The sequence below is a fragment of the Poecilia reticulata genome, linkage group LG22 (genome assembly GCF_000633615.1).
Source record: "Poecilia reticulata strain Guanapo linkage group LG22, Guppy_female_1.0+MT, whole genome shotgun sequence".
In the NCBI taxonomy this organism is placed as follows: domain Eukaryota; kingdom Metazoa; phylum Chordata; class Actinopteri; order Cyprinodontiformes; family Poeciliidae; genus Poecilia; species Poecilia reticulata.
The window spans coordinates 14874887-14940975 of NC_024352.1; the positions used below are offsets into that span (position 1 = coordinate 14874887).

At 39.7% G+C, this 66089-nt stretch overlaps 3 protein-coding genes and 1 long non-coding RNA gene across 7 annotated transcripts; 1 reads left to right on the top strand and 3 right to left on the bottom strand.

Annotated features, from left to right (window-relative positions):
- Positions 1–408: 408 nt before the first annotated feature.
- Positions 409–1193, bottom strand: LOC103458662 (uncharacterized). Its single transcript, XR_532601.2, has 2 exons — positions 1065–1193; positions 409–943 (listed from the first exon to the last, which is right to left on the bottom strand). It is a non-coding gene; the product is annotated as an uncharacterized LOC103458662 (long non-coding RNA).
- An 863-nt stretch (positions 1194–2056) lies between these two features.
- iars2 (isoleucyl-tRNA synthetase 2, mitochondrial) lies at positions 2057–12074 on the top strand. 2 transcript variants are annotated; one of them, XM_008399639.2, is made up of 24 exons: positions 2057–2476; positions 2928–3050; positions 3200–3353; positions 3436–3584; positions 3972–4021; positions 4106–4215; positions 4291–4378; positions 4977–5092; positions 5202–5371; positions 5499–5589; positions 5675–5826; positions 5909–6069; positions 6530–6632; positions 6889–6982; positions 8166–8246; positions 8629–8737; positions 8820–8922; positions 9223–9345; positions 9430–9561; positions 9655–9761; positions 9847–9992; positions 10077–10267; positions 10887–11031; positions 11307–12074. In XM_008399639.2, exons 1-24 carry the CDS (start codon positions 2207–2209, stop codon positions 11450–11452), a joined length of 3114 nt encoding a protein of 1037 aa, XP_008397861.2. In that variant the 5' UTR covers positions 2057–2206; the 3' UTR covers positions 11453–12074. The 2 variants fall into 2 exon arrangements, with proteins under 2 accessions (XP_008397861.2, XP_008397862.2); XM_008399640.2 differs by lacking the exon at positions 8166–8246 and having other exon boundaries at positions 4288–4378.
- Positions 12075–12197: 123 nt separating this feature from the next.
- On the bottom strand, positions 12198–23765 carry rab3gap2 (RAB3 GTPase activating protein subunit 2 (non-catalytic)). Of its 3 annotated transcripts, none has more exons than XM_008399643.2 (36): positions 23585–23765; positions 23369–23494; positions 22704–22792; positions 22364–22481; positions 22136–22217; positions 22002–22049; positions 21853–21928; positions 21664–21765; positions 21464–21563; positions 20734–20832; positions 19860–20008; positions 19689–19768; positions 19335–19427; positions 19104–19243; positions 18797–18992; positions 18543–18686; positions 18258–18340; positions 18108–18172; positions 17925–18015; positions 17687–17808; positions 17399–17609; positions 16887–16984; positions 16687–16795; positions 16447–16607; positions 16179–16353; positions 15767–15937; positions 15575–15681; positions 14997–15063; positions 14808–14878; positions 14687–14722; positions 14484–14612; positions 14077–14292; positions 13911–14000; positions 13610–13834; positions 12902–13066; positions 12198–12560 (listed from the first exon to the last, which is right to left on the bottom strand). In XM_008399643.2, the coding sequence occupies exons 2-36, from the start codon at positions 23475–23477 to the stop codon at positions 12402–12404; spliced, it is 4176 nt and encodes a 1391-aa protein (XP_008397865.1). In that variant the 5' UTR covers positions 23478–23494; positions 23585–23765; the 3' UTR covers positions 12198–12401. The 3 variants fall into 3 exon arrangements, with proteins under 3 accessions (XP_008397865.1, XP_008397867.1, XP_008397864.1); XM_008399645.2 differs by having other exon boundaries at positions 14538–14612; positions 22704–22795; XM_008399642.2 differs by having other exon boundaries at positions 22704–22795.
- An 8374-nt stretch (positions 23766–32139) lies between these two features.
- kcnk5a (potassium channel, subfamily K, member 5a) lies at positions 32140–42627 on the bottom strand. The gene is made up of 5 exons (XM_008399646.2): positions 42116–42627; positions 36628–36739; positions 35392–35558; positions 35103–35271; positions 32140–34769 (listed from the first exon to the last, which is right to left on the bottom strand). Exons 1-5 carry the CDS (start codon positions 42299–42301, stop codon positions 33826–33828), a joined length of 1578 nt encoding a protein of 525 aa, XP_008397868.1. The 5' UTR covers positions 42302–42627; the 3' UTR covers positions 32140–33825.
- Between the last annotated feature and the right edge of the window lie 23462 nt (positions 42628–66089).

Sequence of the window (66089 nt, forward strand, 5' to 3'; positions counted from 1 at the left end):
AATATATATATATATATATATATATACATACATACATACACACACACACAAAAACAAAACACTACCCACTGGAAAGTCACAACATCTATGAGCATGCAAGGATGAATAAATGGGTGTAAAGAATAGTTGGACCTGCACTAGTTTGACATTAAAGTCAATTCACAGCTATTGAATGGTCCGGTTACTGAAAAAGAAGAAGCCACTTTAGCCTTGGGACCATTTCAAAGCAGCTTTGCTGGTTACCAAGGTAAAGGTCCTTAAATTGGAAGACAAAACTCAAAGCAAAGCTAATGTTATGGCAAAGCCACAGCCTTCAGTCATTGATTTCTATAGTCTAGATAGAATCTATTGCAGTTACCATGGACTCAAGTTAAACATTTTCAATATACAGCCAGTCTAAAAGTCAGAAACTTATAAATATACAAAGTTTATTAAATGAAGTATTTCACAACAAAGCTTCCAAAGATTCAGTTAAATCTTGTAGCCAGTACAATTTCAAATATCACCTCCCTCCCTCATAACTGCCATGATACAAGCTGAACCAGGACATTAGAAAGGGACTGGTTTGGTGTATACACTGAAAACCCAACACAAGATAGAAAGTGGAAATCCAAGTGTGATCAAGATTGTCCAGCTTTGAAGAGCTGCAGCTTAAACTGATGGCAAGAGTCCAGCCACTTCACTGGCACAAAGCATAAACAGGAACCACCAAGAGCAGAGCGAGGAGCAGCAAAGGATTGTCTGCAGTCTTCCCAGGAGTACTTCCAGAGGTAGGGTTGAAGGTGGAATTGGTTACAGATGCAGTACTGCCTATAGTTGGGGCAACACTGTCAGAGACCGAGCTGCCAACAGTTGGGGCAACACTGATTAAGTCCGTCCCATCAGTAGGTGGGGCAATACTGCTGGCAGTAAGCATATTTGGATCATCTTGTGCCCAGACCATCTGCAATAGTCAGAGCTTTCATTACTGAAAAATAAGCCTGCATGCAAGTTCTCAAATGTCATTTAAAACTTGTTCTCCAAACTCACAAAATACCATGCCAAAGAATTTCCGATTAGCAAACCTGAGTTGAAATTTGAAAGGCCAGTAGGACAGCTGTAAGGACCACACCAAACACCCGATTCATCTTGGCAGCAGGACACCAGACCAATGTCTGCTGCGCTTTTCTGATCAGTCCTGAAATGAATGTCCAAAAAGCCCATTCCCAGGTTTTTATACCAACCAGTGATACTATCAACTAATAGAGGACACCTGTTGTCTGTGTGAGGCCTTCAATGGCCATCAGGGAATTAAATTTTGATTTAAATGTGAACCAAGTTATAGAGCTGTTGCAAAAAGTAATGTTTTTAATCTGAGGAGGCATCTAAAACTGCTTTTAAAAAACATATTAATGGGTTTTATATACCTTTAAACTGTAATTTTGGAACTTAAATGTAAAAATGAAGTCTTGTAATAGAGTTAAGAGTCATCTAGAAAGTAAACACCATTTCGCCACTGAAAGTACTTTATTCAGACATGTTCATACATTAAGTGTTGATTTCATGAGTTTTATATTAAAAAATAAAATTGATGTGGAAAAGTGTTTTTTTCTGTCTTAATTTGTTATTTTGCAATGATGTTATTTATTTATATGTTTTTATAGTCTTCATCTTTAAAATATCAAAATCAGAGAAAAGGAGCAAACGATTGCCTGAAGTCCTCCTATCAGTCCTAAACCCAACCCAAGTGTTTACAAAATGCATGTCCAAGCAGTTTTGTAGGAAACAGTTTGTATCTTTCAAAAAGACCATGATTTTTCTTTTTTTTTTTGCAGTTGATGCTACACAAAAAGTTGATTGTTACATCAAGAATCTGATGGAGGTCCTGGTGACCATTACTGAAAATACCATTGACTGAATTACCTTTTTTTTAATGAACTGTCAGAATTTATTTTTATTTTTTTTGTAAATTTTATATTACGGCGCAGAAACTTCAATAGTTTTCGGCTTTCCGACAACACAACAGCGCACTCTAGCGTGTAATATGGATGAAATATGTCCCAACAGGGACACCGTAGTTGTCCTTTGTGCAATTTCTTCCGGAAGAAACATAGTCAACCAGAAGGACGAAACAAAACATGACAACACATTGACCAAACTCAGCAGCAAGCCGACAGAGACACTTTTATTTTATTTTATTTTGTCCTCCGAGTTACCTCGCCTTTCCATGCTGCTGACTCGGGTGTCGCCAGTGTACCAGACGCTGGCGAGATGGGGACGGAGGTCACAGCGGGGAGGTGGCCTCCTTCTCAGCCGCGCGGTCGGCTGCAGCTCCAGCCGCCGTCATGGTGTCAGTCCCGGGGAAGGCAGCGCTCAGCCCGCAGAGGCTGGTTCCGCCCACGCTATGTACCGGGACACAGTGCTTCTTCCTCGGACTGAGTTTCCCATGAAACTGACCGGACAAAAGCTGCTGGACCGGGAACTTCAGATCCAGCAGGTACAGCAATTGTTAAATGTAGACACACCCCTGATTAAATGCGAGATTTTTGTGACGTAAAACTAGACCATAATACACAATTCCATGCTTTTTTCATTCAAAATCATACTTAAGAGGGACCAAGACTGAACAGCTCAGTTAGCCTGGCTGGAGTACCCAGGGAGAACCATATTATACTGTAAATCTCTGTGACAGTTAATTAATTAAAATCCACAAAAGATGCATGTTTTTGATTGTAAAGTGGTGAAATATGGAAAAATGAAAGAGGTATTAATACATTTGCAAGATGACTCAATTTGAAATAACTTGTATTTGGGATTAGTACCTTGAGGATCTTTGTCCTGTCATCTTTCAAAGCAAGTATTAACACAAACATTTACCATAACCTAAAGCAGTTACTGTATTTTTGTTAAATGCACTAATTACTTTATTGCATAATCTGTTTTTGCAGGAATGTGGTTTTGCAGAGTTGTATTCATGGCAGAGAGAAAGGAAAGCCACGAAAAAGTTCTGCCTTCATGACGGACCACCTTATGCAAACGGGGACCCTCACGTTGGACATGCACTCAACAAAGTAAATATTATAATTCTGTCTTAGGTGTTACCTGCTTGCATTGCACCTTTTTGTAAATGCTGCTGCAAAAAGTTAGTATTTTTTTTTAAATATATTTTACTTACCGGTAGGTCTTTCAACCTTAAAGCTCTTTTACTAATCTTGTTCAGATCCTGAAAGACATCCGTAACCGTTTTGAGATGCTAAGAGGATGTCAGGTCCACTACATCCCTGGCTGGGACTGCCACGGCCTGCCCATAGAGCTCAAAGCTTTGGGAGAACTAGGCACCAGTGGGCTCAGTCCACTGGAGATAAGACAGAAAGGTGAGGATGAAGAGGTTGCTGCCTGTTTTTCATAGAGGTTTCCAGCTGCTATAGAAAGGTTTTTGTGCTTTGCTCCTTCCAGCCCGGGAGTTCGCTGAAGGGGCTATAGCTCGGCAGAAAGCCGCCTTCCAGCGCTGGGGGGTGATGGCTGACTGGGAGCAGTGCTACTACACGTTTGACGGAGCTTATGAGGCTGCTCAGTTAAAGGTCTTCCAGGAGATGCATGGCAAGGTGGGCTCTCTTTAAAATTAAAGTGTCAGACAAAGTTTTAACCAGGAATTGCCCTCAAACTTTCCTTAAATTTAGACTTTTAGGATTTGCCGGTCACTCTTGCAGCATGAAACAGTGTGTTTATTAAATACACAGACACATAAAAAAAAACTGATTAAAAGCACAGTATTTATGCAAATTAGTGCAGATTTTAGCTACTTTGCTCTTAAAAAATGTAAAAAAAAAATATATGATTTGGTTCATTTAAAACTTTTTAGGGGTTCAGGTTGTGAGCTATGAGGACAAACAAGTTCATTTTGTGTGATAAAGACTTAAACTATACCTGGTTTTGAATTGCATTATTTTAATTAACTTTTTCTGGTACTGCCGTCCTCTGTTGCTCTTCAGGGTCTGGTATATCAGGACTACAAACCCATCTTCTGGTCTCCTTCATCCAGGTACGGGACCAACACGCAGCCCCTGACTTTAGACATGTAAACTTCGTCTTGGCAACCTTCCCTCTGCTCCTGCTTTCTTTGCAGAACGGCCCTGGCTGAGGCAGAGCTGGAATACAACCCTGAGCATGTGAGCAGAGCCATCTACGCCACCTTCCCTCTGGCGATGCTGCCGCCAAAGATTTCCTCAGATGAAGGTGAGTCAGTCATCCTCAAAAAAGTTATGATCAATCCTGGAGGGATGTTCTGACTCTCTTTGTGGGTTTCAGCAGGTCTGGAGAATGTTTCGGTGTTGGTTTGGACCACCCAGCCTTGGACCATCCCTGCCAACCAGGCCGTGTGCTACATGCCCAACGCCCAGTAAGTTCACCTGTGAAAGGAAAACTTTCAGTTTGGAAAGTTCTCAGCAGACCCTTCAAATCAAATGGGGTTTATTTTATGACTTTATTAGTTCTGGTTCAATTTTGCTACACATTGTTGAGCTGAAACTGATATTTTTTTGCCATTAGGCTAAGAGAAAAAATCAAACCCAAAAGTATTGATTTAGATTATCTCACCTTCACTGTAGGAAGGATGATGTTCAGTCCTTCTAAAACACGCATTTTTGAAGCGTGAACTTTCTTTAAGCTCATTTTACATATAAGATGGTATGAAATGGCTTTTGTGAATTACAGTACAACCCCAACAGAAAATGTTTTTATCAAAACTTTGTCACCACCAGATGTAGTAAAGCTCATTTCTGAGTGGCTCTTTTTTGTAGATGCAGTCATGTTACTAATCCAGAGTAGATGGCAACATATGGGCTATAGTTTGCTGTGAACCAATAAAAGTCCATCAGATTTGTCGTCGTATTCCGTTTTGAACTTATATTTGGCTGCACCTCCTGTAGGTTCTTTGCGCCCTAATAATTGACAGCTGGTACCAGTAGCAGCATCGTTTTCTTGTTTCTGGTTTGCAGGTACTCTGTGGTGAAGAGGGCCGACTCTTCCCAGCTGCTGCTGCTGGCGACTGAACGCACAGCGAGCCTCGCCGCGCTGCTGGGCACAGAGCTGCAGACTGTTGCCACCTTCACAGGTACTGCTCTGGTATGCATTTAGAAGGATAGGCTGTTATTTTGGCCATTCACTTACCTAAGCATGGCTACTTCCCCTTTCTTTCTTTTTCTTTTTTTTTCTTTGTCAAGGTTCACAACTTGAAGGTGGAATCTGCAAACATCCTACCATTCCTGACAAGCAAGTCCCGTTGTTGCCAGCCAGTCATGTGACAATGGGGAAAGGGACGGGATTGGTCCACACTGCACCTGCTCACGGCATGGACGACTACAGCGTAGCGTCACAGTTTAAACTGCCTGTGGTGTGTAATTTATTTATTTACTTATTCATTTACACTTAGTTTTAACTCATGCACTGCTGCATTATGGACTCAATAAAGCTTTTATGAACATTTAAATGTGACATTCACAAATGTATTTTGGTTGAAGGAGTGTATGGTGGATGAAGATGGCAGGTTCACAGAGCTGGCAGGACCCAAGCTGCAGAACCTCTTGGTGATGACTGAAGGAACTGATGCAGGTAGACGGAGTCGGAGTTAACCTTAATGTTTCTGTATTTTTAAATTTTTTGTATCTTTTGCAACCTACATTGCTGCTTGTTTTAGTGATTTCCATGCTGAACGAGAGCGGCGCTCTGGTTCTGGAGGAGCAGTGCGTCCACAGTTACCTGTATGACTGGCGGACGAAGCAGCCTGTGGTCATCATGCCCAGTAAACAGTGGTTCATCAACACTGCATCACTGAAAGACAAGGCAAAGGTAATGTCACCGCTTTCTGCCGCAATCTGTTCAGGTGATGTCTAGATTTGTGTTTCAACAAAGTCTGCCTCTGTGCCTGTAGGAGGCGCTGCAGAAGGTTCGCGTTCTACCGGAGTCGGCGAGAGGCAGCCTGCTGACCATGCTGGACAGACGGACGTACTGGTGCATCTCCAGGCAGCGGAGCTGGGGTGTCCCAATCCCAGTCTTCTACCATAAAGAGAGCGGCGAACCTCTCATTAACAAGTATGCTGAACTGCAACGTCATTACTGTGTTATTGTCAAGTTGTTTGTTTTTACTAAGCTCTGGTTTTAAATAATTTAATGTTGATTCTTAGGTCTGTAGTGCATCAGTGCATGTTCTTTGATGGAGGAGGTTTTGAATCCAACAGGAAATGAAGGATTTAGAACATTGTCCCCATTTATGCATCGTAGCATGTTCCGAAAGTTACAGATTTTTAAGATTTTTGACCTGGAGATCTCTGGTTTATTGGCTCACGTCTTAACTTTTTTGCTTTCTGGTGTTAAAAAATTACAAACGTAAAAGGAAGTTAAAAATAAAGTAGTACTGGAGTGTTTAGGAAAACTGGTTATTTGTTATTTGCTGACTTTTATGTAGAAAGTTCAAATAATATTCTATCCTGCATTGCTTGACTTTTGTTTGAAGTATGACAAACTAGATCTAACATCCCTGGTTCTTATGCAGATACACAATCGCCCACATAGCGAAACTCTTCAAAGAAAACGGCAGCGACTGTTGGTGGGAGCTTCCCATCGAGGCTCTTCTGCCCCCAGAGGTTCTCAAGAAGGTGAGAGTGAATATTATTTTAAATAAAGAGAAAATTTAGGTCCAACCTTCCAGAATCACTGCAGCTAAACTGTGTTTGTCCACGTTACATCACCCCGAGGTAGAAAAATGTAACATGGCAAGAAAAAAAAAAAAATTTTTTAATTGGATTGGGCTTTTATTTAATGGTAGAATTTAATCATCAGGTTATTTATGCGCCCTTGACAGTAGAGTTGGGAAATGAGAAGTTGTTCTTAGGATGTTTTTTGCTTCGTCAGAGTAAAGCAGGACCAGTGAGTGACTACGTTCGAGGTGAGGATGTTCTGGACATCTGGTTTGACAGTGGAGCGTCATGGGCAGCTGTGCTGGAAGGTATGAGGGAATATTCCAGTTTGACCAAGTGCAAGAAGTAGTTTCAGAGAAAACCTTTTATTCGGTTCTCAGTGGCAACACTTGGATTTGAGGACAAACACTGCAGGAGAGGCATCTGGCACAGACCTTACAGACGTCCAGCTGACAAATTAACCACTTTTTTTTTTCTTTTTTATGACGAACTGACTTTTTTTTGCCATCAGCAGCCGAAAGCTACAATAATTTTCTTTTTCAGTTTCTTGGAACGTAAATAAAAGCAAATGTAGCCTCTAATCTGTTCACTTCATTTTCAGTGAAGCCGCTCACACTGCTTTTAATCAACTCTCCTTTCATTAACTTAAATGTACAGAAAGCTGCTTAGAGCCACTTGATTTATCCCCCTCAACCAGTAAGCTGCTTTGCTGAGGTGCGATTAGCTGCAGTAGCCGTTGTTACCATCCAGGATTATGGAGTCAGGCTCCGTCAGCGCTCCTGGAGCTCTGGAAAAAGACAGGTTGACTGTGTGACCCAGAAACGGTTTAGGAATTTAACATTTAAACATTATTAGATGCTTTCTCAGTTTCTTGTCCCTCCATATCCTTTGTCCTCTGTCTGTGAAGCTGCATGTGCAGCTCTGCTCCAGTACATTTGGACAAAATCAATGTTTTATTTTTTATTACAATTTCTGTGAAATAGGATGCAAATTATACAATAACGTGTATTTTAAATTGAGCAGTAAAACATGGTTTTAGTTGGTTTTAAACACAGCTGAAAGAGAAGGATTGTGATTCCTTGCAAATGTATTTATATTCACTGAACGTATTTAGGGCACCAGTCCATCACAGGGCGTAGCAATACATGCTAATACATACATAATACATGTGTAACTAAATGCTTTTCACAGCTAAAAATACAGAGCAGAAGGAAAATATACTGTTGTCTTTCTTGCAGGATTGGAGTGTTTAAGCTGCATCCATCTTCCATAACCCTTCTGACTGTCACACTGTGTGATAGTCCATCTAATCAAATCTTAATAAAACTCATTGGTGTATGTGGCTTTATTCTGGTAAAAGAAGTTCAAGGGGTGTTAATATGTGTATGTTTAAAATGCTAAACAGCGACTAATATGTGTACTTATAGCAAAAATAACAAATTGCTTTCCTTTGACAATGACATTGTCTGTCTGCCTGGATGTGATTTCTAGAAGAGATGGAGGAAGCGTCCGAGGAGCCTGAATCCCGTCTCAGCTGGCTCGCCGGCTCGCTCCGCAAACCTCTAGCCACAGGTTATTCAGACGCTTACCTGCAGGGGGCGCTGCAGGCTGATCCGTTTTATTTTGCCTGCCTGTTTCCTCCTCTTTTTTTGGAGAAAAAAGTTTTTCTTAATGTGCTCGGCATGAATCTGAAGCTCTCACAGCTGTCTGCATGCAGGGCTTTTTTTTTTTTTCTTCTACTTTGCCTCGAAGAGCACTGTGACTGTTCTTTTTCCAGGATTGATCCCAACTACTTCTCTTTGCTGTCACTTTGCTCTGTAGAATGACTCAGGTTGACATTTACCTCCTTAATGACCAACAACAACTGGTGGTCGTCGTCTCTGCAGACCGTTCTGTTGTCCGGGAAACAAACTAACTGCTTCTTTCCTCACTCCATCCTTCTGCCCCCCTGCAGAGTCGGACCCCAGAGCAGATGCATATGTGGAGGGGAAGGACCAGCTTGGAGGCTGGTTTCAGTCCTCGCTGCTCACCAGCGTAGCCGTCAGGAACAAAGCGCCCTATGGGTGAGTCCCAATGAATGAATCTTAAGTAAGAACTCTCACATATTAAGTTTCATCTCTTCTAAATGAAATACACCTGTTGTAGAGCTCTGGTGGTCCATGGCTTTGCGGTCGGTGAGAAAGGAGAAAAGATGTCCAAATCTCTGGGGAACGTTGTGGATCCTGATGAAATCATTAACGGAAAGGAGGTGAGCTGAGAAAAAAACAAAATCAAATTCAACTTTCTGCTGGAATATATTTGGTTCTTTTTCAAATTATTTAAATTTATGATGTTGGTGAATGAAATTATATTTGTGTCAAGATAATGAAAATCAGAAACTGGGATTAATTTTATTTACTAGCATTGATTTGTTTTTTTTATATAGCCACAACTCTGTCCTTCTTCTTTATTCACCCAGTTTATTTTTTTTATTTATTTTTTTTATATTTCTTCTCATTTCTTTGTGTTGATGATGATCAGATTGGATAATCTCTCGTCTCTCTCTCAGGACGGCAGCGTACCGGCGTACGGGGCAGATGTTCTGCGCTGGTGGGTCGCAGAATCAAACGTCTTCTCCGAGGTCCAGATTGGACCCAGCGCCCTTAACTCGGCCCTCGACAGCATCAGCAAGGTACCAGAGGGACATATAACCTTCTCAAAGCCTTCCTTCCTGCGTCTCCTCTTCCTCATTCCTCTGACTGGTTTTATCTTCCAGTTGAGGAACTCGCTCAGGTTTCTGCTCAGCAACCTGCAGGGCTTCGACCAACGCACGCAAGCCGTCGACCCCCAACAGATGTACTATATTGATCAGTACATGCTGCACCTGCTGCGGGAGTACAGCATGAAGGTGCGTTGAGGTCGGACTCTTCTTGACAGTTTGCTTCCATACCAGTGGCTCGCGGCTATTCTAAGTGGCCTTGATGCTTGTTTCTCTGTCCAGATTACAGACGCCTACAGCGAGTTTGATGCCGGCAGAGTGATCCGTATCCTCCAAGCCTTCATCTCCAGAGACTTGTCCAGTTTTTACTTCAGCGTCATAAAGGACAGGTGATTGATTACCTTCCTCGACAGCATAACCGCATGTTTCCACATCTCCGTTCTTGCATCTTTTCTCGATTCCTCCTTTGTTCAGGCTGTACTGCAGTCCAGAGGACTCGCTGGGCAGGCGATCATGTCAGACTGCTTTAGAGGAAATTCTGGATGGCGTGACTCGATCTGTTGCTCCCATCCTGCCTCACCTAGCAGAAGAGGTCTACCTGCACGCTCCAGGACACGACAGTATGTGTGTCGATGGCTTCGTAGCGAAACAGTCTAAAATATTAGCAATCCGTTTGCTTCTAAGCAAGAGCTCTTTTGCTGCAGAAGCGGAGACGTTATTCAGAAGCGGGTGGATCAAAAGCAGCTCTGTGTGGCGGCGCCCGGGTCTGGAGGAGGCTGTGGAAGGAGCCTGCGCCATCCGGGACTCCTTCCTGTCTCTGATTCCTGGTAAACATGCCAGCAAGTATGATCTGACGATTGCCATCGAACCGGGACTCCTGTTTGAGCTCATGGAGGTAAGAATCACTTTTGAGCAACATTTTCCAGGCCTTCCTGCCTTAACAATGTGGGTAAGGAATGAGTTAAAATTCATCTTAATACAAAGTGTGAAAAAAAAATTTCAGTATTCGTTTTCCTTTTGTGTCAGTAAGAAAAAAAGGCACTACTTGTCATTTTTGTCCTCCTTCATGATAAAAAATCAAAGTAGGAACTGCACTTTCGTAAAAGACAAACTCATTGCAATGATGGATGGATAATTAGTGGCCAACATGTTAAAGATTTATGGGGATATTGTAATAAAGAATAAAGAAAACGGTTGGGAAAAAGGTGATCACAGCCAATGTGGCAGATAACATTTTTAGATATGTCATTAATTTTGTTTGAATGTTGTAGAATTTAACATAAAGTGCTTTGATCAAGGACAGCATGCCTTAATCTCTGCAACTTTAGAAACATTTTTAATTAGTTCAAGAGTTGTAAGAAAAAAAAATCTCCCGTACACAAGATGTTTTTATATTGAATAATTATTAAAAAATGGCTTGATTTAACATTTTTAAACCAAGCCTGATCCGCCTGCAGCTTCTGTAAACCGTCTGTATTGGATCAAACTCTCCCATTTCTCATCTTTTTTCTCAGTCTCTCCAGGAAGAGCCCACCTCCAGCGACTCCCAGCTGGCCGAGCTGATGATGGCAGCGCGAGTCAACCTGACCAGCAAACTGCCCCGCGACCTGCATCCCGACGCCCTGCTGAGCCACGGCACCTTCCTCATCAACCTGGAAGGTGAGATGAGTCCAGCATAAAAGTGCTGATAGCTGCGATACCTGTGGTTCTGCATCGCTTTGCGCCTGTAAAGCCGTGTTGATCAATAGAAGTTTCAGGCTTTTCAGTTTTTCTTTGGAAGAAATGAAAATGAAACAAATCTTCCTAACAGGAAGCCAAATATGCAAAAATGAAGACATTTGCACTTTATTGCATAAAGGGAAATTAAAAATGATTTCTCCTGTCGGAGCTTCTGTATCATATTGCGCCTGGCAGTAATGCGGTGTGTATTCTAGGTGGCGTGATTCGTGAGGACAGCCCCTACAGCATCGCCGTGATGCCCACCTCTGCGGCGCGCTGCCCGCGATGCCGCCGCTACACCTCAGAGTCCGCAGACTGTCTGTGTCCGCGGTGCCAGACGGTCGTCTCGCATGCCGGCTGACACGTTTGTTACCAGGACAACCAGCGCACGTCAGGATCAAGAAGTTGCTTTACACTCCCAGTGGGAACTGTCGCTCTGGCTGTTTATAAAAACTTTGACTTCAGACCTTCAGTAAAGGTTTTATGTTAAATAAACAAACCATCATAGCAGATGTAGAATAATCCAAAGTCTCAAGCTGTAGCTATTCAATGTGCTCATGTTTCCTCAATGAACTCAAACCAAAAGTACTGAAGTCTACTGTAAATAGTTGGGAGATAAAATGGACTGGATATGAGCGTAGAAGGGATGCTCTCGTTTAAATTTGTTGTTAAAAATTTCACATGTGTCACTATGTGACTATAGTAGGAATGTATGCTGGAGAGAAGATGGCATGGGGGAGTTCCTGTATAAATTCACCTTTGTATAATAAAATCAGATCCTTCTTTCGCACTATAAATATTTGGATGTGCTACAAAGAGTTTTATTCTTCTTTACGTTCTGTAAGTGAGCTAATCTAGTCCAACTTTTGAGAAATGTTTTTATTCTGCATCAGAGCCCTGCTGGACATCAAACTACAGAACACAGGATGCGGCTAATACAGAACTGTCTGTATATATAAATAAAAATAACATCCTTCTCTTCATTTATGATACACGTGTTGCCTGTGCGAAAGCGGAAATGACCGATTCGGGTCCGAAATGCCCCACAGGACTGACGATGAGATACAGTAAAACTAACATGCCCCGATCCTCAACATGACTCATCCTGAAAACAATACACAAATATTTAATACCATTTATGTTACATGCACAGAAACCTGATGGGCTAATAAAAGAAACAAAAAGTTAAGAGCCATTTTCTTTAACACTGGACTTAAATCGGAATCAACATGATTTAAATGATGAAACATAGATGATGATAATGATTTCTAATGTTCAGCTGTGGGGTTTTAGTGCCAAGTCAGCGGAAATCAGTCCTCAGTGGACAGAGAGAGGACGTCCACGGCTTCCAGCAGGTGCAGGGCCAGGCTGTACTGGGCGTGGTTCTCTGGCAGCATTTCAATCAGATGGATGACCAGTCGGCTAGTATTGGACAGAGACACCAGGGGGCATCTCAGCTCGCTGGGATCCTGCAGCATACAAGACAATTGTTAGATGTCAAACACAATTACACCCAGCCGAATTTGAGCACTAAAACCAGAAATGAAAGCATTTAGTTTCCTCTTCAACATGTGAAAATTGGTCAACTAGATTTAAAAGTGGCTTTTTTTAAGCTAAATGTTGGGTGGCCTAGTTAAAGGATCTCACAATATGCTGCTTTAGAGTCTTCTACAAGCTGCTGTGACTACATCAGGCAGAAATGACTCCAAATACAAACTACACACCCTGGCGACCTGTGCCGGGTGCACCCCGCCTCTCGCCCACTGAAGCTGGGCAGCTGCACCCCTCGCAACCGTTGCCATTGTCTTACCATAGCCTTCAACCAGGTGCAGAGGGTTGGAGGCAGGCGGGCCAGCAGCTCCATGGCAGCCTGCGTCTGGTTCTGGTTGTGAAGCAGGGAGTAGCTGAGCCTTTGACCGGTCAGAACCAAGAGATGGGAGCCCAGAACTTCCTTATCTTCCACCTGCAGAATCGCCTAGAAGGCAACAGCGAGTGTCAATGCAGAAGTTATTTCTCTATATAGTATTATTGCAGGAACATAGAAAATAAATGCAGAAATTGTCATTGTTTATAGAACTGAAGCTGATCCCAAGCATCCAAAATTCAAATGTTCACCAGGCTCAAATGACCAGGATTCTCAGTCCTTTTGGTCAATTTTTAAAACGTGAATACAAAAGTTCATAATGAATTTAACTCAGATGTTTTTATAACAGTCATACTTGACGTGTATTGAAGGATGGGTTGTGCAGATGGAAGGACGAAATAAAGTTTGGACAGACAAATGATCTTCCGTACTTGCCCTGATCTGGAAAATTCTTCACTGAAGTTTTATACTTTTCCAGTTTTTGTCAAACAGTTTAGGGCCCCTGGTTTTAGATTAATATCAGTGATTTCTCTACAAACCTTTTAAATGTTTTCTGTGGCTCCCTGAACATTAATTTAAACAGATGAAAAGACATTCTTGCCGTTTCAAAGGCAAATGTTTAGAAATATGGCAAGACTCAAAACTGTCACTCACCTCCTCAGCTCGCAGGTCGAGGCCCTGGTTGTAAAGCTCGCAGACGAGGTGCCGGCGCAGGATGTCTGGGTTGACCTGCAGCAGGGATCCCAGGTCCATGCACAGGGAGGGCCACCAGTCCGCTTTCGGCCCATCAGAGGGCAGCGACGTGAACACAGGCGCTGGGGAGGAGCAGGAAGCGTCGTCTGTCGCCTGCACCCATCCAGTCAGCACCCGCAGGAGGAACTTCACCAGAACAGGAAGTATGAATGACGACAGACTTCAAAGATAATTTGAATTTGCATTTCATTCCACCACTCACCTCCTGTCGTAGTGAGACCAAGCCAGGATCCATGTCTCCACTGGGCATCAGCTGGATGGTGGTCAGATCTCTGAAGAAAGCGTTCTTACCCTAAAAAAACCACAAATACAGACTGAGATGCACAAAATCTATGACAACAACCTGCTGCGTTCGTGTGTGCGCTCACCTTGCTGTCGAACAGACTGAGCGGTTTGACTTTAACGCTGAAGCTCATGGCGGCGTGCAGAAGCGTCGCCAGCAGCCAGTGGTGCTGCACCAGAGGGTAGTGAACGCCTCTCTGCTCCAGCGCTAGCTCGGCTATGGAGGCAGGGCCCTCGGCTCCGCTCCACACCTCCTCCACGGAAAGCTCCGGAGCTGGAATCTCCTCCATGGCTGAGTCCGCCTGCAAGCACCCGCCCGCTTCAGTGAACCCAGCGGCTTCACCGGGCCACCCGTACGCATTCACAGCAGAGCGACATGCGCCAAACCCAACACCCCTCCACGTGCATCCTCATTTGTGAGGCCTAATTAATATTCTTATGCCAGGCGTTGTCCACTCTCCATGCTTCGCTCGTGTTCTTTTCATTTACTTACATAGAAAGGTATAAAAGACAAAGAGCTCTGATTCTTAACCAGTAATCCAGTCACCTCCATGAGGATCTGCAGCAGCTGGACGCAGCAGCCCAGGAACGACGTCATGGCTTTGTCTCCGATCCCAACATCCTGACAACAGAAGCACAATTCCTCCGTCTGTGAACCTGAACACTAAACACCGTGTTGCGCTGAGACAAACTTACCCGTCGACATAAGCGATCTTTTGGTGCTTTCCCCACCTTAAGAGACAAAGCGCGTCATTTTGGCTCAAATAACGACCCAAAGTATATCTAGACTACAGCAGCTTGTAAGTTTGTGTCTCACCTTCTCCATGAGGAAAGCAGCTGCAGAGAAACGCTTGACGATGAAGGTACTCCACATCATTGTGGAAATGCCTGGAAAGAATCATTGGATTTACATTAAAGAAGTTTGGAAATATATTTTGCAGGGGACATCAAATGACTGATGAATATCAGGATTTCCTTTGTATTATTGATAAGCAAAAACACTGACCTAGTTGAATGTGAGGACTGGTGATCAACTTCAAATGTTCCACAGCAAAGAATAAATATCGGCCCTCCTAGACAGTGGAAAACATGAAAATATGTATAAATAAAACAAGAGTTATCCTTATTCTTCTGTACTTATTACAGTTGGGAGCCTGACTACACATTTTTATTCCGCTGAACATTTATGGTTCTCTTCCAGGCAGTCGATTACATTTATTAGGGATGTACTGAGAAGTTAGATGATATGCTTGATCTGCTGACTGGAGACCAGCCAGTCAGAGACTCAAAAACAACCAGGACACGCTGACAATAAGGCTCTTTGTTTTAGACTCTGTTACTGAGTAAAGACGACTCAAAGTTAAACTACTTCCAGGTCCAGTGAGGTGTGAATGAAAGTAAATACTAGAATCAAAGCTTTGTCAGGAAAGAGTTTGGAGTTCTACCATTCAGTGATTTTTAATCATTTGAGGAATACAGGAGGTCATTTTGTGTCACCGTTATAAAAGTGTACGTTTCAAAAATAAAGCTGGTATTCCCTAAAAGCACTAGTGTAAAATCAGAGCAGCCAGTGTATCTGTGCACCTCCGGGTCTTTGTTCCATTGCACCACATATTCCCAGCAGCAGTGGGCGAAGAGCAAGTCGGGAGACAAAGAATCTGGAAACCGCTGACAAACTGCCAGCAACAGCCCTGAGAAACAAGGACAGAAAAAGTGTCATAATGTGAAAATCCATAAGTAATCTAAAATCTATGTGAAATATCTCCTCATTGCCACCTGCTGTCCTGTCTGCCTCCTCCTGGCACTTCTCTGCCTCTTCTCTGTCCTCTCTCTGCTCCTTTTGGTCACCTGTATCTTGAGTTTCTTTCCTCAGGAGAATTTTCTTCAGTTGCTCCGGCGCCATGTTCTGCCTGAACACCCACTTGGAAACACTGTCTGCAATACCACCTTAAAAGACAAATGTAAGGAGGAAAACCCAAGATATAAAAAAAAAGCAGTTCTGTCCCCTCCCCAGTAGTGAATATTAAAAATAATACATGAAACACTTGTCATTCATTAGCCCATATATCTTATGAGTTCACATATTCTTATTCTGCATCTGATCTGAGAGCATGAATGAGTGGAATTACTGGAAATCATTCAAAAACAAAAATAAAAAAACTCCATCATCCCTTCCTGCGTGTGTCACCTGTGCCTCCCTCCTGCAGCGTTTTGATGGAGCACTGAACTACAGCTCCCCCTGCTGTCCCCTGAGGAGAAGGCACCAACAGAAGAGCTTGCAGGACCAGAACGTCCTCCAGCTGACGGACGCACACCACCCACTGCTCCAGCTCCAAAGACACGGCCTCCCACTCTGACTGCAGCTGTAACACAGCAGAGCAAAGCCCAAACACTGAATATTTCTCTCAACGGCTCATAATCTCACAGCTTCCACATTGGCAGGGCGATGCTGTTACCTTGCTGTCAGCCCTGCTTGTGATGCTCGCCTTGGCGGCGCGGTGAGCGACTAAAGCAGCCAGTAAAGCTGCAGCAGCGTTGTGAGACTGGATGCATGTGAATCGGACCTGCTGCCACCAGGGGGAGACAGACTGCGTATCCCAGGACTCCTCGACAGCACCTAAAAACAAAGGAAAGAAAATATATCACCTTTGTTTTCTAAAGCTATTTCCCCTGGACTCATTGATAAGAACACAAACCGTCCATGTTGCTAAGTGCGATGAGCAGCGTGTGCAGGTTTTTGACCGTTTCCACTGGCTTCTGAAGCACTTCCTTCTCCCTTTGCAGCCACACACTCATCAACAAAGACTACAGGTGAGGAAAACAGGCATTACCAAACCCTGGAAAAGTAAATGATATTTACATTTCTAACTTCTCTGTCAGTGGGACGTAATCTTACCAGCAGCTGCTGAGGGCTGATGCCAGCCAGCTGTAACGTGTCACACACTTTATGGGTGGGACTTTTACCACATAAACAGCCCCAAAACATAAAATTTCCTGCAAAGAACAAACAACAAAGGCTGGATTAAAAACACGACTTGAGCAGATCAAGCAGTTTTCACAAACTCACAAAACAGGAAGTCAATCTGATATAAACCCCAATAGTTCTTTAGGTCTTTTGAAGTTCTTGTTTGTATTTTGGCAACTTTTTTTTTTTAACACATTTTCATTATTCATTTATGTTTCATTTTTTAAACTTTAAGTATAGGACCTAGAAACAGAAACCATAGAAAGATGACATTGATAAATGTGACTAATAATAATTAATTAGTAGTAATTTGTCTCGGTTTATTCAAGACAAACGTTATTATAAATGAAACAAACGTCTAATTTTTTTTTTAGTAGTGAGATCATTCTACCAGCCTTTCATTACACCGTGTCCATTCAGGAGTAAAGGCCTCAAACTCTCACCAAGCTGGTTCCACTCTGCATCCGACCTGCGATTCACCTTCACCTCTCCGTCCTCGGCACACTCCAGCTGAGTGAGGAAAGCCTGAGCAGACAGCGGCGTGTCGGGAGAGTCCTGGGCGAAAGACACCGAGGGTTTGCAGCTGAGCTGTGCGTAGCGCTGCAAGGTGGGACCGACACGAGACAACTCCTCCTCTATGCCTTCGAGGGAGTCCTGCTGAAGGGGAAAGGAGCCCGAGTTAGAGGGCAGGAACGCCGCGTTTGGTGTCGTTCATGCGTTTTGCCACAGACGTTTCCGGAGCAGGCCTCTGTGTCTGCAGCCGACTGAAGCTGCTGGATGTCCGAGTAGAGCTGAAGCAGCTTCAACTGGGAGGAGCAGAGCTGGAGCAGTGATGCTTCCACTTCATCTGCATCTGTCGGGCAGAAATACAAGCTTTGTTTATTTTAAGCAGATTTTAATTGAGATATGCTTAGTTTTGCCCATTTATTCACAGAAAACTTTCTTCAGAGGTGAAATTATTCGCGCTACCTTGTTGCTTCAAAGCATCATGTAAGGCACTAGTAACGTTAGTCAGACAGGAGGCCGCAGCGTTCCTGTTCGACAGCAGAGACTCCAAAGCCTGAAGGGGATCCAGAGAGAAGATTAAGGATAATAACTATAAAAAGTACAAAGAATCATTTCATTACACTTTGATTTTTTTAATCTACAAACCTGCTTCTTAATGGCAGGGTGTTTGATTTCCAACAAGACACTTCTAGCTTCTCTCTCCAAGGAAACTGCAAACCAACCAGACAGAAACCATGTGAGGAACAGTTCAGCGTCTCTGGGACTTCACTCTGCTGTCAGTCGCGTGTTCATTACCAGGGTCCATGTCTCTGCTCTTCAGCACGGCGCTCAGTCTCTTCAGCAGGTGCATGTCTCTGGCGCGCTCGTTCTTTTTATCACTGAAACAGAGAGACCGAGAAGGCCGACGGGGTAAGCCGTCACAAGCTTAACATTAGAGAAATAAACTCAGTTGTAGATCTTCTTAAGCTGTGATAGCTTGAGAAGACCTCCGACATCATCGACTAATGTGACGGGCACGGGTTCAGATAGAAGCTGATTTCTCTTTGTGGCATCTGATCAACAGCCCTGCTTTGTTCCAACCTGAGGGCCAGATGGAAGGGGATGTTGATGGTCCTCAGAGCTCCTGTGGTGGGATCCAGCAGACACACCTGCTGCGTGTGGAGCTGCCAGCCCTGACTGGTCACACTGTTTACTCCCATCAGATGGTAGCCGGCATAAAGCAGCCTAACAGAAAATCAAGTCCACACATTTAAAAAAAACAACAACTTAGAAACAAATAGATGTCACAGCTACTTTAAGCTCAGATTTGGTTGAAGTAAACAGACGGAGCGTACCTGCAGTGTTTGCCTACGGTGAATGCGCCGACTCGAGGACCCCGCTGCATGGCCCACACCTCCAGGATCCCCCGACGGGGGGCGTAGATGATGAGGAAGAGGGCGTGGCGTCTGGGGAGGGAGGCAGAGGGCGAGAATTCCCGATCCCCACGCTCCTCCTGAACTTGCAGCCACCCCAGCTGGGCGTCTCTGTAGCCTGTCATTCAGACCAAATAAACATCTTTACATGGTCACGTTTGTTCACTTAAAGATGGAATGGAGAACATCTCGATTCACTTCCCCTGATGATGGTGGTTTCCCCTCTCACCTTTCCACATGCGGATGGTGACGCCCCTCGCCAGGTCCAGCAGCGTCACTCTACCGAAGTCATCCGTGACTCCAGCAAGCGTGTTGCAAGGCGACAGACATATGGACTCACCGTGGCGCCGGGAATCTGGCAGACCGAATCTGAAAGTCCAGGATGTCAGGTTTAAGGACAAAGGCAAGAGTTTTGAATATCAATATGACTCAGTTAGCATCCAGATATCATGAACAGTACCTGATCGCTAAGGGGGTCGCCGGCTCCACTTTAGGTTTCTGTTTCTGAGCTGCTTCCTCTTCATTCTTGTTCTTGTTCCACCCCAACCACCCACTGAGAGCAGAACGGCAGGAGAAAAACAAAACAACAAAGAGAGGAGATAATTAAAACATGACTAGAAACAGGAGAAGTGGCAAAACTTATATCATGTATAATTTTGTGTTTCGAAACATGCTCTTTATTTTTTAAATTCATATTCTGGACACTATCTACACTGATTTATTTTTGTCTTGTGCATCATGTTCTCGCTACTTCAGTGTGTCAGGATTCTTTTTGTTCAGTTCTGATGCAAATGTTGCTCGCAGATCTCCGAACCTGGCAGCGTTGAAGAGAGCTGAGGTGAGTTTGCTGGCCACAGCCAGAGCCACGTGGGACAGGAGAGGCTGAGAGTTTCCCTACAGACACACAGAGAGACTGTCGCATACAGCTTTCCACAGAACAGACAATTACACAGCTTTAACACTTATTTACTCTCATCACACACACCTCCACTGCGTAGTAAAATCCAGCGTACGGCCCAGTCCCTACAGTCACAAACTGGCTCATGGCAGGGGGGCTCCCCTTGACTGATGCATGGAACCCCCCCAGGATGGACGCATTCTTCATTTGGTCAAATACACACAGCGTCATCACACCTGCGACCACAGGACAGAAATAATTGTACAGCTAAAGTACAAAGTAGAGCAGAATGCTGAAATGGAGGAAGATTTCATCACTGGAATAGAAGCTGGTCAGATGTGATGGGAAGATAGATGGAGATAAAACCAGATTGATCAAGGAGGAAAACCTGATCGATGAAGGAAAAGACTTAAAACTAGACTGGAATGTCACCTTCTAGGTAAACGACCTTAAGCTTACAGCAAGATCAAATCAGATACAGAATGACTCAGTCAAAGTCCATGCCAAAATCCAATTATGAGTCTGTGGCGAGACATGAAATGTGATATTCACAAAGGATTTCCATCAGATGGATCTGAGACTGAACTATTTTTCAGAAAGAAAAAATGACATAAACAGGAAAATATGCCAAAGTACTAACTTTGAAAAGCTAGATACCGAAAGCAGACGCACTTTTTAGATTTTAATTTAAGATACTGAAATGATTCCTTCAAATTCACATCTCTCTTCTAATTTGTGTTGCTCTGTCCATTAAAATCCTATGAAGTACATTCAGGACTCTAATGTCACAAAATGTGGAAAAGTTCAAGCTTTACCAAGAGGAGAACAATTAAATTAGCCTCTTATGTTTGTAGATAAAATGCTTTAGGAACTTGTTTTAATATTTTGAAGGCACAATAGTCCAGAAAAGAAAGACAGATTGTGAGCAATCAACTCATAACTGCTCTGAAATGTATCTTACCCACACTGCTGTGGTCCACGATGGTGTCCATCTCCTGCAGACCCCACTTCTTGTAGGCCAAAGGAGGAGGGGGGACAACATCACTACCTGCTGCTGCAGCTGCACAGTGAGAGACAGTAACACCTTCAATGTTCAATGTTTTAAACATTTCCATTAACAGACACGGTGTGGTAAACACACTTCCATTTAAAGCCCTCAAAGCTTTATTAAAAAAAAAGACATAATGGAAAAAAACCCACTTCTGCCTTTTAATGCAAACACAGAGGAGAATCTTCTTTGCTAGAAGACTCACAGATGCTAACCACTCAGCAGGCGAACACACCCTCATACTTTTTCTGATTTCATAACTCCAAATGCAAGAATCACTCAAGGCCTTTCTTTCAACATCAAGCTCCGTCTCAATAAATAAAATGATTCCTTCAGTCAGGATGCAAGCTGCCGGAGATAAACTGAGGCCCTAAACATCTGCATTGCAGCTACTAGAAGCACTGATCCTCAGAGCACTACGAGCTAAAATCCCAACAGCAGATCTCTACATAGCAATAAGCTGCTAACCTGAATGCATCAAAAGAACAGGTTATGTCTCAGTTGTACTTGAAAGTCTCATAGCAATCACTACATCCAACCAGCCAGCAAGAGAAAAACACATCTGCGATTATCTCCGAAGAACAATTAGCACCACATGAGAGGCCTCCCTTCCTGCTGTGCATAACAAGTAAAGCAGCTGTACCTCTCGCCACCTGGTTCCTGCAGGCCCGCAGCGACTGAAAGAGGCTGAAGCCGTCGATGGTGACCAGAGCGGCAGGATAAAGGATGCTGAGCTCCTCGTGCTGCAGAGGGAGATTATCCGTTAGCTCATAACTAACACTTCAACCCCGGGTATTGTGAAACGTTTCAGCTGCAACCGATGCATTTGGGTTTCCCTTTTACCTGCTCCGTTACTCCAGGATGGCGAGGGATCTTGTAGGTGCGACATTTGAGCCTCAGAACAGGGTCCACGTGTAGCAGCTGGGCCAGGAGAAGAACCCCACTCTGATTTGATAACACAACAGGAAAAAAAAACTGTTACCTAGACTGTCTGTGACTACAAGAGTTGAGGACGCAGAAACTAAAGAGTACCTCTGTGTAGAAGCGGACATAACCGGATGTGAAGCCCACAACTATGCAGGTCCAGTCGGGCCTCCCTGTGGAGCTCCTGTAGTCCAGAAACATGCGGTTATGATATGGTCGTAATGTTCTTCTACAACTTGCTAGTAGGTAATTCTCACCTCTTCTGACTGGCCAGGGGGATAGCGATGACACTGCTGACACGCTCTCTGAAGAGAAACACATTACTCTGTGGATTACTGTCACTTCTCCTGTTGTCAGCTGATCTATAGTCAGAGTTTTGACCTTGTCTCACCCTTCTTCTGTGCTGAGGTGTCCACTCCAGGTCACGGCCAAGGTCATCTCCTCTCTGCCACTGTCATCTGTGCGCCACTTTGCTGGAAGAAACCAAAGCTTGCAGTTAAATCACAGCGCTCCCAATACAGACACTACAGAGAACTGTGTGTGTGTGTGTGTGTGTGTGTGTGTGTGTGTGTGTGTGTGTGTGTGTGTGTGTGTGCGTGTGATGGTTTTAATTTCTGACCTGAGAGGAAAGCAGCTTTCTGTTCTCGAGCCACAACCAGCAGGTCGGCGCAGGGCGACAAGGACACAACGCAGTCCTGAAGCCATGGCTGGCTCTGCCCCGACGGCTCTTCCTCTGCCTGCAGAGGACAGCCGGTGTTTGGACATGAAGGAGAATTACTACCTGACATTCTGATGCTTGCAGAGATTTGAGACTTGTAAGTGTTTCTGTATGCAATTTCAAACACTTTCAGTTATTTCTCTTTAAATTATTAACATTTACTCCCTCTACGTTTCAGTTTTTCTGGACATTTTGCACCCAAATACATAAGACTGAAACAGAGACAAAAAAAAACTCAGACCTTTGTGGAAGAAGCAGAATCTTCCTCCTTATTTTCATCGTTATCCCATCCCGATTCCCAGTCAGAGGTATCCCAGGAAAGCTCGTTTTCTGCTGAGAAACATGAGAGATGATCTCAAAGTCTGGATTATCCAGCAATCAATTCAAAGCAATAACTCAACAGTAATAAACAAAAAACAACTCTCAATGGAGTCACATATTCACATTTAGAGCGAGAAAAACTAAAAAGATTACCATGACAGAATAGACGCTTAAAATAATCTACTAGTTTTATAAATTCAATTTGAATGTGTTCTTTGTTTACAGCGAAATCTCTCGTTGCATTACATTTCTTTGAAGAACTGCAATCAGTAATAGTTTCTTATATAGAAAATATTAAAAGTCACAGGAATTTGAGACATCTACATAAAGCTCAGACAAAAGGAGGGCCATGTTTTCCTGTTAGGGCGCTGGTAACATATGGATTAACGACACATATAGCACCCTACATTAATTCAAATATTCCTCGGTATTTAACAAAATAATTAAACCTACGTCATTATTTCCATCAGGACAAACATTTCCTTGGGAACATTTCGGATTCTGCATTAAGCTAACATTACTCCATATAACTGTTTCATTGCTGCAGGAGCATCTTCACCAACATTTAGCACAGGTAAAGCTCACCTGTTTGATTCTTCTCTTCTACTGACTCTTTGCTCTGGTTCTGGAACAAGAAGTCCCGGACTGTTTTGAGCTCTTGGAGCCGACAAAACTCAAACAAGCTGCAGGACATCCCTCTCCCGTCCTGTCCTGTCAGGAACCGAAAAGAAGTCGAGGAAGAGAGTCAGTTAGCTTCCCTGCTAGCAGTTCAGAAGAGAAGCGCTGCTTTTGTCAACTTACGTTTCCGAATTTAACTTTATGACAGTCTGTTAACTAAACAATGCTCCTTATTGAACTTGCACAAGCCCTTAGACAAATTTCAATAACTGTCCGCTGGGTTTATTATGCCCATTATCTACTGCTTCCACCCAAATCTGTTGATGACACATCATTAGCATAACAACACTTTTCTGTTTCCGGGTTGGGCCTGTGTAGGAGATTTTCAAAATAAAACGTTAACGAGAAACGCTTGTCTTTACATGAAATGTCAAAACACACAGGCTGGTCGAGAAAATGTGCAGAACTCAGTGGTAAATAATAAAAACAACTTAATCTTGTTTCAGGTCTGAGGTTTCAAAGTTTTCCAGGTCCATCGATTATGTTCAGTGACTACTAAAATTAGCTATTAATTAATTAAAAGAAATTTATTTATTTATTTATTTATTTATTTATTTATTTATTTATTTATTTATTTATTTATTTATTTATTTATTTATTTATTTATTTATATTTTCTACTCAGACAAATACAACGAGTTCAGTATAGGAGGTTACGGAGCAGGCCTTCTGTATCTATGAAATTGATTCTTTAGCAAGAATCAATTTTCAAGTAGCAGTAAGTATGATAACTATTTATAAAAAAAATCTTGCTTCAAAATCGTACTCAGATAAATGTCACTGAATACGCGTGTCCATGGAAACTGAAGTGGTTTGCGTTTCAGTTCCCATGGACTGAGAGCTTTGCATTTGTCCTCTAGAGGGCAGTAGAACAATGATTTTGCAGGCCTGTAAATTCAATTATTTATGTTTTACTTTTTTTTTTTATTTCACGAGACCTCAGGAATTGAAAAATCGTCTATGATGATTTACTATTTTAATTTTGTGTTCATAAATGTGCAAAACAAAAGAAACTTTTTCTCTCCTGGAAATGTTTGGCTAACTATGAATTGTTGCAAGTTCACTGGTAGATTGTTTCCTAATCTTGTGCAGTAAATAAAGGAGCTATTCTTTTATTTCTCGGTGCTGATTTTTGTATTTTGAATGGGTTCTTGCTCGGTTTATGCTTTTTGGTGATGCATTTCCAAATCATGCATTTTCATTAAAAAATTTGTCTCCGATTATCATACATAAGACTAAATATCATTCTAATATTCAGCTGAAAGTCTGCCATCCAATCCTGTGCATAGCACAAAGACATGCATAAAGTCATTTGTATTTTATTTGGTACCATTGACCAATAACAAAAAACATAGCCTTCAATAAGGTTGTATCTGTTAAATCAAAAGACCAAATTAACTCGTGTGCTTTATATTTATCGTCACAATTGAAAATATTTAAAAACTGCAACCATAATTAATGTTAGAGCCTATGCATTCCTGACCAAGCATTACCAATATTACATAATAATAATAATAATAATAATAATAATAATAATAATAATAATAATAATAATAATAATAATAATAATAATAATAATAATAATAATAACAATATATTGTATAATACTGACCATTACATCTATGCAGATCACAATGAGACTGGCTAATTTATTCTTGACTTGACTAAAAACATTATCAATCAATCAATATATCAAATTTTATTTGTATAGCACATTTCAGCAGCAAGGCATTTCAAAGTGCTTTACATAATTAAAATAAAAACAGAAATAATCAGTGAGAAAGAGAGAGATTTAAAAAGAAATAAAAAAAACAAAATAAAAATAAAAACAAAAAAACAAAAAACATTACATCATTAAAACGTCGAAAAGAAAGAAGAAGAAATTAAAAACATTAAAGACATAAAAACATGGAAGACATCAAAACCCGCACTCTAACCCTAATGTAGCCATAAGCAACTCTAAACAGGTGGGTTTTAAGTTGAGATTTAAAGGCACCCAGTGTTTCAGCTGTTTTACAGTTTTCTGGAAGTTTGTTCCAAATCTGTGGTGCATAGAAACTGAATGCTGCTTCTCCTCGTCTGGTTCTGGTTCTGGGGATGCAGAGCAGAACCAGAACCAGAAGATCTGAGGGGTCTAGACGGTTGGTACAGTAATAACAGATCTTTAAGGAATTGTGGTGCTAAACCGTTCAGTGATTTATAAACTAACATCAGTATTTTAAAGTCTATTAGTTAGTTACTTATGCCTCTGTTTATGTTCACAGAGAAAACTAAGTCTTTATTGACCAGAGTTCAATTCAAAACAAAAGTCAAAATAAAATGAGTAACATGATGGGGGAAAAAAAAGTTATAAAAAAAATTAACCTTTTTCAGAGAATTAGCCACTCAGAAGATTACCTATTGGAACTGTAAAAATTGAGTCATTAATTAATGAACTCAGTTACACCGTTGCTCAACAGTTTGCTTCACACTTTCATGAACCCAACAATCCAACAGACTCCATTTCTAACTTAATAATGACAAATTACATGGGTAAATTTATATAAGAGCCCATATTATTTTTGAAAAAGCTAATAACAAATATTTCTTTTGATTGTCCTATTATGCCACACAACAGTGTGACACTGTTTGGAAGTGTTGAAGCAGGGTTTAAAAAAATATTTTTAACAAACTTGTTTGTTTGGACAATTCAGTTAATCACTTGAGCGTCTTGGCAGCGCTATTTAATGCCAACTTGTTTTAATGAGGACATGCATCTGGAGATGTTGGAGTGCTGGGTCTTTTAATGTTGATCCCATTGGTTGCCTTACCTAATGGTGCATGCTATTTTTTTTTGCAGATGTCTTTGAAGAACACAAAAGAGATCTCCTAATGTGAAGTTTGGACTTTCGTAACCCCACAAAGACATATGTTGCTCTTTGTGATTCAAAGGTCACTGTTACTACTTTCCGTCCTGAGAACCTAATGTTGTAAACATGAGCAGCAGCTTTTGGCATTGTTAAACACTGCTCCACATCTTTCTTTCCCATCCTTTCTTAAAAAAGCAACGGGCAACCTGCCAGTGTATCCCTTATGTATTCATTTACAAACCTACGTAGCTCTCGCATCCAGAGAAAACACACACAAACACACACATGCGCTGAGCGTACACATGGCCACACAAACACACGGGGGGGTGCCCAAAAGTTTCCGATCCGGAAGGCCGGACACAGAAACTCAGGAAATAATTGGGTGTCGGAGAGGTCCTTGGGCTCGTCACGTTTCCTCATCCTGTGCCGCTGCTTATTGAACTGTTGACGTTTCTTCTGTTTTATGGGCCGAGGCAACAACTCTCCATCTGGTTCCCCCTCTTCCTTTGTTGACAAGAGAGCGAGTTGGCGTGCTTGGTTGCAAAATGGACGCATCACTGGTACACAAAAAAGGGATGGCATTGGTTTGGTCAAACTTACTGGGAGTTAAAAGACCTTGGGTTTTGTTTTGCAGGTTTCCAGACAAGAAGATGTGACGTCAGAAGGATCCAGGTAGACTAAAAACACACGGGGCCTCGTAAAGGAATTCACACCCTTCAACGTTTATGCAATTTGTTGCATTTTACCCACAATCTTCAGACCAACATACACTTGCACAATAGTGAAGTGACTAGGGAAAGATAGATAAAGATGTGGACTACTGACATACAGCTTTCCACCCTATAAGAACAGGCCAAGGAAGAAGAACACTCAAGAGGAGCTGCTGAGATTAGGTGGGAGAAACTATTTGTCGTGCACTATACCAATTTGGCTTTTGGAAAAGTATGGTGAAAAAAGAACAAACAAACTCTCCTGTTTGTGTTGTGGGTCTGAGGTATGCAGCAATACAGCAGTTATTTCTGCTGAACAGCTTAAATAAACTGACAGGGCATCGTTATGGTGCTGCTGCATTGGCTGTAAAACGTCTTTATCACTTTAACGAGTTAAATAGCATATTCTTGCTGTTGACTGTAAAGAGTGGCACACCTAAAAAGATAAATATTAAAGCTGAAATGGCAAAGTCCATGAAGACTTAAAGCTTTTCGGGGCTCAAAAACACATCAGCATGCAGGTGGAAATACTTCGTATCACAACACTAACAAACATCGACAAAGATGTGACCACGTCTTTTGTGTCTGCCACGCTCGTATAATTTCACGAGCTGTATGGGGAATTAATGGGACACGCAGAAGAAACAACTCTGGTTAGAAAAAAATAATCTTTGAAATACACTTATGTTGATAGGTGTTCTGTAAAAAAAAAAAATTGAACATTCGAAAGACTTTTGCCTGATAAATCTCTAAAAACAGCGGTGCATACAGTTTGTGATTAAATCCTTCAGGTTATGATTTCAAGTGTCAAAGCAAGCACTGAAGAACACTGTGTCGTCTTCCTACAGTCTTGCAGAAATTTTAAAGGAAGGGGTAGAAAGAGGATGTTTTTCTTTTTAGGTAGCAGCTTACATCATCAGTCCCTGTCAAGCAAAAGGTGCAGACACTCCCCAGTTTGGAGTAAAGCTTTGATGCACCGACAATCAAAAGTAGGAATTTAAAATAAAACCTTCAGGAAGTTTGTTTGTTGGACTACTGTCACATGTGGTCGTGAGATGATGTTCTCCCTTTGGTTCCTGATTATTGGCTGTACTTTCCCGTTCGGCAAGTGCGTGTAATATTTCAGCAGCTCATCACACTTTGGCTTTATTTTCCATGTTGCCCCTACATCGCTGATTTTTATGCTTTCAAGCATAATCTATAATTTATTTGCCTTCCCTATTATCCATTTAGTATTTGTAGTGTTTTTTGTTTTTTTTTCCCCAATATGAAACATTATAATCAGTGTTGTGCTTGGGGTAACATTGTATCCAAAGTGCACATGTAAATGTTTTATGACAAATAAAATCTGATCTCTGATCTTCTTGAAATGACTGCCAGGTCATTTAAGGAACTGACCGATTTTTACATAATATTTTAAAGTTAGCAGATTTTATTGCAGTTTTAGTGACAGACAAGATGGTATCACAAAGAAGAGGAGGAATAGTATCACTAAATCTCTGACCCTTATGTAAATCCTGCAACCAAACAAGGTAATCACTGCTGACATGTTAAATTTGTTGGAAATGTTGTGAAACTGTAGAAACAAGATTGTTTGTTCCTGCTATTTCTGTGGCTGTTGCATAATAATATGAGGCCTTAAAAAGCCAGAAAGGTGAATATCTCTTTTAATCTTCTTTTTTTTAATGCAGAAGCTCTCAAGGAATACACAGTAAATGTCAAAAAAGTGAAATGATCTGGTCCCATGTCCGCAGCACTTCTCTGAAGTACCTTCTGACTCAGTTTCAGCATTCAATCTTCTCAGGAGATTATCTGTCCACCTCCCACATCTTAACCTGACAATATTTGATCACTCTGCCTCAGAAAAGTTCTCCAATTCCTTCATTGTGAGAACATCTCCTGTCTCTTTAAATGACTCAACAGATCTGCCAAATTAAGCTGTGGATGCTGGCAAGGGAATTCCTCATGAAACTGAACTAAAATGTGGTTTATTAAAGTCATTTAAGGTTGTGCACATTCATGCTACCAGGTAATTGCAGCTTTTTTTTATTTTTCTGATATTTTCCCTAATACATTTAGTTATTTTTATATTTGCATACACTAACTAAGACACAGAACCTTATTCCCACTGTCTGATATTGTAAAATCAGACTAAACTTGTCCAGTTAGTTTCAGATCAGCGACGGAACAGCAAAAGTGTAAAAGGGTAAATCCTGAGTGTCTTAAATTTATTTTCAGAGAAAATCATCCAAAAATACAGCTTCTTAACTACAGAATTCTTATAAACGTATGATTCAAAATTTCAAAGTCATTTGCTAGTCCCTTTTCTGCACGTAATGCTGCTGAGTGAGGAGAATGAAGACATCACAGATCGCTGATAAATGTTGTGCCTGGAATCCCACAGTAACAGGAGACGTTCTGGTTTCCATCACAGTCAGCACATTTTCAGACTGGGTCCCGTCTTTAGCTCGACTCAGCAGCCATCAAAATCATCATGAGTTCAAATTATTACTTGGAACAAAAGGATCTGATGTATACAGACAATATGACGTACACATTCCAGATCATAATGACCAATTAGGTTTTCTGTTTTATTTCTCTTGATTGGATCATGAACAAAAATGAAATGATTCCCTTTAGCAGTGTTCATTCATAGAGTTTGCATATATTTTTATACATCATACAGCAAATTATTACAATCTCTTAATGATATGACAAATATCTGACGTAAAAACAAAAGCAGATCAGATATTTTTCACCCTGTCTTGTTGTCTGTTCTTTTTTAGCATATGGTGCACAACTTTATCACGTATGATAAGGATTCTTTGACTACTTACCAGGTAGCTTTTCACCACTCATAAACACACCAACAGGAGGAAACTATTAGTTATCTTGCTTTGATCAAAAGACAAATATTGCCAAATTTCATCCTTCAAGTGTCAGCACATTTAAACATGGGGATAGAACCACAATTAATGAAAGTAGCAGACAACATGAATGTGAATAATATGTAAATTAATGCCAACATGAGATTTTAAACTGTTAGCCATAGAAATAAACTGATATCCATTTGGAAAGGACACAATTACAGAGTGGAAATGTTAATGGGAACGAAATAGAAACAGGCAAACGATCAGAAGTCGCTCTGCCACATTTTTGGAATTTAGCCTACTTAAATATTCAACTAAAAAATTGGACTTGAGAGAATACAATTTTCAGTATCTACACTTGACTTTTTATTTACTAAACTGTAATTTTCTTATGGTACTCTTTCATGTCAGGATGCCACTTTAGCAAATACATCTGGATAAAAAAACAAAACAAAAACAAAACTGGGGCAGGAGGAGGACCTTTCACATAGGACTTGGAAGTGTCTTCAAGATTGACCTGCAATATTCATAAAGGCAGATAACGATAACTGTCAGTATGACTAGACAGATCAGATGCATTCCAATAATCGTAATATGGACATAAATTTACAAGGACATGTAATAGAATCCCAAAAATGCAATCATTAACAGTGTATGAACTCATGTTTGAACTTTCAGGTCTTATGTAAAACTGACAGGTCCTCAGTTGCAAAACATTTACAGTTTGACCTGTGATTATGTTCTTTTCTGTGCAATATCCTAACTCTCCAGATTTAAAAATGCATTTTAATTCATTCCAATACCAATAGTGTATTGATACAGTGTCGTGCAAAAGTTTCCAGACAGTGCAGTCATGTGACACAAATCTTTGTATTTTATAGGGATTTTGTAATATAGACCAAAAGTTGTAACACAAACAACTTTATGTAACACAAATAGTGTAACACCATAATGTTCTTTCTAATAGTGAAGTAGAAAAAACATTATGTTGGCTGCATAATGCTGTGTGGATGCTTTTTGTTTTGTTTTGTTTTTTTAGCAGGGAAAGCTAAGCTATAACTGGAACAACTGCTGTACAATACAAAAGTTTGCCACACTTTTCAGATATTAGAAGTCATATGCTTATTTTATTATTATTGCAAGATTTACTTTCTTTTAATCTTAAAAACAAAAGGCTATCCTGTTCTGGTTCTAAAAATGAAATATGGCGTGCCAACACGAAGACATGGCATCCTGACAACTCCAGTGACTTTGTTTAGATGACAATAGTTGCCAAACACAAGCTCTCTGATGTCTTTAGCAGTTACAGTAAGTGCTGCCAGAATCATGAGTTATTAAGCGTGTTGTCTGAAACTGTTTTCAGATCTCATATAATTTAGAGAATTCAACCCACGCCTTTAAGCAAATCTTCATTTTCAAAGTAAAACGATTGCATAGAAAGGATCATTTGAGATTCCCAGAAGAGAGTCATATTGATGCTTTGATTTATTCAATTAAATTTTTCAGCTTTTAACCCCCACCATTACTCATGAAGGAAGGATGAGTAATCATGATTTCATTTTGTTTTGCTGCAGGCATTTTTATTCGTAATTAATTTCACTTGATCATTCACAGTGTCTCGGCATTCAAACATCTCACCAATGCGAATCTGATCGGCTGCAGTTACAAATGGGCCCTTCAGGCAGAGGCAGTCCTAACCTGTTCAGGGAACACCACGAGTTCCCTAAAATTCTGGGGACCTCACTTTCCCAAAATAGAGTTCCATCTATTTGCATTTCCACTAGAAAGGCATTTACTCTTTAAATAAATGTTCCAGCATGTCTACCAGTTAATTTCAGCATTTTCAAAAACCCTAAAAAAGGCATTCAGTGCCAAGATTTCAGCCTGTTAAAATCATCTTATTTTCCGCTGGTTCTCATTTCTAGATTTATGTCCTTGTGCGGCTAAAATACTTTAAACATTAACTCAGGATGGGCAATAAACAGATTTTAAGATGTGTGCAGAGATCGTCTTCGTTATGCAATATTTTACAGATGGATGAGTTTCTACATATAAACTTGAGTGAAACTTAGGATATATTAAACTGCTGTGAAAATGTGCACCAACGCTGATTATTAAAACATTGCAAGGAAAAAAACATTTTTTGATGCAAGTTTATTTTACAAGAAATATACAGTTTTCATGAAAATTATGTACAAACTTACAAATACAAATAATTTAACCATAAAAAATACACAGAAGTACACAGACAACTATACTGGAGTTTAACACAATGGAGAGAAAAATATCTAATCTTAGATATACTTTTTTGCAATTCAGTCCAAAGCAGTACCTTGCTGCATAGACAACCAGTGAAAAAAAGATTGTTCACATAAGGGAAACAAAAAATGGTGGGACTGTGATGAAATTTACCAGAGAAGGAGAAACAAATGCCACCATGTGTGGAAAAACAACTGTTCAGTGAGTTGCTCAGAATACATTCAAAAGATGTTCCGTTTTGTGCATCCCCTGCTTTGCAGTGGATTTAAGGCTATTCACATAATGAGGCATTAATATTAGTCAGAACGTGCATTTGACGTGTTCACATGGAAAATAAAATCAAACTTGAAATATGACCACTTATTACAAGAATCTTGTTTAACAAATTTGGCTTGAATTCAAAAAAAAAAAAAAAAAAAAAAAAAAAAAAAAAGACTCAAGAACCCCTCATGAGATTGCTGCTTTTTTTAAACCATTTCAACTAACACCATTTTTAATCTTTGTGCAAGACATTGTGTGCAAAAGGCCTGCAAGACTGAAAACTGGAGATGTTTGAGATCTCGGTTTCGTGCTCAAATGGCACTTATGGGGAGCACTGATATGAAGGACATACGTCAAGAGTTTATTGATCTGCCACGAGTTAACCTTAGCTGCCTGTCAAGAGCAGCACTTCATTTGTTCACGTTGGTGCAAGCCCCCCCAAAGGCAAACACAAGCAGCAAGGCCACGTCCCAAGCGGGGCTGGCTTTGTGGCTACTGGCGGGCTCTTGGCCAATATTTACATGGCAAACACAATTCAAAGAATGCTACAGAGGCAGCATATAAGAATGTTGTTGCTGTGGAAGCTTGATCCCCTGTTAAGCACCAAAAATTACAAGTGCTGAAGTTGCAAAGCTGTCATCTGAGACGCAGACAGCAGCAGAGCAGAAACAGCTAAAAAGAAGTGTTCAAGGAGGCTCAACTCGGCTTGTATTTTATTACTGTTTATAATCATTTTCTCTCTCGGTTGATGTAAGGGCTCAGATGGAAGACATCACAGTTGGGTTGCTCATAATATAAACACCAATTTCTGACAAGATCAAGAGCTTACCTTAATAAATGAAATACAAAAAAAAAAGTAAAATTTTTCCTTCACCCCTTAATTTTAAGACAAAAGCTTGGCTCAGGTTGTAAAAGCAAGTCTGCCCTGGAGTGGAATTTCATACACCCTGATCTCACTGAAATTGTGCAACAGCAGATGCATAAACCCACACAGCAACTCAAACGCTACACTGTCCTTCATGTTAATAAATATCTTTAAAAGCACCAATATGGTGAAGAGAAATAGTTGAAACTATGGGAAATCAAACCAATTTCCACATATAACTTCAGGCTATGAGCAGGAATAAAAATCACTCACAAACAACTGCTGCTGGTTTGAATATATCAAAATAACTTGTGATTTTTCTTCAAACCGACTGAAAAAAGAAAGTCATTAATTGAGCAGACGTTGACTCCTCATGAGGTTGCAACTCATGCTCTATTGTTCTTTATTAGTGTTGAGTTTGATTGTCCATTTCAAAGTTGATCTCAGATGTTTGATATGCACTTGGATGCTTCACATTGGAATACAATTACCTCCAGCAAACACTAGAGGCCCAAAGAGATTTCTCGACCAAGTTGGTCAGCTTTCACAGCTCAAGATTCTGTGTTGTCTTCCTTTGCGTATTCCTCCACAAGCTTCTCATAGGAGTGGCCGTGTTCCGAACCATCACTTGTAAAAACGGACCCGTCGCATTCAGAACTCTGATCCTCCCTGGAGTTTGTTTCAATGTTTTCATCACATGTTGTGATGGAAATTTTTGCCTTAGAGTCATCATCTGCGTCCTCATCATCCAGCTCCTCCAGATTACTGCTCAGAAAGTTTTCTTCATCTATGAAAGTTATGTTTGCATTCTGAATGGTTAGAGGATGGTACTCTTTAAAGTCCCACGTCCTCCGACCTCCCGCCCCACAGTCTCCAGCGGCCTTGCTTTCTACATCAACGTCTTTGTCAAGTTGGTTCTCGTACATTTGGTTTTGGTGTCGTTCTGGGTCACCCTCCCCCTGGTCTTCTGTTAGCAATAAACCATTATCTGAGCCCAGCAGGTAGTTTTTGGACTTTGAAAAGGCGACAGTGACACGGTCGCTGAAACTGTAGCGTCTCTTTTGGCGTGGTGAACGGTCCAGGCTGAGAATGGTGTGACCATTGAATTCCGGAGCATCATTGCAACTCTTGGAGCGACCCATGTCTTTGGCTTTCTTGCTGGAGTCACCGGTCCTGTGATTACCTTCGTTTTTACTACCAATCTGCTTTATTAAGTCGTTGTACCCCTCCTTCTTCTTGGACAAGAAGCTGAAAATGTTCACATCATTGGGAGTGGGTGGCAAACGAAGAGAAGCTTTGTGAGATTCTTTGTAATGGCGCATCTCTTCAAGCGATAGCTTGCGCAGCTTGCGACGTTTCTTCAAAGCCTTGTGGGCTTCGATCACCATCCGCACTTTCCAGTTGAAGAACAAGGATAGCCAGGCCAGCCCCAGATAAATCCAGACTTCCACAAAGTAACGGTACAGAGTTGGATACTCTTTATTTGGCTCCACACCTACAGAAATAGAGAACATGTTAATATTTCTCTGTGGTGAAAAAGAACAAAGTTAAGTTAAGTTAAATTTAAATCTATAAGATCTTATTATCTTATGTATGACAGATTAGTTTTCTCACAGCCATTGCTGAACACTTCTAGTAGAGCTCTTAACTTAAGAAAGAGCAATTGATCAAAGAAGTCACGAACGGTCAAACCTTACTGAATGTCATTTACAGCCTACACTTTTAAGGTCTAAAATTAGGGTTACTGTGCATAGGACATTTCATAGACTTTTTTTTTTTTAGGAAACGAAACTCTAATCTATTTTTATTGTTTTAGTTATCTGCTCACCTGCAACCAAGTCCCCAAAACCAATTGTGGTCAAGGTGACGAAAGAGAAGTACAATCCTTCAATGTAGGTCCAGCCCTCCTGGGACATGAAGACAAAAGGCGGAAGGACTAAATGGACCAGCACACCCCAGAGAAGAAAGATGGCTGTGCAGGTAAACTGGGCTTTTCTCTGGAAAATAAAACAAAATATTTATATAGAAATATATATATATATATATATATTATATATATATATAGGAAACCAGATGTTTCCTGAATGATTGAAGAACTAAAAGTAGAAATAACTTACCAATGAAAACCCCTTTTTGGTTAGAAACTGTCCCAGGTGCTTTGCTCTGCCACCAAAAAACTTGCCCAGCTCACTGATCCAGGTAAGACAAAGGGGTACCCCAAAAAGCCCATAGAAGATGCAAAATACCCGGCCTTCTGAGGTTTTAGGGGCAATGTTTCCATATCCTTTAAAGATTGAAATAAAAAATAAAAGGGGCTTAAAACATGGGAGATTAGGCAGACATGTCCAACAGCAGATACCAGAACTCGCAAATTAGATTTTAGTAAAGAAAAAGAGACAAAAAGCCAAGAATGCACTACATTTATCAGGTGGTAAAAATGCCACAAACCAACAAATAAACAACAAACTAATAAATCCATTCTAGAGAATTGGTGATAATTTAATGAGCCAATTTCTGAAATAAAACTTGCATAAAAATTTCAATTCAATAGTCTAACATCTGCGATGGACTGGCGACCTATCCAGGGTGTACCCCCCTCTCGCCCGAAACGTTCGCTGGAGATATGCACCAGCACCCCAACCGACCCAACCGACCCCACTAGGGACAAGGGTGTACAGAAAATGGATGGATGGATGGTCTTAAATTTAATTTGGTTAACCCGGAGAGCGGGTCTATAATACATCCATCAGCCCAAACTATTGATTTTAATGAGAAACACTATAAATTCAAAGTATGCTGTTGAGTGAAACCACAAAGCAACATTAAGATGGCAAGAAAAAATGAGCAGGTGTTACATCTTTAAAAAATATGATAAAAACTTTAAAGACAATTACAGGACATATTTTTTCTACTTCCCACTTCATGATTTGTTGGGAACCAAGAGAGAAGTGGTTAAGCAAAATCTTGTGGTCTTTTTTGACCTTCATTTCTCCTACAGTTTTTTTTAGCATTATGTGCAAATTAGCTACATTTATCATCCTGAAATACCTTTCAGGATGGCAAAGCTGCCTCCATTTTTCTTGTAATACACCCATCCTAGCATTTTTTAAATATCTCGTTCAGTGTAAGCCTGATATCTCTGTTACTCCCCCTTGTGAAATTCTGTCTGAAGCTATAATTGTAAACCACAAGAGACCCAGGTGCCAATCCAAAATTATGCAAATAACGAGAGACAGCATCTCTCGTTATTTGGTGCAAAAAGCTTTTTTGGTGCAAAAAGCTTCTTAAAATTGAAATGTCATTTAATATGCTTCTAAAAAAACTGATTGAATTTTATGATAAATCAGACGTACCGATGGTGGTGATTACTGTAGCAGCAAAGATGACAGCATTTGGCCAGTTCCAGTTGTTAAACGTCTTACTGCCACTTATGGTGACCCCTTGGCCTGCAGCATCAGACACTACCTGAAGACAAAAGAAAACAACATTGTTAAACTGCATACAATATGACCTTTTAGGATTAGATTGAATTAGACTGAATGAGAGTTGGTTTGTAAACATAAGATCATCAACCTCAGCCTTGTAAATAAACATTGGTGAATTTAAAAAGTTTTAATTCAGCTAAGATCAAAGGAGTCTGATAAATCTGATAAGTGAAGATGTAATTTGTTTTATCATATCCTTCCTTCCAGATTGCATCTCCAGAAGATTAACCAACAGAACCATGGGATGCTGCTTATGTCATCAGTAAGAAACAGGAAAGCAAGTGCCACATCCTCTAAACTTCAGTTGCACAATGACGAAAGAAGTCTCAAGAAAGTTGTCTTCAAAACACCCCATGCATGTCATACTTCCATAACCACAGCTTGAGGCGAGCAGCTCCTAATCAATCATTCTTGACCATACACGTCCTTGAGCTGCCAAAACAAAAACTGGACTTTCCCCCTCTTGGGAATAAGCAAACACCGGACCATGTGTGTTGGGACAATGCATTGCCCCGAGCTCTCCCTCTCCTGGTGTTCTGGTAGCTGAGGAAATGTGCACACATTAGCAAAATTCACATAAGCTCCAACATGCTGGATGAAGCTTGGTTGTTTAATAATAACAGGTCTGCGACATCTCTGGTCTGTAATTACCAGACAAAGGGGAGCAATTCTTTGGCATGAAAAACAAAGCTTCTATGTTGGACGGTTGAGGCTTTGAGTTTATCACGTTTATGTTGAGACAGACTTTAACTTAAGAATTTGATGGATTTGCATGTCACAACATCAGTGTTTGCTTTAAAAATATTCATAAGATAAAATAGATTTTGGCACCAGTTAAATGTACACAGACGATGACACGATCAGACACAACTTAAAAGAAAATCCGGGAGCCCACTCAGTACTGTGGAGCAGGTTACATTATATAAACAAGGAGCTAAAGTAAACAGTGATCTGTGTAATGTCATTTGACCTTAAAGTGTTCCAGTTTTAGTATAAATAGTAAAAGAATCTCACTGGATCCGAGGCTGACACAGCTGTGGGACTTAAAACAACTCAAAGTACTGTACAGTAATGATCCAACACAGTTTTCCTTGCATTTTGTGTGGTCTTGTTTAAATGCTTTTCAGGCATTTTGTAGGTCTTAGACACCATTTCTTAGGACAATAATTTTTTAACTGTTATCTGTGGCATCTTTGAAATTTAATAAAATAATTTGGAAATAGTTGAGTGCATGTGAAATTGACCTTCCAGCCTCATCAGTCAAAACATGTGACTGGCCAGTTGACAACACACACAACCAGTGAACCTCCCATGCCAAGGTACTTCCATGTACAACTGGAAAAAATAACTCTTTAGTGAAGATAAAGTGAGCTACTTTCCGTATCAGAAATATTTAATACTGAAGAAGGAGAAAAACGCAGATGTGGGGATCATTCAGACTGCAAAAGACAGCAGGACAATTAGCGGATAAAAGAAAGTTACTCTTGCTTTCCGTACATGTTGGGTTCTTTCTACTGGGAACGTTTTGGGAATATCAAACTCAAGTCAAGGATCGGCATTTTCTACAGCATGCGGTTTAGGTAACGCTAGCCGTGTTATCACATCTGTGGTCTTTCTGTGCTAGTGTGTTTTTAGCTGTGCACCTAATTTTAACCTAATAAGGGAAAGTCAAACATGATGACACTTTTCTTGCCAGATAAGGAAGTGATGATTGTTGACTTCCCGAGAAGAACTGCTGAATTTATAAAACACAGTGGGGGGTTATGCTGGCAGTCAGTCTGCAGCACTTTAAAAGGAGTTTGTGAGCTGACAGGACAAATACCAACAAGAGGTGGTTCTCTTCATAGCTGAGCAGACAAGGGTTGAAATGACCACAAAGAGGTCAGGTCATTTCTTCCTCAACAGAAGAGAAGATCCACACACCTTTATAGTCCATTTGTGTTGCACAGGAGGACATATAAACATGGACAAATAAGCAAAAAAAAAAAAAAAAAAAGAAACAAACAAACACCAATGCAATTTTCACACTTATGAGAATCGCATACCAACCTTACTGTAAATTAACAATATGACTGATTTCCTGAGTACTCAAAGAAAGTTTCAAGCTGAAATTGTAAAGTAGGATTCTCCTATTTATTCTGCAGATTGGTTTTCTGTCACCCTGACTGACTAATCATCCTCTGTCACTATGATAACCCAACACAGTTGGGGGAGATAAAAATGAAACAAAATATAAAGAAAAGGTTACCAAGACAGCTGGTTGCGGAGCAAGCTGCTCCAGTTGCTCAAGTTGCTCCAGTTGCTCTGTACTTTTCCACTTCCAACTGCAACGCAGCAGCAGCTGCTTGTAAGATTTACAGAGTTACAAACAAAAGAGTCACTTAAGCTCCTCCTTGTCAATATGAATTAATTCCCATAATTGGGTTATAAACAGCATCCGAGTGTACATACCACTCAGTGTGCCAACACCAAAAATAATCAGGACTATGGCTTCATTGATTAAGAAAGAAAAACCCTACAGATCTTTTTATTTGACATTATAAAAGAAGAAAGCTGGCTGTCAGTGAAAGGACTTCTTAAAACTGAACATCTGCAGTACTGGTTTAAATTCTTCAGTTTTTATTTTTTAAGACAATCAATACTGTAGTTAAACTAGTTAAACTTTAATTACTGCCCAATCTTTCCAGAAGTTTAAAGGAGGAATTGAGAACCTGATTGAAAAGATTAAATGAACAAATTCCTTTGGGAGAACTTTAACAAATAAATATCTTAAGGGTGGCACCTACATTCATTCTACTTTCAAAAGGAGGAAGGATGCGTTCTCCTGTTAGAAAACAGCAACTCAAGATCCAGGTCACAAGACAAAAAGCTCTTCCTGAAAACACTGCACCACTTCATTCCTGTCTGATCATTCCACCCGTATTTCAGCAAAAAGGATGTTTTGCCACAAACATGTGATTGTTGGGTGTTGAAATCCTGCTTGAATCTTACTTTTGCAGCAAAATGGTTAAACTGAATTATCGGTCTCCTCTTGTGTTTAAAATTAGGGAAGTTAATGAGTCGAAACACAAGCTGAGGCGAAGGAAAATAAGTTTCAGGTTGGTTTTAGAGAGTATTTGCTGCCACATGCTAAATTTCTTTCACTCCCAGCTCTGTTTGACAGTCACTTGAGATGTACCAAGAAATCATCTGTGATCTAAGAAGAGTTTTTAAAAGTTTTTGTGGTTCATTAAAAAATGTGGGTGTATGTGTATGTGAGAGAGCAAGAATTTCAGGAGATATCAAGAAGATTAAACAAATAGCAGCTAACCAGTTATCCTTTGGAGCTTTTTTTGTCTGACATGGATGATGGCTAGATTTAGAAATGTTGGCTAGCTTCTGGAAATTTCAAAGTTAAATATCTACATCCAGGCAGAGGTGTCAAACTCCAATTCTCTAGAGTCAATGTTCTCTAGCTTTTAGATGTTTCTCTGCTTCAGTTCACCAGAGCATATCAGTTGCAAGACACTGGTCCTTCAGGACTGGAGATTAACTCTCCTGCACAAAGAAATACAAATGGAGACTATTTTTGGGTTGCTGATCACCATTGCAAAAATATTAAAGACTGCTGAAGATGTCAGTTTCAAGTAATTTAATCAGTTATCCGTCAAATATTTTGACTACAATTTTGTTCTTAAAGAAAAATTATACTCTGCTAATGGATTGGAAGTGGGTCACAAGGTTTTTGTGTGCATGTGTACAATTCACAACATCAGAAAAAAGAGTTTCAGATATAGGCTCTATCTTTACCAAAGTTTCTAGTTCATGAAGATGGCACTAAACTCAGAGCAATCAAATGCATAACACATTTTTATAAATGACACACAAATGTGCATACAAGCATTGTACAGGTTGTAGAGGTGTACTTTCATGCTTTAAACTTCCTAATTCTTCAGGCTCTTTTTTTGCATTTGTGAAAAATTAGGGAGTAAAAAGAGAAAAAAAGGATTCTAGTGTACAACACTGAAGAGGGCTTAATGCTTTACCTGTAGCAGAGAGGAAGCCTCTGCCCAGCAGCACCCTCATCGTACTTCATAAACGCCTCTCAAGCACCAACGCTGATGGGCTATAAAACCCAGTCTGTGAACTGTGCCCACTGCAAGGATGCCTATGGTTAATAGTAAACTTCTTGTTAATAAAACAGAGAGGACTGACTTTTACGAGTGTCGCCTTCCTTTGTTGAGCTGCATTATAAGTTTAACAGCTTACAAAGTTTCCATCATGGAAATCTAACAACCTCTGCCAGGGAAACCTAAACCAGCACATTTGCAGCAGGTGTTTTGGCAAATGGCAACTGCTATCTGCACGGCTGTGAAAAAAAACAACAACAAAAACTGAGTAACATGATACGATCTTTTCAATGTGCCGTGAAGCTGCACACGACTTTATGTAGTCCTTTTTGCCGTGCACATGAATAAATTGTTTTAGTTTCCTCCTCCTTTTGGTTGAGTTCAATTGCCAAAATGGGAAATTTCCAAAATCATCCAACCAGATTACTCCGCTGATTTCATTCACAAGCAGATTTGTTATGAATAAGGGGTGGGAGGGAGGTTCATGGGCATATCCCTTTTCAGTCCCCCCACACAAAGAGGAGAGACAGAAGGGGGGATGGGGAGGATAATAAATCCCCCTGACACTGGACCCAAAAAGGGGGCACAGGTTCAGACATGTCTCTGGGATTGGAAAATGAGAGGAAAAGGCAGCACTTTCACCAAATAAATTAGTTAAGCTGCAAAGAGCCTGATAAAGAGAAAGAAAAATTATTGCCATGTTTGAACATCTCAAATAAATGTAAAGTTTTGGGATTTCAAAGAAAAAAAAAAAGTCAACCAGAAATCATGAAAAAAAAAAAAAATCTCTCATAAGTTCAGTCCCTGCCGGCTGAAAGACTCCAACACAGGGCCCACAAAAAACAGAACTAAAACTGTGAGAAGAAGCGTAAACTCCACTGGGTTCTGCAACCTCTTGAACAATGACTCCTCCAGACAAAGGAGAGAAAATTTGCATCAGTCAGCTGAGAGCTGCGTGTCATAAATGACTTATCATTCAGCCACAGGAAGATAAGTCAACGTCTAAAAGTTTTAGTGCGGGAGAGAATTCAGGCCTTGAGGCGCCTCTTTGGAGGGTGTGTTGACCCTCAGCCTCGCACCAGCTCATTCCTCAGGAGTTCTGTTAGTTTTCAGTGAAAGCTTTACAAACCAGCTGAGACTCATCCTGTGTCACCCCTCTATAAGAGCACGCCCATTCATTTTGTTGCAACCAAGCAGAGATAAGTTATAAACAGCTACTTCTCTGATAACCAATATAAATAACATACCTCTAATATTTTATCCAGGTCATCTTTGGACAGGCAAGGGTAGTCCTCAAGTATTTTCTCCTTCTGCTTTCTGTACTGCTTCACGGCCTCTTTCCAGTTGGGCTCCTCCAGGACCTGAAATATCGCTGCCCCAATGGAGAGGTAGAAGATGATGGCTGAAGTCAGCAAGGGGCCTTTATCTACCATACTTCTATGCAGTAGAGCGGGGCAAACACAAGAGGAGGGGGTAGATAACAACCAAAAAAAGTCGACGTTATGCGAAGCTCATTCTCAGAAACTCTAAAAAGTTGGAGCTCACGAGAGTTTCTCCTTCGTTGCGACAGAGCTGGGCGCAGATAGAGGAGCGCGCGGCAGCTGGCAGCATCGGTCTCGAGACAGACAAATAGCGGGGGCAAAAAAAAAAAAGTTTAAAAAGCCGGACCGAGCGCGCGTGCCAACTCATTCACTTGTTGCATATGCTCCCACGTGCACACCCGTCTGCCAAATGCGACCTAAAAAGAGAGCAGCTGAGGGTGGAGTGGCGGAGACCCGCCCCAAGCCGAGGGAGGGCAAACACTGCTGGTTCTGCTACTGCTGCTGTGAAATTTGTCCACAGGTGCACAGCTCGCAGACAACAAAAACACAGTTAACTATGTGGCACTGCTCTAAGCTACATCATAATCAAATTAAATAAATTTAGTATTACGAATTTAGATAGAAAAACAAGTATCTGAATGTTTTCCCTGTCTAAATAAAATATTCACATATAGGTATTTACTGCAGAAAGTAAAAGTGTCTCTTATTGCCCTAATAACACAGTGCACTGTGTTATCTCGCTATAACAACTATCAGGACTAATAAAACAATATTTGCACCATTAGAAATTAGTTAATATCACGGTCGATCCAATGGGAGGAGCTGAATAGACACTGGCCCCGCCTTAAAAACAATTGGCTCCTAAGTTTCTGCTGTTCAGTCACGGTGCGCTCAAACTTTTAAAAAGCTACACATTTCAGCGATTGAAGACGCATTTATTTCTTCAAGTAAATAAGACAAAAGATAACCCAACTTGAATAATAAAACAATGTTTATTTAGTGGAGAGAAAATCTGACAGGCAGCAAAATCCAAAAAGCTCAACACACTGAAGTTTCATGGTAAATTTAAAAGAATAAGAAAACTTGAACAATGAAAGTTTCAAACTGAGCTAACATTTCTTATAATCAAACTGATGCTGTTTTTATCATAAAAGAAAAAATATATAAAAAAGAAAAAATAAGCAAACTCAAAAGGATGATAAAAGGGTTTTTATCAGTAATTTGTTTTATTTTTTGAGAGGATATAAACATGTCAGTTTCATTCATCTGTTTATCACATTTTTATCAGGCTTGTCTTTTTCTTGTTCTACTGTGTTGTAAATTCAAACTTTTAAAATATTTATTTTTTTTATATGGCATTGTTTTCAAATGCATACCTAATGGAATTTTAAGTTTTGTCTATTTGTTTAAGAATTGGTTATAACGCTCTCTGGAGTTTCCTCATTTACAGCTGCTATTGCCACATTTTGTTTTGTGATTGTTTTATAATTCTTATTGTTTCATTTATTTAGTTTCATATTTTTGGTCAGATTGGTGATTGTTGCTTAGAAGCAGATGCATTAGATCATTGAAAGTATAATGTGTGATTGATTGATTGATTGATTGATTGATTGATTGATTGATTGATTGATTGATTGATTGATTGATTGATTGATTGATTGATTGATTGATTGATTGATTGATTGATAGATAGGTTTTGAGACTGTTTATCCATCCTCTTGTCTGTCTGTTTATGATGAAAAATGTGTGCTCTGTTATTACAAATGTACCCAGAAACTCATGCATACATGTGTTTTCTGCAGCATGTTAGGTGTGGAAAGTTACAATAAGATCTGCTAGATTCTTGCAGTTCTGACATCTTACATCATCGCATGTGCCATATGCCATATGCCATGTGCATCAGCTGACTTTTCATGAACCAGGAAACATCTGACCTGGATTCCAAGACAATGAAAAATTCCATATTCTTCCATAATGTAGGACATTACTCCTCCTCCAAACTTCTGGCAACTTGTTCAAAGGGTTGCTTTTACGTGTTAAATAAAAGTAGTGGAAGAGTTAGAATGGTTTAAGGTTGAAATAAGACTTTTTTTTCCATTATGTGAAAGTTCACAAATGCTTTCAGGGTTGACATTTCAGAGACACCTCAGATAAAGATCGCTGGAAGTGAAGGAGTAAAACTTCAAGAAATCCTCCTGAACCTCTCAGACATGTTAAGACCTATACGTGGCCTGTTGTTTGAAAAGTGAGCTTCCACTAATATGCTTCAGCCTGGATTGAATGAGTTTATTTAGTTGACAATAAAGATGAAACAAAAATATGGATTGGTAAATATAGAGAACCCCAGAACCTCAATGGAGATTATAAAGTGCATCTTTCTGAAGTTGTTTTTGTAGCAGTTCTGTGCTAAACACTCATTAGGTGCTTTAGACAGTCACGCTCACATTTATGCAGTGTTTTTCAATTAATAAACTTTTTATGTTTTCATACATAGAAATCTTGAAACTCCTGGACAACATTTAATGCAATCAGTTATTCCTCAGAAGTTTGTTAGAAAACAAACCTGAAGAGTCTGGCACAACCTCATACCTAACTAGGCATGATTCACAGTTCAAGTAGGAGAATCTGCTTACAGGAAATCTCTAGCTATTGAGATCCAAATCTGCAAACCAGTCCTTCATGAAAATGTGGCAAGAAGAAAGCTATACGAAGTGTGATCTACAGCAAAGGGCAAAAATGTGGCGTAAGGTGCTCTAGACAGATGAGACCAAGTGTGGACTTTTTGGTCTACATGCAAACTGCAATGCATACAGCATGCAAAACAAAAACTGTCACTGACTAAAAGCCTGAAGATATCGTCCCCACAGTGCTTCACTGGCAGCAGCATCATGCATCGTCCATGGCGCCTGATGCTGCTGCCACCGGCATTATGCTATTAATCTGCTGGGACAAGCAGATCTTATCCAGAACCTGTGACAATACTTAAAAAAAACTGATGTTTACAGATGCTCTCCATTAAGTCAGACTGTGCTGGAAAATTGTGGCCAAAGAAAAGAATGGTCGGGAATTTGCCGTTTGTCTGCCATGTGCTGCTTTGATGAGAAATGAAATGCATAGGAAAGATTTGCTGAGTGGACTGAAAGTTAAAAATGAGAGTGGCAGTCGTGCTTACACACACTTTCACTGGGAAAGAACTGCATTTCTGATGATGGGACGTAAAATTAATGGAGCTCTGTGCTACAGGCACCCGAAGTGCAAGTGCTAACTTGTTCTTTGAACATACCAAAGATATTATGAATGTGCAAAAAGGTTGTCTTTATCTCATTCCTTTTTGACTGAATCACCTTCTTCTACAAGTTTGTGTTTTTAATACTGTGGAAAAAGTAGTCACAAAAATGAAAAAAAAAGAATAAAATTCAAGTAAAACCCTTCTGTTAATTACTTAAACATATCAGTAAGGCCATGTTTTAAATGTGATTTTATATTTCATCTGTTGAAATGTCAATTGTATTAAAACCGGAATATGGCATTAGAAAAGCAATTATTAATTGCACTTTCTAAACTAAAATTAACCAATAGTCACAAATGACCTGAAAATAAGATTACCAAAAAAGATCATTCTGTTTAAAAAAGTGTTGAGGAGGTAGTGATCATTTGGACTGTCAGCATGCCCAGCACTTGAAAGCAAATTCCGGATAGGAACATACTGGAATAAAGCGAGCTGCACAGCCGAGATCACAGAGATTCCTGACAGAAAGAAGAATCCCAGGAATGATTGGACTGCTGGTTGATCCTCATGCTGAGTTTTCAAAACCCGAGCAGCACATCCCATTCACAAACCAACTGGTGCTTCACATGGGGAGTATTGGACATGATAAAACAGCTTTAAATCTGGGATTCTCCCATGTTAGACTTGCTTGCAAAGAGCTTTGTGGAAATGAAGCTTTAAGTGGATCTGTTTAGGTTTCCAGGTGTAAAACTTATGTGTATAAAGTTTTATGTGAAAAACAGCCTTTTAGGAAAATTTCAGTGGAAATATTTGCATTAACTTTATCTAACACAAGGTTCATATCAGCACACATTTCATGTAATTTCAACCCATTTTATTTATGTATACAGTTTTGCAGTGTTTTAGCCAAATTATGATTCAGTAATCAAATGTAAATGTCTTCTAGTCTTACCAATTTTAGTTGACATACCCATGTTAGGTGAATGGGAGCCAGACTATTCCTGCATTTTCTGACTAAATAAATGGTAACTGCTCAGTTCTCTCCTAATAATTTTAATAATTCCAGATTCATTAACATTTTCTTTTTTATGTTGTAGCATGGCATACCAAGTGGTGAAAAATCTTGTCAAAATAATTGACTTCCTGCATGTGGTTTTATGCTGGAACAGGACTTCAGTGAGTTAGTATGGCGAGATTGAGCTCATGCTTTTCAATATAAATGCTTTTCACTTTCGGTTTCAGTATCCTCAGTTTTGTTTATCGTCATTTCATGGTTTTTGGTTTCGTTGTCATAGTTCGATATATAATACCGGCTTTTCACCATGTTCATTTTGTTTTTCTTTCTGTCAGTGTTACCCGCAAACATTAAGTTTCTTTTTACCACATTTAAGGCGTGGTTACCTCCTGCGGTAACTTTTCTGCCTGTCTTGTTTTGTTTCTTAATAGCTTATTCATATGTGCTTCATTATGTTTTTCCTGTCAAGGTCAACAGTGTTTTTTTGTTTTTCATTTCCTGTTTATTGGGATTTTTTTCAGGGCATGCCTTGAAAAAAAGTTCCATCTCACCACTTGATCAGGAACAGTAATCGCTCAATTCATGTAATTAATTAATTCACTTATATCTCATTACATATAACGTCCTCTACTGTATGTCCATCAGTGCCATCCTTTCTGAGTTGCATCCAGTGCGTAGTGGCCAAGACAAATACTATTAGCAATGCATGCTAAATCTTAAGCCACTGGTGCATTTTACAGCATTTCATTTAAATTTTATTAATAAGGTAGCAAGTTCTCCTACAGATATTTATGTTCCAACGTTGCAACTCTGTCTCAGCAAGTATTATGACAACTTGTGAAAAACTAAACTACCAACAGTTCTTCCAAGATGCAGTCAGAGCAGGAGATGATCACTGTATGGATCTCGGCTGAAAATAAGTCGCACATGCGTGAAGCTGTTGCCGGCTGGGTTGTTGTTGTTGTTGTAGGCTGTGGATCATAAGGTTAGTAGATCAGAAATGAAGTTAGACATCTGAGCATGTTAAAAAACACAAACATGCTCACAAACAACAACCGTTTCTCCTCTGTAAATCAAAAGGCTTGACTGTGTTCACTTAATATGAGCAGCCAGAAGATAAGATACCGAGAAAATGTCATATTTCCCTAAATATTTACTGAAATACAAGTAATCTTTTCCAAATATTGCAGTACTATTTGTTGCGGTCTAACGGATGTTTAGTGATACCCCGCCGGGCACAACGAAGCTGCTAAGGGACCATGATGGTGGTCTCTTGTGAAAACTCTGTTGGGATTTCCACTTCCGTATTTCTGGGAGTCCAGATAAGACAACGGAAACGGCGCATCTGATAACAGATTAGCCACTGTGGATGCATTAACACATGTTATTTTGTGACCAGCAGTCTCCAAAGACGAGCTGATCTGTAGGGGGATCTTGGAAAGACTTGAACTTGAACTGTTAGATAAATATTGCAAGACTGGAACACAGAAACTCTTTTAGTTTCTGACTGAGATTAACAGATTGTTGGATTTCTTTTTTTTTTTTTTTTACATGAGAGTCATTTCTGTCATAAACAGGAAGTACTCATCTTGTTATTTCAGAGAATTTACTTTAAGCTTTGTAAACCGAATACTCTTAAGTTTTCTTGGAATTGAGAAAACAAACTGACATTTCAGGTAAAAGTAAGTGTATATGTTCCCTTCTTGTATAGATACAGTATGCCATCCCTTTGCGATGGGATATTTTTAGCAAATGTAGGTGTGTACAGCGGTTTGACCATGTGAAACTGAAGATACGCTTCCCTATCCCATTGTATTGTGTTTGTGCTCTGTTTTCATCTTCCCCAACCCACCCAGGCCTCTTGCTGGGAAGGAAACTTGCACAATCAGTCAGTTAATTTTTTCAATGTCTGTCATCATGAGTTTCCAAGTGTACAACCTGGATGACGGAAGACAATAGCGCATGCAACGCTAGAGAGATCCAACTTTTCTTTTAAGTGCAAATTATATAAACACAATTAGTTATGCATATACTCAGATTATAATAAAAAATCAAAGTATCTAGAAATGAAGTAAGGTTATTACATTTACTCTGACATTTCTGTCTGTTAAAACATTTTGGTAATGAGAAGTTAGTTCCATGTGCCGTCTTGCTCCAGTTTTCCTGCAAACACACAAAGATGCAAGAGATGTTTTATGGTCAAAATCAGAACTCTTTAAATGACACATTTCAGATTTGGGAACACGAATATGGGTAGGTTGCTCTAGTACTTGTTCCCTACTGGAACAATGGATTAAATAATGGATTGGAGTTCGGTTTCAATTCATGTTATCTGTACAGTGCCAATTCACAGTAACAGAATGTTCTGCTAAACACATGGGCATGCCTGGAAAAAAAGGTTTTAAAGGCAACACACATTGCTCTCTGCCATGTTGCTGCATTCATGCTGTCTTCATCTGAAGGGCTGCGACGCATTATACCATCACAGAGTCTTGCTTTTGAAGTTGTTTCTGACAACAGTTTTGATGCTCCTTTTCATCCAGAACACACAGCTTGGCAAGTGCATACTTTAATTTCAACAGTAAAAGTAACTTCAAGCACTCAACAAAGATTTCCCAGAATGATCATTTGCTCGTTCTTTCTCAGTGCTGTCTCAGAGATGAAAGATTTCGGCTTGTTCAAGCTTAAGCTTGCCCAGTGATGTGCTTGAAGGTTAACTGGGATTCTAGCAGGACAAATGTGCAAATCCCTTGAAATCTTCCTTTGATAAACAGTTGTTTCAGATTCCACTTTAGACGCCAAAGGACTCATCGGCATTTGTATTTTTACACCAAATCATGAATATGGTCATCTTTTGTCTTTTTTTGTCGTGATATGGGTGATTATAAGTATCTTGGGCTTAAAATCTGCAATCACATTTAAGTTGGAATGTGTTCTGTCATTGCAAAGGTCTTTCATAAATAATCTATTCAATGATAGATTTAAGGTTTCTATGAACTGGATGAAGAGTAAAACTAAGTTGCAGAACTGGTCAGCTCATAATGCAGATCTTTATTCCTTTTCTTGAAGTGAGACTTGACAAACTCAATGTAGGTTCATTACATGGTAACGATAATATTCCTAAGAATAGGCAAAGCATTTAACCGACAATCAGTCTTTGTCCTGTGCAACAAGGAAGGTCTTGTGTCTGAGTGCTGCTTCTGCGCAGCCATGTAACATAATCACTGTGTTCTGGCTTCAGAGGCACCATTGACAGTTCAGATACAGCAGGAGTTTCCAGAGGCTTTACAGAGAAGATATAAAGGGACATTGATGGTATCTTTGGCTGTGAATTACACTGAAGCAGTAGAACCAGTTAGTTTGACATATAGAAAAGTCAGTGTCTTAAAAAGACATTCCTAGCTTACTAACAGGATATCATTTTAGGGCTACTAATGTATGTGTATAGATTCTTACAAAGACAATTTTGAGATTAACACGATCATAAAGTCATTTATATTTTAAAGAGTCAAAGCTGGTAATGAGATACAGTTTTTGATGAGATTCGAAAGATCCAGCAATAGTATCTTGGTTGAAAATGGTTCTTACAAATGGAAAGACAAACATGGTGTGCTCTTGTGGATTGCAGATGATTGGATGGATTACGTGTAATCCTCCTCTTTATTAGTATTATATGCATCATATTGCATCATAATAAGTGACGGTGCGTTGCCCTGTTACTTATTTTTTCTTGTCCGTTTAGCTCCAACCTGACGATATATTGAACTTTTTGCACATTAATATTTAATTTTTTATTTAAACCATCTTTGGATTTATGTTTATATATCGTAGTGCTTTTGTTTTTCTCCCATTATTGGTGCTCATATTCATAGTAGTGGCATTAGCTTCATTGCTCTCTGACTCACATCCTATTAAACATCAGTCATGTTCCTTTTCTTCAGAAAATCAAATTTCCACTCTTAGTAACTTGGGTGTCTGAAAATGCATGGACATATAATGTGATTATTTTATTCATTATCAGCAAAATGTTCCATGGAATTACAAAATACAACTATTACAGAAAAGCAAAAGAGCTCTAAGTCAGAATCTGAGTAATAGAGTCACTGAATGCTGAAACGGGTTGCTGCCCTGCAGGCTTTGCTGGAACCCAATCTGAGTTTCTTAATTTTTACTGAGGCGCTCAGACCCCCCAAGGGAGAATGAAACCAAACTGCCAGTAGCTGTTTAGACTGATAAATTGTGTCTGTTACTGCTGTCATCTGTGGGTTGGTTTCTTCTTTTTGTTTTGGAGAAGTTTTGTTCTGTAAAACTGTTTTTATCACTACTTCTGAGCACTGAGCACGTTGCACTTAGCGAACATTAGCGTGTTCACCCAGTGCTAATTCCAGCTGCATCTGGTAAATACAGAACCGCTACTCGAGAATTAAAAAGGATTTTCAGCTCACTTTCACTTTCATACTGAGTCACTTCACAGAAATGGGTGTTGGAGATAACTACGTTGTGGGAGAAAATAAAAATAACAGGTGTCCGCCTGCCTGGTTGGTAAAGTTGTTTATGAAGTTAGCAAAAGTAAAAAGATAAAAGTCTGTTTGACTAGTTTTTCCATAGATCCCTTAATCACCCAGGGCTGCAGGGGTTGTGCTGGTGCCCAGGTTCAGCAGCCAATGGGCGAGAAGTTGCAATTCATCACAAAGCAACACAGACAGATGAAAAAAACAATCATGCAGACAAACCCAGGGCCTTGCATCGTAAGGAATATGTGTCATATTGATAACTTTTCTGCAATCTGTTAAAGCAAAAGCTAGAACAGTTATCTGCTGGCTAAATGCCAGGGGTTGCTTAAATCTCATGTTCGAGGTTGTCTGCACTGCGGAGAGGCTCTAAGCCAAAGAGGAAACACTGTCGGGTGAGCAAAGGCATGCCATCGACTGGCAACGCAGTCTGAAATGTCACGATTCATCAGTGTCTTCACTGGATCAACTATTCTAGAAACAAAGATTAGTGTTCCCCGGTGTGCTGGAGCCACTGAAGCCCTGGCACGTCCCTTCCTATCAGGGTTCAAAGTTTGCCCTCGGTATCAGAAATTTTTTTTTATCACTGGGTTCCATCACATTTATCGTCGGGTAGCAATAATAGATAATCAATCTGCAATTGCTCGGAAATAAACAGAACTGTGTCGCCACCGTTAATCAGAATGGCCCACATACATACTTTGATTTAGGTCAAGTGGGATAGCTATTAAACTAGATTCATCCAATACTTGAAAATCTCTCTCGTTGCAACTAAAAACACACTTTCTGTTCCCTTTTAGAACTTGAAAAGCTCATACAAGGCCTTTATTCAGGCATACGCCACAGACACATTAAGCCTTTGACAACAGCCTCTTATGACAACAGTCACAAGTTTACTGGTCAGACAACAGTTACTGTAATTCTGTGTATATTGAGAAATATTTTATCTTTATTCAGTAATAGGCACCAACATGTGAGCCAGTAGCCTGGGGGGAGAGTGTGAGGATGCTTTCTGTCCTGGCTGAGCAGCGAGACAAATTATCTGAGGTAGCTTTTAAGATTAGAGCAAGGAAACTTGTTAAGGCACCATAATGCTTCTTCTGTCAACTGTTTAGCTGCTTTCTCAATCTCCAGAAGCGCTAGTAAATACGTTTGCAAGTGTATTAACAATAAACTTTTATTCTGTACGCTGTTTAATTCTTATTTAACATTTTGATTGAACTTGTAACCATGAACAGACTCCAGCTTTTCCCCTCGTCTTGTTGGATCTCAAAACCCCAAAGCAGTAAAAGCTGAGAGTCTATGGACACTCTATATAAAAGCAGAATGGCAGCAAACATCACATTCACTGTTGTTTAATGCCTCCTATAAAGTTCAAGTTGCGTCTTGCTAACCGAATTGTATTTTTTGTCATGCACATCTGTTCCTATGTTTGTGGGTGTGACAAATTCCTAGAAAAACTGGGGTGTGTGTAAGGAGGGAGGCAGCCTTTTTATATGCCTGAATGCTTCACAGGTCAGAGTTAAAGTTTAACAAACGAGAAAGCCTCTTCTGAAAACTGTCAGATTGTGCTTTGAAAATTCGTGTGAAAAATGCTTAAGCTGAAAAAGTTACATAAACCTGCAGCAGGTTTGTGGCTTCAAGTAATTTACACTCTCATGACCCGTGAATATATTTCACAGTTTGTCTACATAAAGAGCATCGCTGTGAAGTAGAAAAAAATGACACACGGTTTTCAAAACGTATGCAAATAAAAACGCTATTCATTGCTATTCCTTTCAATTCTGTAAGCATTAGTCAATACTTTAGATCACATGTGTCAAACTCAAGGCCCGTGGGCCAAATCCAGCCCGTGGTAGCTTTTTACGTGGCCCTCTAAACATTACGTTTGCTTAAGTATTATGTTTTTAATCAAATCAAGTGACTTGCTTGATACTTTACTGCCAAATTATACTAATCAGTCCCTTCAGTTTCTTGCAAATTGTTGTGGAAATTCACGCAAAATTAACAAATCTCCGCACTTTTTTGCGCAAATACATAATGGGGAGTTTGTTGCAGATTTTTCTCAAAAATTGTCAAAAACTTTCTTACTTGTACTAAACAGCTGCCTCAGCCTTAATCGATGTCAGATTATAGTCCATGATCTATACAGCGAGTAATAAAAAGTCGCATTTACCGTCAGAAATATTTCCAAATTAGTACCACAAACACTTTGCAAAAAGAAAATAAAAAATCACAAAAACAATTGCGAAATTCTGGAGGGACTGCAAAGATGTTCAATATTATTAGATTTTAAGAATTCATTGATGTTCTTATACAATTTAACAGGTTTTATTAATACATTATGGCACAATCGGCCTTTAAGAGCGTTTGTGAACTTGATTTGGCCCAAAACGAAAATGAGTTTTACAGCGCTGCTTTAGATCAACCTTCAATTACAGTTATAACTGCACTATTTTGGGCCATGTCTTTACCAGCTTTGGACATCAACATACAGAGACTTTTTGACAATTCTTCTTTGGTAATTATCTCAACATCAGCTGTATTACAGGGAAGTCTGCAAATACGTTGAAATCTAGTCACAGATTCTCAACGGGATTTAGGTCTGCACTTGGAGTAGAAAATGTAAACACATAGGAAGTCATTCTGGAGGGTTGAGCTTTTCCTGTATTTAGCAATAACCATCTACGTTTTAACCAGCTTCCTTGTTTCTGCTGAAGAAAAGCAACCCCGCAACATTATGCTGTCGCTACCATGGTAGCGTTGGTACAGTTTCATAGTAGGTTTTGCATTTGGGTCGTACTTTTTTGCTGTTTTGGGTGAATGGTTTGTGCATGGCTTTGTGAGATGGACACATGTTTTGATACACTAATGTAGTTGGCAAGGACAGAACACAAAGGAGCGAATAGTTACCAGTTTAGAGTTGCTTGCCTTGGGATTTAAAGGTGTCATATTCTTTGCAGCCTTTTTGAGGACTCATTCCCTTCTTCTAGAGGCAGGGAGTGAGGAGGAGTTCACAAAAGGTCTAATGTTTGTGCTTGACAGAGGAGACGACCCAAAACACAAAGACCACATCGCAGAAAGTCAGACAAACATGTTTAAGGTCCACAGCTACTCAGCTCTGAGGACTGTCAACAAAAGCACACCCAGTTATGAGCTGTCAGGACTTCCAGACTTCACAAAAACATGTTTAGTGTAGTAGCATGGAATCCAGTCATGCACCATCACTGGAGGGTTACACTGTTTTACCATGAGTTAGCTTCAGACTATATGGGATAGTTTGGGGACAGACATGCAAATACACTCACAGTCACAAGCAGAAAAAAATAACAAGGGCAGACAGACTCTGTAAACACACTGACTGGTCCTTTTTGTATGTATATGCTGCTGATGCCTGCAGCCAGTAAGCTGGACTCGCTGTAGTAATAGTGTGTTATCAGGAGGTAAGTAAACTGGCCACTGTTTCAGCTCAAGAAAGAAATTTTGAAATTCATGACTGCAGCCTCACAGGTCAAGTTGAGGTCAACCTTAATGTTTTCTAGTCAATGACTGATGTTTGAATGTCGTTTTCTGTTCTGCAAGCAAAAGGTAACTTTAATAAGTAAAACTTTTATGTGACGTCGGTGATGGAGATAATTTGTTAGTTTGATTCCTCATGGCACCATCACAATTGTTTATTTAATCAAAGAAAAAGTTTGCTTTTGTTTTTGTGTTTTTTTTCTACATTGTAGAAACCTGACAGATTTATTAGCACAAAAATTTAGTCTCTCGGGTTTATAAAATATCCGTGAGATATTGTTACAGAATCCAAAATACATTTAGGTTCATGTAATTCAAGATTTGTATGAATGCATGCTGTCGTGAATGACCGCCAGTGACAAAAACTCTAATTTGGAACAGAACTACTGTGGCAGCATTGATGTTAGATGTTGCAATTACTGCTCCTCTTCTGACCAGCATTATAGGACAACATCACAGGACTAATACCTTCCCATTACTTCAAACAATTGTTTCTACAATACTTTTTATATTGGGGGAAAAATGTTGTGATTGTAAGCTTCATCGTTTTCCACATCAGTACATATTTTACTTGTGAATGTAAAACTACTGTTCAGTTATGTACGGCCAAACAATTTCAAGGATTCAAACTCCACGAGTCCATTTACTTTTAATTTATGCACAACAGGTTTTTTATGGCCCCATAAAGCATCTTAAAACAAATGTTATGCATGTAGAAGATGTGTTTTTTTTATAAACAGACACCATTGGAGCTTATTTATCCTCATTTGCAGTCAATTTGGGATTTCCTTGAGAGATTTTCACATGGTCTCATTAGAGAAGTTCTGCCATCATTCCTATAAGTGAGCGACTCTCAGTATTTGTTGATGTTTGGTTTCAGATATGTTTTGCACTCCACAATGACTGATATGCTTTGAAAATAAATAAAAAGACTGATTATGGTAATTATCTGATTGACAATACATTTTTCCAAACTTTGACAAAACAACAAAAATCCAAATAATCAAGAAGCTGGAAGGAGGTGACGACTTACAACCTGAAAAGATATCCAGTGCGTTTATTCAAGAAACAGGCCAACAGCATAATAGGTCCTCCCTCATGCACAACAGTGGGCTTGTTGGGATTTTTTTTTATGTATTCATCCTTTGATTTTTTTTTTTCTCTTTGTAATTTTTTTCCTCTTTGTAATTTTGGTCTTCATGTAGAAGATAATGAAAGTAGGCAGTCCGAAGGAAGAATCTGAAGCTTACCCATGTCCTCCTCTCTGGACTCCGTGATCCCAGTTAGATGTTGATAAACAAGAATGATGTTTCCTGTCGCCGTTTACTATTGGCATGTCCTGTGCGTCAGTTACTGTAAAAGGAGGATAACCGGCAAAATGCAGCTGTTCAGCGGGGAATGAGGATGTGTGGACAAGAATTTTTTCTTCTGCTAGGAAAGAAAAAAACCAAACAAAAAAAAACAACCTCTGGTTTAATGTTTCTGTCAAGAAGACTGGGAGAATGTCAGCTTTCCAAGTCCCACAAAGGTCCTTTAAAATTTTTTTTAGTTTAAATATTTATTTTTATTGACTGTAGAGAATCAAAGAATCGGAGTCAGTATGACTCAACAAAAACTGAAACAAACCACACAACGTATAAAAATAATTGCTCTTATAATGTTGAATCCAATTAATTATTAACAATAACTGCAATGGAAACCCAGTTCTGTTGCTTTCTAAATTGTCTGTTAGTTGGCTATTCTTCCTTGCAAACTAGTTCCAGCTCCGTAGAATAGTGTTGGTGAACATCAGTGTTTTCTTAAGACCTGCCCAGGACTGGGGTCTACCTATCTTCTCAACAAATCTGGCTAACATCCCTGTCCATACTGAAGGACAATATGCCCACAGCATGACACTACCAACACCATGTGTTACCATGGCAATTCAGTGCTGAGAGTGTTGAGTAGGCAGTTAAAACGTGACAAAATCTAACATTTTGAAGAGGAATGAGTAAATCCATAAAAAGGAGTTATTAGTCTTCTCCCACTGTGACACGCACAGAAGAAATCCTGATAAAAATCACCCGCATTTACTCCTTTCAGAGCAGAGCGGGAAGTCTTCTTTGAACTTTGACCAGTTACTGCTTTTAATTTTGAAACATCAATATCTTGGAAACTCCCATCGCACAAGGTCTGATTGCGTAAGGACCTGGGAGACTTTTATCTTCATATAACTAAAACGGCGGTTCAAAAAATAGCTTAAAGCTGGGGATAGGTTGACATAAGTTGCAAGTCTTTGACTTCACACATAGATACAGACTTGTTTTGCTACTGATGCTGTTAATGAGTGCTTGGAGGAGGGTAGTGAACTTTTGCTGTCATTTGGGCAGGTCACCTCAGTCAGGAGATATTTGTCTGCTCTGGTGTGCTTCCAGTGTTTGAACATGACCTTTGTACTTCTGGGTTTCTTCCAGCCCCCCTTTATTTTTCTGAAGCCAAACATCCTGTTTTTACGTGTTTTCTCACTTTACATGCCTCCAAAAACCCGTACTGACACAAGGATATAGGTGAAAGCACAGACAAAGAGGCAACCCTCATCTATTTCCACCTCCAGAGGACAAACACATTCAGGTAAAAACATCTCTATGTGATGTTCAAGAGATCCCGCATAAGGAGATCGAAGCTGGCTGGTCCGCATTATCATCCTCCACACTCGTAGCATGTCTTCATTAGCCAACTTTGTCCCCCCCACCATGTGTCCTTAGACTAACATGGGTCTTCATGTGGCTAAAGTTTCCAAAGCAAGGAACACAAGCACTGTGTCACATCAGCCAAGTTGTTAATAATGCACATAAAGGATAACTTTGACTAACATATTAGGTTTTAATTTGCTAGATTAAAATTGGAGGGAAAAAACAAATTTGACTGTCTTTAAAATATGTTTGATATTAAGGGCTAACGTTACATAATGGAGTTTAATAACTTTAACTAACATTAATTTACAGCAAGGTAGGATTGGCTTGAATTACTCATAGCTAACATTAGAAAGAAAGAGAACATAGTCAATGTTATTTTCTCAAAGAAAATGTAAAGTTAATAAGACACATACCTCATATGTATTAGGTGTCAAACTTTGGCTACGTTTTAAACAGGAGATCTGGTCGTTATTACTTGTGTTAGGTTGTCCCCACATTATTGATGTTCATGACAGGTGTTATGTCATGTTTATGACAGTGTCATGTCAGTCTTATTCACCCCCCTTCAAATAAAGTGTTACCAAATATATTTTCCCACAGTATTTGCAAAGCGCAGTAACTCCGCGCAAGCATGTCACTCGGCTGATTACAGTAATTGCCGGGATTCGGCAGAGAGCTGCAGCTGATGCTTCGCAAGGGAAAGTAAACAAGAAGCTTGCCCAATCTGTCAGGTTCAAAAATGCACACAAACAGAGGTTTGGTGAGAAATGGGGGAGGATGACGAGGCTTGACGCAGAGAGGTATGTGTCACCAAAACAGGTGAGGCCAGGACACTTTGGAGACAGAGTAGGGAATATTGTCCTTAAAGTGCAACAGAGAGAAACACAAAACAACATTAAACATTAAAGACAAATAGAACTTGTTCAATAAGTCTGAATTTCCACAGGTATTCAAAATGTATCAGTAAGAAGGTGAAGAGAAACTGCTTATTCTGCTTGGAGTGAATCTAAGTCACAACAGGTACAGTATAATGAGAAAACTTTTACACGTTTCTGTAAAAAATTCTGAAACTTTTAAGCTGCTTCAGGGTTTAAAGTTAGATGCTTGAGTCAGAGTTCGACTTTGACGCCCCACAAGCCAGGATGTGTGTTGACTTGGATGGTGAACCTACTGCAAACTATAACAGTGGCTGTGATTGTCCTCAGAACTCTGACACAAATCTGTTTAGCTTCCTGTCCAAGACTAAGTCATTACTGCATCTTACCAGAACAACTTCTCTCTGTCCTTAATGCGCGAGCACAGTGCCACTTTTTAAATGCATAACATGGGACACAGGTGTCCCGAGTGGGAGGCACGCTTTCTTGCAAAAGAAAACAAACAACAAAAAGCGGAGTCTTCGGTAAACATGAGGGAGGCACATTTGTTTTGTGTGGACTCTAAGCACTGTACTTTAAGAAAATATGAAGAGACACTACTGACTGGTATTAAAGTAACTCATGTGAAGTTTGTGTTCATTACTACACTCAATCTGGTCTGCATTAGATCAGATCTAATTTCAGTTCTAAATCACCAACAAGTCAGACCTGAACGGAGACGTGAAGAATGACTATTCCTGAAAACGTTCTTCTTTTTGTAAAATCCCCTAAAAGATTTTACAGTCTTTTAAAATATTTTATTGTGATTTCATATTTGGTTTGACACAAATATGAAATACAGGTCCTTCTAAAAAAATTAGCATATTGTGATAAAGTTCATTATTTTCCATAATGTAATGATAAAAATTAAACTGTCATATATTTTAGATTCATTGCACACCAACTGAAATATTTCAGGTCTTTTATTGTKTTAATACTGATGATTTTGGCATACAGCTCATGAAAACCCAAAATCCCTGTCTCAAAAATTAGCATATCATGAAAAGGTTCTCTGAACGAGTAATTAACCTCATCATCTGAATCAACAAAGTAACTCTAAACACATGCAAAAGATTCCTGAGGCTTTTAAAAACTCCCAGCAGTAAGACTGCAGACCTGACTGTTGTCCAGAAGGCCATCATTGACGCCCTCAAGCAAGAGGGTGAGACACAGAAAGAAATCTCTGAACGAACAGGGTGTTCCCAGAGTGTTGCATCAAGGCACCTCAGTGGGAAAGAAAAAGTGTGGCAGAAAACGCTGCACAACGAGAAGAGATGACCGGACCCTGAGGAAGATTGTGGAGAAGGGCCGATTCCAGACCTTGGGGGAAGCAGTGGACTGAGTCTGGAGTAGAAACATCCAGAGCCACCGTGCACAGGTGTGTGCAGGAAATGGGCTACAGGTGCCGAATTCCCCAGGTCTAAGGTCAAGCCACTTTTGAACCAGAAACAGTGGCAGAAGCGTCTGACCTGGGCTACAGAGAAGCAGCACTGGACTGTTGCTCAGTGGTCCAAAGTACTTTTTTCGGATGAAAGCAAATTTTGCATGTCATTCGGAAATCAAGGTGCCAGAATCTGGAGGAAGACTGGAGAGAAGGAAATGCCAAAATGCCAGAAGTCCAGTGTCAGTGATGGTCTGGGGAGCCATGTCCGCTGCTGGTGTTGGTCCACTGTGTTTTATCAAGGGGAGGGTCAATGCAGCAGCTATCAGGAGGTTTTGGAGCACTTCATGCTTCCATCTGCTGAAAAGCTTTATGGAGATTATTTCATTTTTTAGCACGACCTGACACTTGCTCACAGTGCCAAAACCACTGATAAACGGTTTACTGACCATGGTGTTACTGTGCTCAATTGGCCTGCCAACTCTCCTGACCTGAACCCCATAGAGAATATGTGGGATATTGTGAAGAGAAAKTTRAGAGACGCAAGACCCAAAACTCTGGATGAGCTTAAGGCCATCGAAGCATCATGGCCTCCATAACACCTCAGCAGTGCCACAGGCTTATTGCCTCCATGCCACGCCGCATTGAAGGCTGCAAAAGGATTCCTGACCAAGTATTGAGTGCATAACTGAACATAATTATTTCAAGTTTGACTTTTTTGGTATTAAAACACATTTCTTTTATTGGTCGGATGAAATATGCAAATTTTTTGAGACTGGGATTTTTGGTTTTCATGAGCTGTATGCCAAAATCATCAGTATTAAAACAATAAAAGACCTGAAATATTTCAGTTGGTGTGCAATGAATCTAAAATATATGACAGTTTAATTTTTATCATTACATTATGGGAAATAATGAACTTCATCACAATATGCTAATTTTTTGAGAAGGACCTGTATATGTATTTTTTATTTTTACACTGATTGCAGCAACAAGGCAGTTCAAAGCACTTCACATGGCAAAAACAAAACACAATAACCAATTGTGAAACAAGCAATAAACATTACATACCATCATCAAAATCACCACTGATCAAATATATTGATCAGTGTTCTGTTTTTTGGCTGTTTTGCAGTTTTCTGGAAGTTTGTTCCACATATGGGATTTGTGGCACCTACTTTTGAAAACCAAGCAACCAAAACAGGTAGTAGGTTCTTTTCACAAACATATATGGTTCAAATCTCTTCTCGTCTCATTCTTGTGCTCACTTCATGTTAGTTCATGCTAGAATTGCAACTGGCTGATCATATTTCATGTCTCATATACTGCTGCCAGTGGGGGCTAACTAGATAAATCAGGCCCATTATAAATCTATCTCCCTTGCAGTCATTTCAATGAGAATGTGAGTAACGAGAGAAAATGAACAAGAATAAGAATGAATGTATTCAAAACAACTCTGACCGGGTTCTTTGTGTGATGTCACTATGGACTTTCAACTTGTTTCTGGGAGAACAGACTTTGCCTTTATAAAATAACAAATGAGTGATTATACTGAAAAGTCTGAAGGGTGGCTTTGAAGTTGAATAAAATGAGTTAAATAAAAAAAAAAGTTCACTCTAAATGTGTGTAAAATATGAAGTAGCATTCTTCGAATCTTCTTTTACAAAACATTACTTCCCTTCTGCAGTATTTTATTTTCACTACAGTCCCAGTTTTGCTGCATACGGTCCACGGTTCTGTTTCAGCCCCACGATTGGAGCAACAGCGAGTCTTACTTGTCAATGATTGCTAACCACAGCCATGTAGTGATGCAACCAACCGCTGCTAACAAAGCATTGATATGGTTTGAGACAAAATATTTGAAATTTCACTACAACTAACCGCAAAGTCATATTTCTGTCGTTCTGCAATGTCATGCTCCACAGTTTTTTTGGGGTTGAATATGAAATATGGTCTTTCTGGAATGTTTTATGGATCTCAATTTCATTTGAATTCATCAGAATGTGCTGATTTCCCCCCCCCCCCCGGCAGTCAAAATGTGCTGTGTAAGCTAATATGATTTGCATAAACTTTCTTGCAGAAGATAACATGCAACTACTTGTATTTTACCATTGCCCTATTTTTTTTATTTTTTTTAGAAATGTTACATGAGGCTGAGGATTCTTGGCAGCAGTTTGTGAGCAAGAAAAAGAAATTCTGTGCAGGTTCTGTGTCTCTCTAGGTGATTATGTACAATAAATGTTAATGGAAAAGGAGCAACTTATATTGGTGTGTGCTTTTAGGAGCATTTCTTTATTCTTTATGTACTCAACCCATTTTGCTTAGTCAGAAGGGAGGCATGCTTTTAGTGTGATACAGTGCACAAACTTAAAAACTAAAGTCCCTAGCTACTCTTCCTCACAGTCATGAACTACTTTGAGTTGTTCTGACATATAAAATATCAATAAATTACATTTAAATTATTGGTTATAACTGAACGTCATGTAAGAAAGTCCAGAGACGTGAAGAGTTTTGCGAGACACTTAATGGGTGGGTTTTGGAAGTCAAGGATCATGCACCATGCGGTGTTTGCTGTCATGGAGAATGCTCACACATAGGCATTACTGTCTGTCCTCTCTCCCCCTGCTTGTATGCGTTTCGTTTTAAGAAGAAGCACTTTGTGCAGATAGTTGCTGCAACTTGTCATCTATGTAATCCATAAATACCTGGTTACTGCATTCACACGTCACCAGATCCTGGTACTGCATTTACCATTGAAGCAGTCACGTCACTTGCCTTTATAAATTGTGCTCAGAAAGATGCTTAGGTTCCCACGAACAAGCTAGAACCCGACTTTATAAATGGCAGCCGTTGCATGGAAGGGGATTTGGGAAATCTCTCAAATTTTCTTGTAAAATGAGAACCTGACGTCTTGAATTCCAAGGTGACGTCACACCGAACAAACCACAAAAGTAATGAGCTTATCTTGTGTAAATCAATTAATAGAAAAAAAAATACTTTACCACATTGATTCAGCTTAGAATATCCAAGGCTTGCCTGTGGCAATGAAATTAGGTGGATTTTTTTTTCTTACTGTGGTTAATATGCATGCAAACAGCAAAGTTAAGTCTATTGCACTTTACAATTCTCAATGAACCATGTCCAGAAAGGCATTCAGCTGGACGGCAGTCTTTTTTTTCAATCACTCTTTTTTCCCCCTCTACAATATTTTCACAACCCCCAGAGGGAATAAAAAAGAAAAGCTTAACTGCCTTCTTCTGCAGGCTGGAATCTTACACTTTCCCCTTAGATATTTCCACACTTTTTCCACCAACTTAATGTGTCTTTCATTGCTGTGCATCTGTCTAACACGTTCTCAGTTTCCGCCCCTGCTGCTTTCCGTCTGTCTTTGCTATTTACTCCATCTCAGAGTAGCCTGGCTTTATGATATATGAGCCTCAAGACGCCTTTGCATTTCTAACTAGAGTGCCAAAGCACAAGCGAGCGCACGACTCTTCCTCTCTAGACTTTGGGCCAATGACGTAATAGTCAGAAAAACTTGAATCAGGTCAAATTTTGGCTAAATATATACATGTTATTGCTGTAAAATTATATCGACTGTGGAGACATTATCAATATCGTGAATTTGCGTTATTCAAAGTATATTCTGTGTTTGCTTATTTGCCTTTATGTATTTCTACTATGCTTGCTCTGCACTGCCATCTCGTGGTTACCAAAGTTACTTCAGCACAAATGTATTGCACAAACCTGATCTTACAAATCGTCACCTCCAAAAATAATGACCTATTATGTCATTTTTTTTTCTTTACAAAAGCTGTTGGAGGCAAAATAAATAAATAAATAAATAAAGTAAAATAAATAATAATAACAACAATAATAATAATGAAAAATAAATAAATAATTTGGCAAAAAAAAAAAAAAAAGACTTAGGCCATTATCTTAGGGAGGTGACAATATGCTACTGTAACTATATTGAACAGAAATCTATAAGTAAATAGCAAGCAGATATCATGCACAATAAGCCTTGCACATAAAAACTATGTTATCTGATGAGGTGTTTTCTCAAGTATCCATATCCGTTCTAATATTTGAATTTGCACCTGATACCAGCAGTAGACTAAAGAAAGAAATAAGTTTGAATATTGTTGAACTGATAAAATAATAAAGATGCAGATAAAACTATATTTTTTATTATAAGATGTCTTCATTATATTGTTAACTCCATCTTGTCTTTAAGACAACACCATGTATTTCAAATGTTTTTTTTAAGCAAATATAAGATAGTTAATGCAAAACCACACACATGAACTCCTCTCGGAGAGTCATTAATCATATTATGCAACATAACCATTTGTCTCATATTTCAATCTCTAGATTTGAGGTTAGATTTGAAAGTTTAATTTGAACGAGCCTGTTTTTTAACCCTGATGTGTCAAAGACGGTTGGCTGCCAAGTGCCTTGCAGCTGGCAGCTGATGAGTTTGAACTGCAGACAGATTCAGTGGAGGTTTCCACTCTGCTTCGACCTGCTTCTATAGCAGAAGCACAATATAATTCCTCTACAGGATTTTAAAAACAAAGTTATTTGAGCAAGAATCATTTTTGTCACAGCTTCATCTTTGTGGAACCTTTTATTTATGTTTGTGGAAAGACAAACTGGGGGTACTTCAAATGTTTTGTATCAAGGCAACCTTGAATTGAGACAAGTATGAAAACTGTAAAATATAAAATGGCCTAGACTGTTTACATATTCTTTTCCAAACTTCCTGAACTTCAGTCTTTTTGTAAAGATGTTATTAGGCTTTTTGAATCCACCTCAAGTTGTACAGTCTACACCGATCTCTATGTTCGGTACCTGAGGATAATACCAGTACTTAAGCAAGTGAGTAAAGTAAATAAAAAATATTTATACAGCACAAGTTCCCATACAGACAAAGTGATTTACAAAAAGAGTAGCCCAAGAACATACAACGTACAATGCCGACAAAAAACCCCCAAACACAACACAGTCAAAAATGCATTTTACAAAAACCCATTGAAACTTTTAATAAAAATATTTTTAGCTGGTTTTTAAATGTATCAACAGAATCCAAAACTATACAGGCAGTGTATTTCCACAGTCTGGGCGACAACAGCTTGGAAAGATCAGTCTCTTTGAGTTCTGATGCAGATGTGTAGAGGACCACAAAAAGGTTCTGATTCAGTAACTTCAGAACATGGGGAGAGGCATATCTGTAAATCAAATCAACAATAGGCGAAGAAGCTTGTCCACGTAAAGCTCAGAAGGTTAAGAATAACATTTTAAAGTAAAACCTAGATCTGACTGTCAGCCAGTGTAGCAACTATGAAACATAGGCTATATGAGTTCCTCTGTTTGAGCCCAACAATAGTCTCTCTGCAGTTTTGAACAACCTGAAGAGCACCCAGCCCCTTCTTCCTGAACAAGTAAAAAGGACATTACAATAGTCCAGTTGAGAAAAAGGAGTGAATTATCATCTGAAGGTTACTTGTTGACATCAATTGTCTAAGCTTTGAGACATTCCTCAAATAGAAATATAAAAATAAACTGTTTTTAATCATCTGCTTAATTGATGCTCAATGGTAAAAAGCCTACTCAAAAATAACACCTAAGTCTCTGAGTGTCTGCAAGTCCTAAATCACCCAGTTACAGTTTAATGTAAGACACAGATTATCATTTGGAGTGGTCAACAAAATTTCAAATTTGCCTGGTTGTAGCTGGAAGTAATTGTTTTTTTGTTTTGTTTTTAACAATTGCCTAATGTTTGTTAAGTGATTATTGAAGAAGACAATTTCTGAAACTCAGGGATTAAATGAGGAGTATAAAAACATAATCAACTCATAATAACTGTTACTAAGGTGCTTAATGACATGAAAACGCAACAGGTCCCAGCATGGAGCCCAGAGGAACTCCGTGAAACTCTTTAGATCCAGACATAATCTGTTTTGCAGACACACTGAAACTCCTCCCAGACATCCCAACCGGATCCCTCAGTCTGTTTATCAAGATATCACTAAGTGTCAAAACCTTAGGAGAGATCTAACAAGTCCAGGGTGGTGTATTCTCCAAAATCTATTATTATCATAATGTCACTGGTAACTTTAAAAAGTTCTGTTACAGTGGTATAAAATTTACGAACACCAGACTGAAAGCAGCCATAAATGAAATTTTTTCCCCACCAGGCTGTAAATTGGGCAGCAGCAAAAGCCTTTTCAAAAAACTTTGACATAAAAGGGGTTTGGAAATAGGCCTATAGGTTTTATGTAATGTTGGATCCAAGTTGGGGTTATTTAAGTTTTCGTTCAACAATGGCACGTTTGAAAAAGATGAGGAACACCCAGTCAGAAGGGTAACATTAAAACCCCTAACAACCCAAAAAAGACCAATGACATAAAAAAATATAGGACCTCTATTTATTCAAAATAATGACGGTTAAAAACTGTCCCCCCGAAGCCAAAACAATGAATCAAAAATCTACTTTGTGGAAAAAAAAAAAATTTTTACCTACAGTAAAAATGTGAGAATTTGAGTGCAAAAATGGATGCTGTTGAAAGAAAAAGAACGTGATCTCTAAATTTTCAAGAAGTTTTAGCTCTTTGTTTTTATACACTTTCCTCTTTTGTGTGTGTGTGTATAT

What these genes read in the sequence shown, in the direction of transcription:
- rab3gap2 (XM_008399642.2), bottom strand. Translation starts at nt 23,477, where the DNA reads ATGTCCTGCAGCTTGTTTGAGTTTTGTCGGCTCCAAGAGCTCAAAACA. An exon ending in ATGTCCGCTTCTACACAGAG is followed by an intron (nt 21,766 to 21,852) that starts GTACTCTTTAGT and finishes TTATCAAATCAG; the next exon opens with AGTGGGGTTCTTCTCCTGGC. An exon ending in GAGCAGAGACATGGACCCTG is followed by an intron (nt 18,173 to 18,257) that starts GTAATGAACACG and finishes GTTGGTTTGCAG; the next exon opens with TTTCCTTGGAGAGAGAAGCT.
- iars2 (XM_008399639.2), top strand. Translation starts at nt 2,207, where the DNA reads ATGCTGCTGACTCGGGTGTCGCCAGTGTACCAGACGCTGGCGAGATGG. An exon ending in TTGGACATGCACTCAACAAA is followed by an intron (nt 3,051 to 3,199) that starts GTAAATATTATA and finishes AATCTTGTTCAG; the next exon opens with ATCCTGAAAGACATCCGTAA. An exon ending in TCCTGTTTGAGCTCATGGAG is followed by an intron (nt 10,268 to 10,886) that starts GTAAGAATCACT and finishes CTTTTTTCTCAG; the next exon opens with TCTCTCCAGGAAGAGCCCAC.
- kcnk5a (XM_008399646.2), bottom strand. Translation starts at nt 42,301, where the DNA reads ATGGTAGATAAAGGCCCCTTGCTGACTTCAGCCATCATCTTCTACCTC. An exon ending in ACCTGGATAAAATATTAGAG is followed by an intron (nt 36,740 to 42,115) that starts GTATGTTATTTA and finishes TTTTGTCTTCAG; the next exon opens with GTAGTGTCTGATGCTGCAGG. An exon ending in TACAGTAATCACCACCATCG is followed by an intron (nt 35,559 to 36,627) that starts GTACGTCTGATT and finishes CAATCTTTAAAG; the next exon opens with GATATGGAAACATTGCCCCT.